The sequence below is a fragment of the Vitis vinifera genome, chromosome 12, assembly GCF_030704535.1.
Source record: "Vitis vinifera cultivar Pinot Noir 40024 chromosome 12, ASM3070453v1".
In the NCBI taxonomy this organism is placed as follows: Eukaryota; Viridiplantae; Streptophyta; class Magnoliopsida; order Vitales; family Vitaceae; genus Vitis; species Vitis vinifera.
The window spans coordinates 5,410,760-5,464,650 of record NC_081816.1 but is presented as its reverse complement, the minus strand read 5'-3'; the positions used below and the strand labels follow the sequence as shown (position 1 = coordinate 5,464,650).

Genomic DNA, 53,891 nt, shown 5'->3' with positions numbered 1-53,891 from the left:
TAGGTAAGTATGAAAGAGGATCCTAATGAATAGGGCAACCCATTGTGAGTATTTGTATGGCTAATTTGCTATATACCCACTTTAAAAAACCCATAAAATACTCCAAATTATGAATCTTGACCAGTGTAGCATTTTTGTATTGATATTTTGTCATATACCCACTTGATATGATCATCGGCAAAGCGCATTTTGAGTACTTACCCAACAAAATGGAAATGGTCAAGAGATGAGAACATGAGAAAATGAGTGAAGAGATGGTGATAATGGTAGGGTAGAGTGCAAGGGTGGTGTCTCAAGAATATAAAAAAATAATTAGTTGGGAAGTCGATTTGGAAATCTCACCCTACAATACATGGCTTCTCTTCCTGAAAAAGTCTTTTGGAATAAAGTATAGTTTATTTCACCTTAAGGCAGAAGAACCATCCAAGGTTAGAAGTGCACCCATGTAATTTGTACCTACTACTCCACCTTTTTCCCTTCACCAGCTGCCAACACCCCCACTCAATAGTGTTATCCTCCTAATAAATCCATCTTTATATAGTCTGCCCACCACGATTCGCTCTCCATTGCATTATCATCCTCCACCACCACTTCTCTCTGAATTCCTCTTAGTCAGGTTAGCGTTCTTCAGCCTCTTCCCTATGATTTTGTGTGCTGCTCTTGGATAATGTTGAGGGGCTTTGGTGATTTTTTGTTTGTTTGTTTGTTCTTTTTTGTTGATGGGTATTTTCTCTTTTTTCCCTGAGTGTGGGTTTTGGGTGAGTTGATCTGGATCTGTTTACTTTGTAGCTGCATTTTCTTGCTGTTTTAGAGGTTTTGCGGGCTGGGTTTTCTTGGGAAACCTCTGGTGTGGGAAAATGGGGGAAGCAAACACATTGTGGAGAAAAATATGGGATGCTTGCAGAGATGGGAGTTTGATCTGGTTTTGCCGGTGGTGTGGGGGTTTTAACAAGTTGGGTTTGTGGGGAAATTCCCAGACCAGGAAATGAGTCACCTTTCAACTGATTTTTGCTTGCAATTCATGGTTTCATAGTCTTCACATTTCAGTCTCGTTTTCCTTCTCATCTTTGTCACTGATTTACTGTATTATTAAATGTTCTCTCTCTGATGGCAATGAGCTTCCTTATTTTGACTTGCTTTTTGTTGGAACGAGTCCATCAAGATCTATTTTTCCCTTTGGTTTACTATTCATGATGCTGATTGTGTTCTTTTTCTTTTTTCTTTTTTTATTTGATTCTTGCAGAGATTTGGTGGGTTGGGTTTCTGAAAAAGAAAACTCTTTCTAGTGCAGTGGGGAGGGGAAAAAAATAGGATTTTGATCAGACTTTGGAAATGGAATTTCAAAATTGGGGGAAATTTAGGGGTTTCTCAACTCACACTGTGTGCTGCTTGTTGGATTTTAACTGACGGGTTTGTGTTGACAGGTTTGGATCTAACCGTGGATGGGTTTTGGTTCTTGCAGGAATTTGGAGAGTCTGGTCACTGTAAAAGATACATTAAATTTGTATACAAGAAAAAATGGCCAGGATTTTCATGGTTATCTGTGCTCTGGTGCTTTTCTGCTCTTCATCAGCCTATGCTCAAATGGTTGGATCTCCCTCACTGAGTCCATCTCCTGCCCCAGCACCGGCACCACCATATGTGAACCTTACTGATTTACTCTCAGTAGCTGGTCCATTCCACACCTTCCTTAACTACCTTGTGTCCACCAAAGTCATTGAGACCTTCCAACACCAAGCCAATGATACTGAAGAAGGAATTACCATCTTTGTGCCTAAAGATGATGCCTTCAAATCTCTTAAAAAGCCTTCTCTATCCAACCTCACTGAAGACCAACTCAAATCCCTCCTCCTTTTCCATGCCTTGGCACACTATTACTCTCTAGCAGACTTCAAGAACCTCAGCCAACTAAGCCCTGTTAGTACATTTGCTGGTGGGCAGTACACTTTGAATTTTACAGATGTCTCTGGGACTGTCCACATTGGCTCAGGATGGACTAACACCAAGGTGAGTAGCAGCGTGCATTCGACAGATCCTGTGGCTGTGTATCAAGTTGATAAGGTCCTTCTCCCTGAAGCAATCTTTGGCACCGACATTCCTCCTACCCCAGCTCCAGCACCAGCTCCGGACATTAGCCCTGCTGCAGATGCTCCAACTGCCTCAGATGAGGCTGGGTCTCCTCGAGCATCTTCAACCCCATCTTCTTCCTATAGGATAATCAGCTTGGGTGTTTGGAGCCAGATGGTTTTGGCCATTTCAGGTGGGCTGGTCTTGTTCTTATAAGAGAGGATTTGTCAAGTCTTTAATTTATATGAAGAGGGTATATCCATTGCTTTGATTTCAAGCCATTTTTTGATTACATATGTTACTGAAACTATGAGAATGTGAGTTTTCTTGTATTAATTACTACTTGTATTTCAATGACATTTTGTTTGTGCTATGGTTTTCATTTGGGAATGGTTATATGCTCCATGTTCTCCATCCAGTCCTTGTGCTCTCGAGACAATCATCATCTCCAGCATATATTCAAACTTGTAACATGCTACCATTTAAGTTCATTACAGTCCAACTGTGAAAGGGCATATGATCACCAATTGAATGGTCTTTTTGTCATCTGTTATCTGCTTTAGCTTTCTGCTAAGGTTGTTTCTCATGATGGGAATTTCCCTGATTCTTTGACAGGATACAAGAGCATTAAGTTGTAAATAATTAGGCATGAGCTTTACAAACTGCAGTTTAAATAGTGCTTTTCACTGAATCTTCCCCCATACATTTGGTTGGTGTCCTTGGGGATGGGACTCATGAGAGAAACAGTAAAAAAGACCTCCAATTCTCTGTAATGAAAGTGAATTGCTGATGTCTCATGATATATCATCACATATGCACACGACTATAGTTTTTGACAAAAATGTGGTATCCCTCCCTACCAAACCTTCCCCTCACATCATACTTTGAAATCCTACCTAACTATGGAAATTTCTGCAATGCTATTCACGTCCTTATTGTCTATTCCTTTTCTGCTTTTCTCACTGGCAGTTTACAACTCTTCATCTTTGAATTCTCAAATTGTGATAGTATAATGACCTGCCCTTTTGGACTCAATAAATCCTCACAACTTGCGTAGTTAAGAGAAGTTTATTACATATATAGTGTTGGGAATTTTTTTCTGTATCCAATGTAGGATATTACAATTATCTTCTAATGCAGACGTAATGAGGCTAAAGAGATGGAGTTCTAATTGTATTTAGGATTAACTTTGATATAATTTGTACCGGTTCACCCTCTTTCATGTAGACGTAGCCTTTCGTATTTGGATTGGACCAAAAAACAAACAATTAACAGCAGTTCAATGCATACATCTAGTGTTGACATGGGATGAGTTTGCCATCTTCATATATACATGTATGAGTTGAGATTATAAGCCTGTTGGAGTTGGTGGAGTTCGCCATTCTCAGCAATAAAATGGAGCTGCTTAGACCTTGATGTGTCAATAAATATTCTCACAAGTTAGGCAATCAAGTGCCAAAGCAACACAAGATGCCTAGCACAAGTACGATTGTTGCAAATTCTCGTAGGCAGATTTTGCATGATGTGGGCCTCTCCTATTTAAGTTTGTGGACTCTGTCATAATACCAATGGACTCTTCTTGTTGCGTGACTACCTGACAAAGTTATGACTCTTCAAACAAATGGAGAAAAGGGATTGCACAATTTTTGTTTTAAATTTTCTTTTTGGTCTTTTTTTCATTATTTAATAATAACTTCAAAGGATTGTTTGATAGGAGCAGGGTTAATTAATCCAATACTCTAAATTACATTTAAGTGAGAGGAAATATTTATAAAGATTTTTATTTAAAAAATATGGCCTATTAGCTCAGTTGGTTAGAGCGTCGTGCTAATAACGCGAAGGTCGCAGGTTCGAGACCTGCATGGGCCAAAAATATATTTTATAATATTGGTTTTATTTAATTTAATTAAATATTTTTTATTATTTTTATTTGTTGAGGTGAACATAGTGGCATGAGCGGCCAGCCCTAAATGCTGACGTGTGATGCTGATATGCCAAGTGGACTTTACTTCCAAAGTGACGTCGTTTTTGCTATGGGAGGAGGAGGAGGTGGTGGTGGTGCGGGGCCGTGCCTCACGGAAATTGAATGAGAGAGAAGGCAAGAAAGCACAGTCTTCGCGCTTCCGAAAGGCAATACGCTTTTCTCTCTTCTCTCTCCTCTCTCTCCTCTCCCTCTTCATTTTGAAGATGAAGAAGACAATGAATAGTATCTGAAAAATAAGGCAGAGCTATCAAAGAATGAGAAAACCCTTAAATATATCGCGATTCTCTACGTTTCCCAGGTTCGTTTCATCATTTTTCCACGTGGGTTTTGATTATTTTCTCTCAAACCTACCTCTTCTGTCTTTGATTTTCAGTTTCTCTTACCCTCCGTTTGGTAGGCGAGAAAGTTAAAAAAAAGCACAGAGAACTCAAGCTTTAAGTCTTTGATTTTTGTTTGAGCACAATGTGACTATTTGGTTTCGGAAAGGTGAGTTTTTATCGTATGTGAACTACAGCGCGTAATATGACATTCAAAAACGTTATTCCTTTCGATTTCCTTCAGTTTTCTCGGCTACCAAACGGTTGGTGATTTGGTTCCTTAGTGGAATCAATTAGATAAGGTGACGTTTGACATGCATGCACGTTAGTTTACATTTCCAGTATGATTCCTCAAATGGGTTTTCTTCATTTACACGAATATGGATCTGAAGTTGTGTTTTCGTTCCAGTGTTTGGTTATTGAATTTCATGTGTGGCGTTTCTTATCCATTTTTCTGTTTTTTAATTTGGTGAGACTTTGATACAGTTCTTGCGGGTAATTAGTTTTCTTCTTCGCGTTGAGGATTCACGTAAATCAACAGCAAATATGTCTGGTTACGTGGGTGTTATTGTTTCTGATCCATGGCTCCAAAGCCAGTTCACCCAAGTGGAGCTCCGTGGCCTCAAATCTAAAGTAAGGATTTTCTCAATTTTATGGATATTGATTTCTTTTTATCAATTTTGGGAAGATTATCCATCAATTGGCAACTTTTGGGTAACATATGGAATGCGTGCATTTGAAGTTTCTCTCCGCAAGGAATCAATCAGGTCAACTAACGGTTGAAGATTTGCTGCCAGTCATGGTTAAGTTAAAGGATTTAGGTAAAATTCTTACTGAGGTGGAGATCAGGGCTATATTGGGAGAGTCCTATTCTAACATGAACGATGAACTTGACTTCGAATCCTTCCTTCGGGTGAGTCTCCAGAGGATGGAGGTTTCATGGATTTTCCTTTTTTTTCATTCTCTGGATTTTGAAAATTTTATATATTTCTTGTTTAGTGGATCAATTGGAGCTTTTAAGGAAGTGGATGTGGAAACTGAAAAAAAAACAATTAGTGGCATTTTGGCGTGGGCAGGCGCTGCTCAAAATGACAAGTTTTTGTTATTTTCTGAAGTTATTTTTCATAGACTTCGAGTTTGATTGATGAAAAAGTAGATTTTAAGTGGTAGGGTATGAAAAGCTGATTTAATAAGTGGAAAGTAAAAGAACCAATTAGTAGGATTTTCTTAATGAGCAGGTATACCTGAATTTACAAGCACGAGCTACTGCAAAACTGGGGGGTACGAGACATTCATCTTCATTCCTCAAGGCCACAACAACCACCCTTCTCCACACTATTAGCGAATCAGAGAGGGCCTCGTATGTTGCTCATATCAACAATTACTTGGGAGAAGATCCATTCTTGAAGAAATATCTTCCATTAGATCCTGCTACAAATGATTTATTTGATCTTGCAAAAGATGGAGTTCTTCTCTGGTAGATATGCAGGATTGCTTACAATTCTCTAATTCCCTGTGTAGATAGATGGTTTTTGTTTGTTGATGTGTTTATTGATTTGATGCAGTAAGCTTATCAATGTAGCTGTTCCCGGGACAATAGATGAACGAGCCATTAATACTAAACAGATCCTTAACCCTTGGGAGAGAAATGAGAACCATACTCTTTGCCTCAACTCTGCAAAGGCTATTGGATGCACTGTAGTTAATATTGGTACACAAGACTTGGTAGAAGGAAGAGTAAGTTGCATGAGCAAATCCCAGCTATCTTTTGGATTCTATTATTATATCTTCTTTGGCAGTCTAAAGATTTCTGAGTCTGTTATTTATTTATTTTTATTTTTTTTGTCCCAATTTGTTGGTTTATAGCACCATCTGGTGGTTGGATTGATTTCTCAAATAATCAAGGTATTTCGCCTGAATTCTCTTTTTTCAGATTACAGGATATTTTTTCTTAGAATATAGTAACCTTGAAGAACACCATGAGAAGCAAAACAATCATATTTAAACTTCAGAGGCATGAAGATTTGGTTCTCAAGTTCTTTCACCCTTAATTTTGTTGTGTTTCATATTGTGGCAATATCAGATCCAACTGTTAGCCGATCTTAACTTGAAGAAGACTCCTGAACTTGTTGAATTGGTGGATGACAGCAAGGTGAAGAGATGTTGATTGGTTTTTCCTTCTTTCACTGTTTTCCTTAGGAACAAATTGTGGCACCATTTTGTTTACAATTTTGTCAAATTTTGCAGGAAGTGGAGGAGCTTATTGGTTTAGCCCCAGAAAAGCTTTTGCTTAAATGGATGAATTTTCATCTGAAGAAAGCAGGCTATGAGAAACCTGTTACAAATTTTTCTTCTGATCTGAAGGTAAGCAAAATGTTTGCCTATTTGCAAGTTTTTAGTTGGTTTATTTCAGTAATAAGAGTAGTTGATTTTCTTTAAATTAAGAACTTTATGAAACTTGATCGCTTGGAGAACTGTGCTCCTTAATCTGATTCAAGCTTCTCTACAAAGTATTGCTGTAAATTAATAATGGTAGAACAATATATAAAATTGAATGCTTAGTGTGGCTGTAGGAGCTTAGTTTTACATGAGGTGACTTCTGCTATAAACTTCACTTCCCTAACTCCATTGTTGACATCTTATTGCTCCTACATCTTGCAAGCGTGTTAGGAAGCATCTAAAAGTAGCTTTACCTTTATATGCAGATTCTGGAATTATGTTTGTACTCACAATGCACTGAAACTTTTGTTTCTTATCATAAAAAATAAATGCATTTTTCACAGATGATAACCTGAATTCCAAGCTACAAGTCCATGAAATGGAAGAAACTTTTTGAAAAAAAAAAATGATTCTCTCATTCTGTCCCTTTATCTGCTCTCAACATCTAGGTAAATATTTAGTTTTTTCCAGAATTTTATAAGACAGCATGCATCACATCTAACTCATGCTTCTATCTGTTTCATAATTGCATCATCTGTTCCCTCTTACGACATTCTAAGCTTATACACTTGCAGGATGGGGAGGCTTATGCTTACCTGCTTAATGCTCTTGCACCAGAACACTGTAACACCTCCACACTGGATACTAAGGATCCTAATGAAAGAGCAAAAATGATCATTGAACATGCAGAGAAATTGGATTGCAAACAATATGTCACTCCAAAGGACATTGTTGAGGGCTCAACAAATCTAAATCTTGCATTTGTTGCACAGATATTCCATCACAGGTGAAATTTTGTCCTTTCATTTATTTTATGCTTGCAGATTTTGTAATTTTTTTCATCTTAAGACTGGTACTGGTTTAAACAAGTAATGCTAGAAAACTAATAACCTATACCAATTTATATTTGTGATTTCATTTCAAGGTAAAATGACAGCCAATATTCCACGAATTTTGAAAGTTCTTTTGCCTCGTCTATGTGCATTTTAGTACTAATTTCTTTCAAGGAAAGCATTTCTCTTGTAGACTTTGTAGATTGAGCCATGGGCTTACACCGTTTTTCAATGATAAGAATAGAAGTCAATATTATGTTTGTAAACTGATTTTTTCATTTGCAAGAGTAGAAGTTGATAATATGCCAGTGAACTTCTTACTTGGAAATTATGGTTGTTGCTCCTTTCATATGTTGGGTTCATGGTCTTCTTGATTCCCATACAAACTGATTCTGCTATGGAAATCTCAACACCTGAATATCAGTTTTATCGTATCATAACACGATAATTTTGTTATATGTAATTCAATTTGTTTTATGGGGGATCTCTATGTTACTGCATTGCTAATTTATCTACATGGGTCTGGTGGGAAATGGAATGGGTCAGTCTCTTAACATGTGGTAAGGAAAAAGCAAGAATCAAATAACAAAAACTAATTCTGATTATGTTATTTTATTGTCAGTATTTGTCTTAAAACCATTGGTGGGAGCTGTCCTGTAGTATGCTCATTTTTGTTTGTGTTTAGTCCAATTAATTCAATGAGCCACTTCCAAGCTGACTTGGGAAAAAGAAAACTGAGAAAAATTAGAAAGAAATTAACCAATTGAGTCTACAATAATCTACCAAGTGATTTTCCTTCAAGAAAAACTAGTTTCTCTGGTTGAAACAATGGGTTGTAAAATTCATTGGTGCCACATGGTATACACAATGAACCATTGTTAGCTGCTTTCCGTCCTCCCTCACTAATGCATTCACCATTTCTTGAATAGCCATCTGGTACAAACTCATGGGAGCTTCTCCTGATTTATCATCCTTCTGTGCAACTTAATCGCCAAACAATTTTCTCTGGATATTTTTTACTATTTATTATTAAAATTGTCATATTTGTTGACATTTATTTTAGGGCATTTGTAATAGTAAGTGCAAGAATTAGTGATAACACTGTATCAATCTTTTATGCAGAAATGGCCTGTCTGCAGACAGCAGTAAGATGTCCTTCGCTGAGATGATGACAGATGATGCACAAACTTCAAGGGAAGAGAGATGCTTTCGACTATGGATTAACAGTCATGGTATTGGTACATATTGCAATAATCTGTTTGAGGATGTCAGAAATGGGTAAGACTTCTGTTTCTTTGCAACAATATTAAGCCCATTTTAACCTGATGTTTACCCCATGCATACAGGTGGGTTCTTTTGGAAATTCTTGACAAAATTTCTCCAGGATCAGTTCACTGGAAGCAAGCATCAAAGCCTCCTATTAAGATGCCATTTAGAAAAGTTGAGAATTGCAACCAAATTATAAGGATTGGGAAACAATTAAAATTCTCCCTTGTCAATGTAGCTGGAAATGATTTTGTGCAAGGAAATAAGAAGCTCATATTAGGTAAGTGATCGAAGTCATATTGAACTTTTTATTCCTCCACCAACTACTATTATCTGGCTTGTTAGTTCTGCCCCTTTGAATTTATTCATCTAGGTTTTGTATTCTTTGTTGGCTATACATGATTTGTTAATGTACTAGTTGAAGTTGTTCAGCTTTAAGTTATATTGTAGGAAAGTTGTGCAGGGGCAGTGAGTTTACTGTTCTTATTGTGAACTAACTGCATACTCAAATCCATCCCTCATTAACTGAATGGCTAATTTTAGAAACTAATGAGGCTATCTAATTGCTTTTGGATATGTCTTCTCAAATATGAAACTAGAGTTTGGATTGGCAAGATGAAATTTCAAAATGGTTTGAGCAAGCATATGAATGTATACAATATACTGATATGACATGATTATATCTGTTTTCTATTGGTTTTTATGTTTTTATTTATATTTTGGAGATGGCTGGCTGTGCACATGAAAGTTTTGTCCTTCGTCAGATTACATTGAACCACAATTTACTTATCTGACCCCATTGTCAGTTCTTCAGTCTTGATGGCAAAAAGATTGGGCTTAACAAACATTTCCCATGATAATGCCATAACCTATGGATGTTTCAAAGAACATTAGTAGGCCCTCTTGCCTTAGATTGACATAAGGACCTCTTCATTTTCTTTTGCTCTTCTGACTTGCTTAGCTTTCATTGCATAATCCGTATCTTGAAATTTTTGAAATAATTTCTTGCCCTCTAAATATTCTTACCAGTTTGCGTCCTAGTAAAAAAATATAAAAATTGAACTAGGTTATGGTTCATATTGGCACTTCAACTGTTGACCAAAGGAAATTTCAATTCCTTAACCTCTATCTCTTTCTCCTGCTCCAGCTTTCCTGTGGCAGCTGATGAGGTTTTCTATGATCCAACTACTGAAAAACTTGAGATCTCACTCCCAAGGAAAGGAGATAACAGATGCTGTCATTCTAAATTGGGCAAACAACAAAGTAAAGAGAGCAGGCAGGACTTCTCAAATGGAAAGCTTTAAGGTAATCTTCCATGCATTGACTTCTTATGCTATAGTAAATTTAACTGATGATTGATTGTTAGGTGTTTGATGCAACAACCTTTTTTAGGACAAGAACCTTTCGAATGGGATTTTCTTCCTTGAGCTTCTTAGTGCTGTGGAGCCAAGGGTTGTCAACTGGAACCTTATTACAAAGGGTGAAAGTGGTACGTCATTATAGAAAACAAGGAAATTTTGATTTTCATAGTTCTTGAGCTGAAATAATTTATTTTTGGGCATAGATTATGGACATTAAGATCATTTCATTTCACTAGAAAATGCATGCACCAATTGTGCAACTTTTTTTTTTTCTGGCTTTTCAGAGTGGATGACCTTAAAACTCATGTCCAAGTGGAATGATATCTTCTATCCATGATAAACTGACAAAAAAGAATTCTATTGTAATTGAATATGCAGATGAGGACAAGAAGTTGAATGCAACATATATAATTAGTGTTGCGCGAAAGCTTGGGTGTTCTCTTTTCTTGCTGCCTGAAGACATCATGGAGGTAAGTTTTGATGAGCTTGTCTAATTACATCTCTGAAGTCTGGCAATTTTTAACCCCCTTTTTTGGGGTGTTTCTGCCCTATCTTCTGCATACTGTTGTGGCTAGTACAGGTCAGCAAGATTTCTGATTATAAATCTTTGCCTCTCAATTTGAGAAAATGACCTGGTAATTTAGATACCAAGGATCCTATCTAATCCCTCCACTATGTGGAGTTCCTATGTCAAATAGACATGAATAAACTTCTAGGACTTCAGCATCATTTTAGTAATTTTAGTATATAATCAAGTGGTATGAACCAGTAAATAGTTCAGCCATTGAACTGATTGATGTAATGGGTCAGACCAAGTTCTATAATTCCACCTTTCAGCTACTGTCTGAAGAGTAAGTGAAGATGATGGATATAAGTGAGTACCATGTGAGCTGGGTTCAACAGACACCTGCTCATATTTTCCTTCCTAAAACTGCAATTATCCTGATATCAATTGGATCTTTTGAGAAATTGGCATACCACTTTTATTGGATTGATACATCACTTGGTTTGAGTTTCAAGTTTTTCTCCTGTGCATCTCTATAACAGGTTAACCAGAAGATGATCCTCACCTTAACGGCAAGCATCATGTACTGGAGCCTGCAGCAACCAGGCAGTGAATTAGAGTTAGAGTCGATCCTGAATGAAGAAAACAAAACTCCTGATGCTTCTCCAGAACTGGATGGGGAGGGTGAAACTGCTCTGGCTGCTGAGGAGTCCAATTTGACCATTGATGCTGCTGCTTCAGATTCTGCTCTCTCCCCACATGTAGGAAGTGGGGAACCTGCTTCACAGGATGAAAAAGAGGAACTAACTCCTGGGGACAAAAAAGAGGAACCGACTCCTGGGGACAAAAAAGAGGAACCAACTCCTGGGGATGAAAAAGAGGAACCAACTCCTGGGGCTGAAAAAGAGGAAACACCTGATGGAGAATGACTAAAACTTAGCCAAATTTTTTTTTTTTTTTCTGAATCCTTTTGTCCTTCCAAGAAAACAGGAAAGGTCGCTCATCATTTATGCTATAGAGTTCTTAAATGAGCTTGTAAACCACAGTAGAGGGACAGAATAGAGAAAAGGCCTTGTAAATTTTTGTTATGTAGAGTTTGGATTTGATTGATATATTCTTTTGATGATACTTACATTGATCACAATGAATAACAAAGGTGAGGAGTCCGTTTGGGTTATAGATCTTGCTACTTCTGTTGACACAGAATTATCATCAACCCAGGTACCTGTAACATTCTCTATTTTATTTACTTCCAAACAGTGTTTAGACTAGTGCTCAAGTCAAGCTAAGCCATCATGGATCTATTTGTTGACTCATCTGAGGATGGATATAGGGCCATGCAATTTAGTGAAATCTTAAAGCTCAATTCTCACAGCCTAGACCCCTACCAAGATTACTTATGCCTGACTCCAATTTCTCCTGGGTGAAGGATGATGCTTAGAAGTTACTTCAGTCACATTCGGAATGTTGTAATAGAGAATGAGAATGCGAAATCAATTTCATTCTCATTAATCTCATTAATGTGTTTGGATTGTATTTTAGAATGAAAATAAATAGTATGAAAACTAAGTCTCACTTTTGCTAGAGTTCTGATTCTTTTCTTCTACATGGTATTATAATATGCCATCATTCTCATTCTCGCCCCTTTTCGTTACTATTTCCATGTAACACCTCCATTCTCACCATTCTCATTCCCACCCTCTTTTCATTCCTATTTCCTTGGACCAAATGTATGCTTGACAGGAAGACTATTATAAGTTCATGATACTGATCGATTCAATAACCTTGTGATGGTGGTAAACCTTTGCAAAGTGTTTTCCATATATGACACTGGGTGAAACGAAACAAAATTTTGAGTCTAGATGAAACCTAAAAATTGCACATGCACAAAACCAGTATAAAGAACCCACACCTTTGCGCCCCCTCCCTCAGACACATTGCACATTTTTTGTAGAAACTTGGAGTCTCTTTAGTTTTCTTTAAATATTTATTGAAATGAAAACAACAAAGTTCATGGATACTGGAATGAAGAAACTAACAAAAACCCAACTGAAGCACTCAGAGGCTGTTCAATCAAAATTTCCATTTCCTGTTACAAATTTGTGCTACTACAACAAAGAGTATTTATTTATATATATCAGAAAAAAAAAATTACATTTGCATTTTTTGGTTTTCACTATTGTGGATAGAGAAGACAGGGAAAAGATGTCTCATCTGGAGCAGTCATGAATATCATCAGTGAGTAGCAGAATTTTCTTGTTCTGCTACAACCACAAGCATCTCTAGGCGCTTATCAAATTGCAATGCACTTTCATCTCTCTTATCAAGCTCAGCAGCTTCAGCCTCAAGCCATTTCTCTCGCAAATCATCAAGAAGATTTCCTTGGTCTGTATTCATCCCAGCTCCTGGAGCACTTGGAACAGTGGTACGTAGCGAGGAATCTCCTGATGGAGGTGGAAGGGTCAAGAGCATTGCTCTGAACTCTGGAGTATCAGCAAATGTCTCAAAGTTACATGCTATCACATCCAGGCAATATTCCCTTATCTTCAGAACCCCATACCTACACAGGCAGCCAAACCACTTTAACAGCACAATACCAAAATTGAAAATTAGTAATGTAAAAGAAAATTCAGTCAAAGGATCATTCTGTATCCAACTTATATGGTTGAATGCAAAGTCCCCAAGCCCCTCCAACCTCCTATCACTCCATCTAGAAAATGGTATCCTCATCGGAGAGTAGGATACCTAGGGGGCTCTTAGTGGATTATCAGATGGGAATTCTGATGAATACATGTAAAGAACTGACATGGGAATTGAGGGATAATATGATCCTTGCTCACTTGCGGGAACAAGCATAGGTTCCTTCACTTTTTCCTTCTTTTTTTTTTTTGTTGCAACATGTAAAGAACTGACATTTTCCTATATCTATCACAAAAAAAAAAAAAAAGAAGACAATTTCCTTTGTTTTTTTGCTTTCAATTATGCAAAAAAGAAAAAGAAAAAGAAAAAAAAATGGGGACGGGAATTTTAATGATGACAAGAATGATGTCTGGAACAATGAAAGTTGATCTCCCAGAAGAACTGAATTCTCAGTGGCCCATTGAGGTCTTGACAGGATGACCAACTCATGAATCAGCCTTAGAAGGGTAAGAATCTTAGTCCTTTTCCTAGTCTAGAATATCTAAATGAGAAGAAAATCTTAATCAAGGGCTCAGCCTTAGAAGGGTAAGAAACAGCAGTAACTTCTGGTGTCAAGTAGGCAAAATATAATAACAGGGATCCATTCAGCAGGGTTCATTAAGGGCTGTGCTGTTCAAGAGGTTGTCAACTCTAGGCACCTGATTGGTATTAAATGAGTTAGACAGTATCTTCTCTCCCCAAGTATATAATTTGCCAAGTTCTAACACCCAGTACAATTGCCATCAATCCAGATATCTATCAAGATATTTGAGAAGGAGCAAGTTAGATAAATAAAAATGACATACATGTCTGATAATATGAGCCAATGGCATAACTCTGCTGGTGGAACCGTTTCCAGATGTGGCATCAGCGCATCAGCAACAGCACGCTTAAGAGGAAACAACAAATACCTTGAAGCAGCATCAAACAATTCTTCTGCCTGCTCAATAAATAATATAAGCATATAATAACAAGGACGATCACATTATTCCAAGCGTATCCAAATCATTAATTTTGTACCTGATCAGGGTCCATATCCTTCAAACCATCAGTATACCTGAACCAACAAAAGAATTGAAAGAAGCGCATTGAAATAAGCCGCATTGAAAACTGCAAAAACTGTTAATTAAATTTGAGGTGTTTGTGTATCAGAAGCCATTGTATAAAATATGCTCACGAGTAATGCAAACATTGTTCAGCATGTGTAGGATATATAGTGTTGCAACCAGGAGGCCACATCTAGATGGCAGTTGTACCCTCATAGAATTCTGATTCACAATTTTTCTCTTATTTAAAAATGAAAAAAATGGAAAAGGACTTACATATACTCAATCATTTTCTCAAATGCCTCCATGCTCAAGTCATGTTCTTCAAGACATGGAAGAGTATAATTTGGCAACCCATTTATTCCTTCAAGAAAATCCTTCATACGGGATAGCCTTGCTTTAAAGTACTCTGATCTTGCTGCTAAAACCACTTGGTGGCAACGAAAGACCTTTTTGTCAACTTTTATACAAACATCTGCAAGATCATCAGAACCACCCATTTTCATTGCACCAACACAAGATACTAATTTACTAACACCATTCTCTAGGTTATGTTCCTGGTTGGACTTGGCAAGGGATATTTGAAGGATACGATGCAAGGCAGCAGGAAGCCGGTCTTCCTCAGGAAGGGAAAGACCCTGTAAGATAAATCGTTTCTGAGAGTTGTCTACATCTCTCAGTGCTTTGTACTCTGCATATTTTTGGTGAATTAATTCTTTCTCTAGGACCCTTTGTAATGCGTCACATTTGCAAACCTTGCAGATTCTCACAAGATCTTCCATGTCATCTACTGCAATATCTAATCTATCAGAATAAAAGAAGTGGATAAGGCTGTATAGAGCAGGATAAGACAATTTTTCCCTTGAGAATCTTACTTCTGTTCGATCTTTCCAATCACTCTCAAATTTTCTTTTAAAGAATGGTGACCGAGCACTTAGGATGATCCTGTGAGCTTCAATAGGTCTTCCTTGGACATAAAATGCCACATCTGGAGGAAAGTGATCCCTATTGAGTCCCCCATTGGATGAAAGGCCTGCTCAAATTCCCACAAAAAGTATTAGATAATATAATATTAATCTTACAAGAAAATAGGTATTGGCCATAAAACAAAATGAGATGATTGAAATCAAAACTAAGAGAGTATCAAAAGTTGCATCCAGTTCATACAACTAAATAAAATTTCAGTTTTTATAATCTTTCATTGTTATGTGGATATGTGAATAAACAAACTTAGAAAAAGGTTTGAAAAGGCCAGCACATGAACAGCCAATTGGTTCTTTGGAAGTATGAGGCACAATGTTGTATCCCTAATACCCAAAGTTTTTAAAGGCAAAAGCCTAAGCCAAGGTGTTTTTGTGTCCCTAAGGTGAAGCATAAGCCTCGAAGTATTAAGGCATAAGCCTTGAAGTGTTAAGGCATAAGCCTCGAAGTGCTAAGAGATAAGCCTTTTGAAACTATCATTTTTAGAATTAGTAAATATTACAATATAATTTAAAATGTATAAAAAATTTAAAAGATAATTGAATTATATAAATTTTTGTTATAAATATCAAATCAAGCTCATAACCTTTTTTAGAACATAAACGAATAAAATTTCAAACATAAAAGAATAAAATTTCAATTATATAATGAAGTTCAAAGTCTATGAATTCGTATTTTAAATAATTTAAATATTAAATCAATTATCTAATTTTTTTGTTGTTTGAAAAATTCTCACCAATGCCTTAGTGTCCCACCCCATTTTTCTTGTTAAATAGTAACTTTTCACACAAATAATCTTTTTTTTTTCTTTTCCTAATTTTGATTTATTTTTCTGCTGTTACCCAGAAAAACTTAACAAAATATGATATTTTTATATAAATTAACATAAAATCCACAAAATAAATCTTTCAAATTTTTAAGTATAACTTTTAGTTCTAAGTTTTGGCAAAACATATCTACTTGTATATGTTTTTGGTTGTTGAGCTATAAATAGAATAGGAGAATTTTTTTTCCTATTATGTTAGTTTCTTATTTATGTAAATAGATAGGTTTATTAGTTTCCTATTTCTGTAAATAGATAGTTTTATGATTTAGAAATAGGTTAGTTTAAGAATAAGTTAGTTTCCTATTATGTCTCTTGTTTCCTATTTCTTCTCTTGTAATCTCCTATATAAACCATGTGTATAGTCAATCTAATAGAGAGAGAACTTATTATTTTTCATCCCATATTTCGTGTCATGGTATCAGAGCTGTAGGTTTTTAAGACCTGGGCATCATTCTGGCCTTCATCGCCATTTTTCTGGCCTTCATAGCTGGATTTTTTTTATTCACGTGTTCTTTTACCAGCCTTCATTGCTGTTGATTTTTTTGTTTCGCAATCTGCCTTAATTCCAAGAGATCAGGCTTTTTCGTGGAAAATGTTGGAAAATTCAAGTACACCTTCATTCTCTTTTTGCATAAATGTCTCACACAGAGTTTATGATGACTCTTAGATAATAGACTCCGGTGTCACAGACCATATGACCTCCAAATCTCAACTTTTCAATACCTATACCCCAATCCCAAGTAACAAGAAAATTGTAGTGGCCAATGGCTCTTTAGTTACCATTGCAGGTTTCGGAGACATATACATCACACCTACCCTTATTCTTAAAAATGTCCTCCATGTACCAAAATTGTCGGTCAACCTTGTTTCCATTCAAAAGCTTACCCATGATCTTAAATGTTATGCTATTTTTTTCCCTTCTTATTGTGTTCTTCAAGAACAAGGCTCGGGGAGGAGGATTGGACTTGCTAAGGAAATGAGCGGTCTTTACCACCTTGAATCATCTCAGAAAACTAGTAATAATTTGTCGTTGTCTCTTCTCAGTTCCTCAAATAAAGATACCATTTGGTTGTATCACCTACGTCTAGGTCATCCATCTTTTAGGGTTTTAAAGGTCATGTTTCCTCATTTGTTCCAAGGATTAATATTTCTGAGTTTCATTGCAAAACTTGTGAATTGGCAAAACATACTCGTGTATCTTTTCCTATTAGCAATAAAAAAAGTTCTCATCCTTTTCATTTGATTCATAGTGACATATGGGGTCCTTCGACTATACCTAATGTTTCTGGGGCTCGTTGGTTTGTATCCTTAATTAATGACTGCACTCGGGTTACATGGATCTTTCTTCTTAAACAAAAATCTGATGTTAGCATTGTTATACCTAATTTCCACTCAATGGTTCAAAACCAATTTGGGGTTAAAATAAAAAGCTTTAAGACAGACAATGCTAGAGATTACTTCAACCAAATTTTGTCACCCTATTTTCAATCACAGGGCATTCTCCATGACTCATCATGTGTTAACACACCCCAACAAAATGGGGTAGCTGAGAGGAAAAATGGGCATTTACTCAACACAACCTGAGCCTTACTCTTTCAAGGGAATGTTCCTAAGTCCTATTGGGGGGAAGCTGTTCTTACTGCCACATACATGATAAATAGAATTCCCTCACGAGTATTAGACAACAAAAGCCCCGTCGAGATACTTAAGAGTTTCTATCCACACTTCAGAACCTTAAATGGGCTCACTCCTAGGGTATATGGGTCCATTGCATTTGTTCATGTCCACAACCAACATAGAGACAAGCTAGACCCCCGAGCCATAAAATGTGTCTTCCTTGGTTACTCATCCACTCAAAAAGGATACAAGTGTTACAATCCCTCGGCTAGAAAATTTTACATCTCTGCAGATGTCACCTTCACAGAAAATAAACCTTTTTTCCACAAGTCCTCTCTTCAGGGGGAGATTTCAATGATGGAAGATAGTCCTTATGAGTCATTTGAACCTCTTGATCTTCCTCATGTCTCAACCCATGGTGATGAAGAACCTGTGTCATCCTCTGTTCCAGCCAGTGTCACTCAACCTCTTGATCTTCCTCATGTCTCAACCCATGGTGATGAAGAACCTGTGTCATCCTCTATTCCAGCCAGTGTCACTCACAATTTTCCACAGTTTCCTAAGATGTATTCAAGGGAAAAGGCCATTCCAGAACAAAAGCAAGTCCAAGAATCCAACTCAGACCTTGGGAATGAAATCATGGTAAGATCAGACCCACCTTTACATACACAACCTGGTGAAACTTCCACTGACTCAACAGACAACCTAGATCTAGACCTTCCCATTGCTGTCAGAAAAGGCACCAGAGAATGCACTAACCGACCACTTTATCCACTATCACACTATGTGTCTCTTAAGCACCTATCACCAGCCCAAAAGAATTTTATTGTGAGTCTAAACACCACTATCATTCCTATCACTGTTTCTGAGGCATTGACAAAAAGGGAATGGAAGGATGCTATGAGAGAGGAGATGAGTGCATTAGAAAAGAATAAAACATGGGAGATTGTTGAACGACCGAAAGGGAAAAACATTGTTGATTGCAAGTGGATTTTCACACTGAAATATAAGGTTGATGGATCTCTAGAGAGACATAAAGCAAGATTGGTAGCCAAAGGGTGCACTCAAACTTATGGAGTTGATTATCAGGAGACTTTTGCTCCAGTTGCAAAAATGAATACTGTAAGAATCCTGTTGTCACTAGCTGCCCACTACAATTGGCAACTCCTACAGTATGATGTTAAGAATGCAATTCTTCATGGTGATTTAGATGAAGAGATTTACATGAACATCTCACCAGGATTTGAGGAAAACACAGGTAACAAGGTGTGCAAACTGAAGAAGGCCCTGTATGGGCTAAAACAATCTCCCAGGGCTTGGTTTGGGAGATTTGCAAAAGTCATGAAAGAGTCTAGGTACAAACAAAGCCAAGGTGACCACACTCTCTTCATCAAGCACTCGACTACAGGGGGAGTAACTACTCTTCTAGTCTATGTTGACGACATCATAGTGACTGGAAATGATGAGAGAGAAAAGCATGAAGTGGAGCAGAGATTAGCAATAGAGTTTGAGATAAAGGAACTAGGGAAACTGAAGTACTTCCTCGGTATTGAGGTGGCATATTCCACACAAGGGATCTTCATCTCTCAACAAAAGTATGTGACTGATTTATTGGCAGAAACAGGGAAGATTGGGTGTAAACCAGTCTCTACCCCAATGGATCCAAACCACAAGTTGGGAGAAGCTAAAGAGGAGCCAATGGTGGATAAAAGAATGTACCACAGGCTGGTTGATAGACTCATATACCTTGCTCACACTCGGCCAAACATCGCCTACTAGGTGAGCGTGATTAGTCAATTCATGCATGACCCAAGAGAACCTCATCTTCAAGCTGCTTACAGGGTGCTACATAACTTGAAAGGCAACCCCGGGAAAGGAATTTTGTTCAAGAAGAACAATACTCTTGCTCTAGAAGTATACACCGATGCTGACTATGCAGGTTCCCTAGTGGATCGAAGATCAACTACAGGGAATTGTACTTTTCTTGGAGGAAATCTGGTAACATGGAGAAGTAAAAAGCAGAATGTGGTAGCAAGATCGTCTACAAAATCAGAGTTTAGGGTCATTGCTCAAGGGTTGTGTGAACTACTTTGGCTGAAGATTATTCTAGATGATTTGAGAATCAAGTGGGATGGTCCTATGAAGCTCTATTGTGACAACAAGTCAGCTATCAATATTGCTCATAACCCTATACAACACGATAGGACAAAACATATTGAGATTGATAGACATTTCATCAAAGAAAAATTGGAGGAAGGAGTAGTGTGTATGTCCTATGTTCCATTAGAACATCAATTAGCTGATATTCTAACAAAAGGGCTGAACAGTTCAATGTTTCACGATCTTGTATTCAAGCTGGGAATGGAAGACATCTATTCCTCAGCTTGAGGGGGAGTGTTGAGCTATAAATAGAATAGGAGAATTTTTTTTCATATTATGTTAGTTTCCTATTTCTGTAAATAGATAGTTTTATTAGTTTCCTATTTCTGTAAATAGATAGTTTTATGATTTAGAAATAGGTTAGTTTAGGAATAAGTTAGTTTCCTATTACGTCTCTTGTTTCCTATTTCTTCTCTTGTAATCTCCTATATAAACCCTGTGTATAGTCAATCTAATAGAGAGAGAACTTATTATTTTTCATCCCATATTTCCTGTCATTGGTATTTATGAGTTTATGTACCACTTTCAAGTTCTAACTTTCCAAGCTCATCAATCCCTCCCCAAAAGAAAAAGATTTGAAAAAAAACTAATATATTAAGCAAAATTTTGTTTACCATTGCCTTAAAAAATAAATAAATAAATAAAATAAAATAAAATAAATCATTCACCGTCATATTCCAGGTTAGCATCCAAATCATCAAATAACAAGCTCTTGATATTTATTATAAGAATAAAATTATTTAAAGTTTCCAATTTTCGTTTGCCTTTGACAACAAGTGTGAAGCATTTTCATGTAGCATTAATTTACCTCTACCTTGCCCTTTCATCGTCAATAACCTTGAACTGAAGTTTAACCAATTAATATAAGATTATTTTTAAGAATTTTTTTTCTCAAATTTCGTTTTTCTGAAAACTATTAAAAATAGTCAAAGGGCCATGCACCATTTGATCATATTGTGTATCACATTTGTACCATAAGATATGGTTAAGATAAGATACATAATTGTGATGCGTATCATTGATCATTTATTGTAAGTTTTTTACAATTATAAAGCAAAGGTTTAGTCCCTTTATTGGTTTTTACCTACACCTATAACCCATTTGGAAGGTCTATGCTGTCTAACAGAAGCGCAGTTCATCAAAGATTGGCCACACTTAACTCTTCTTTGGGTGATTTTATAAGAGAGAAATGCCAAAATATTTTAGGACAAATGGAAGCTAGTTGAGTCACTATGGGACTCTGTTTACTTTCTCTATTCCCAATGGGAATCTGTTTACTTTCTCTATTCCCTCTGAGGGTTAATAACCTCGGAACTTTCAGGCACCTTGTTTGGTAATCATTTTGGATTATGGGTTCCATCTACCTCTCTACTAGTAGGATTGAAGAGACAACAGTTGCAATGAAACCTCCTTCTTTGGGTCCTTGTAAGTTTAGTTTTGATGGTCACTGTTTGGGCAACTAAAGCAAATAGGTATAATTGGAGTTTTTCTAGAGATAGAGGGGAGATAGTTAAGGCTTTTAACAAACCTTTTGGGGTGGGGTGGGCTGTTTAGATAATTCTGCCATTGGTTGGTCTGACATTAGCTTCTTCTTTGGATTTCAACAACTTCTCAGCTGAAGACAAAGCAGCCATGGTCATCACCTGGGTATCTCACACATAGCAACATCCTTAGAAGTGGAACAACTGGTAGCACAAAATATCCAATCTATCCACAAAGTTGATATATTCTTCTATATGGACCCCTAATCTGACCAACCAAACTGCAGATAGGTTGAGAAAGGGAGGTGCTTCCCTGTTACAGATGTTTGTTGTTGTGTTTTTACCTTGGCCTAAAACTCAATTTTGAAGTGTTTTTGGTCATCGTTGTCTTCTGGTGGTTCAATTATATTTTATCGATTCAATTGCATTTGACACAATTACTTTTCTTCCCTGAAGAACACTCTTAGTGAAATATCACTAATTGTAATATTTCACAAAATACCAAGATACTAATGCAAACAACATTAAGCTAAAACTGACCTCAAATTCTGGTATGAGGATCTTAATTCATTTTCTTTCGCTACATTTTCTCAGCCACCATACAAATTATCATTTCATTTCCCACATTTCAAATGCAATCTCCATCAATAACTTTTTCCCAAGACTCTCAGTTCCGAAAACTAACCTGAATTTTGAAATTGCCCCTCCAATTCTTCACTGTAAATCCGATTTGCGGCGCACCCTAAGAAAGTCTCTCTCAGCGCCCCCTGTAACGGCCCCAAAGGCGGAGGCCGCGCCTCGAAGGCCTTCAACAGCTTTCGAACCTTCAAATTTAGCGCTGCGTAGTGGCAGCGATCGCCATCAAAGGTATGCTCCGAGCATATCGCGCCGCTCTCGAGTAGCATTCGCGCAGCATCGAGATGGCCGGCGAGGCAGGCGTAGTAGAGCGCCACCGAGTCCCATTGGTCCCGCGCGTTCACATTCACCCCCGACTCCAGCAGGTACCGGAGCCTATCGACGTCGCCGGCACGGGAGGCCTCGAAGACGTCGCCCGCTGGGACTTTCTTGATGGGAAGAGAGGCGGCAAAGTCTTCGGGTTCAAGGTCGATGGTGTCGAGATCCGGGTCGATGGTCCAGGATGGGCGAGGCGTGGACATGGTTGGTGGATTTGGGGCTTGGGGTCTAGGCTTGGGGAATTGGGATTGCAATACATGGCGAGATGGGAATAGGATTAAAATTAGAGTTTGTGCTGGCGGGCATTTCCGTTTAGGTTTCAGAAGGGTTTGGATATTGACTGTGGACTACGAAGATGAAGAGCAGTACCCTTTTTGCAGGGACCATCTGTGACGGATATGAAGTCAATTTGTATTTTTAATATGTACACTTGTTGGTGATGTGTCGATTGAATGTAGGTCCGTTAGATTCACCAAAGTTAGACAGATTGCTTTCTTGCATACAAAGATGTCTATAGAGATAGTTTGGGTACACCCCTCTGATCTGAAGTTTAAGTTACAATTTAGTGTAAGTGAATCCAACTTTTTGAATGACTATACACGCGTATACATTTTTTATGATTATAGAGGGGTTTTTATAGAATATATGACACCATCGTTGCAGCGTTGATCATGCATTCATGTACTTCTTATGCCGATGAATGTCGTCGTGATGGATATTATGCCTTAATAAGATAATCAACATCATTTTTTCAACGCGGATTGGACAATCATACCAAATAAGAGCTACTGATTGGTGTCATTTGTTGTTTGTTATGCAAGAATTTCGGACCATATCGTTGATTGTACATTTATGCTTGTTAATGTCACTGATTGCGCATAACAACCGAGAGACATTGATTTTCAGGCATAAATGCTATGTTAATTGTCGCTTGGGCATTGGTGGCGGTTAATCATCCACTCAATGTCTGGAATTTCCGACTAACTTGGTTTGTCCGTCTGGAAGTCCTCAGTTGGCTTGGTCTGTGTATTTCGTTTGGCATTGGGGAAGAAGGAAATCCGTCTTTTCTCTTGTGCCAGATGGAACTTGTCTTGGTCAAAACGAATTATCTGCTTACCTTAAACGACCAAAGGGTCTTGAGCCTATGAAGGACACATGAAGGGAAGCCCCCCCACAATGCCTCCTAATTCATCTACTTCTGTTTGATAGAGTTGCTGACAGGTTAGAGAATGAGAGATTGTTTGTTTTTTCAAGTTTTTAGGCGCCAAGGGATCCATGTCATTTGGTGCTTTAATGATGGGTCACATCGATCAAGGTCGGTTGTCAGGCGGTATGCCCCTTCACCAATCTTGATAAGTGCTCCCAGATAGCATGTCTTTTGGGTTGCTTAGGTTTTTGTTCCCTATAAATAGCGAGGTTCCACCCATTTGATTCATCTTTTAGTTTTCCTCTCGTGGCACCCGTTTGATGATCCACTCGTCTAGCTTTTTCAAGTGTTCTTCTACCATGGCGAGGTATCAGACCATACGTTCATTCTTTGCTTTGTGCTCTTATTGAATTTACCTAACAATTAGTTGAGAATCGCTTCTGACTTCCAACTTAGCAACGGTAAGCATTAGAGCAAGATCTAGTATGGCTAACATAGCTTCATATTATGTGTCATTGTTTGAAGTTAGGAAGCTGAGGCGGATAGCTTGTTCCATTAGTTCACTGGTTAGTGATTGTAGGGTTAGACCTATCCCTGATCCAGACACCCTGGACATCCGTCTACATGAAGAATCCATCATTACTATCCAGGGTGGTTGGTCGGATGTGTTTGCTTTTAAGAGAGGTCAGCTATAAAATTGACAATAACTTTCTCTTTTAAGGATAACCGTGGCCGGTACTCGATCCCATACTTGCTCAACTCGATTGCCCATTTCATCATCCGCCTGAATAGGTTCGGCTTGTGCAAGGTGACTCGAAGCGGCTGGTTTGTGAGTATAGTTACTTAATGAGCCTGAAAATATAGACCGAGCTTTTGGGCGGCAATCTTCAATGCTAAAGCAATTTGCTCCACTTGAGAATATCGTGTCTCAACATCCACCATTACTTTGCTTACATAATAGGTGGGTCTCTACTCCTTGTCCCATATATGTCGAAACAGGACAGCATTAATAGCGTAGTCAAATACGACCAGATACATGAAGAGTTCTTCGTCGGATTTGGGGTTGCTTAGGATAGGTGGTTTGGTGAGGTAGTGCTTGATTGCCTCAAATGCCCGCTTACATTCGTCTATCCGATCAAACGTGTTTACCTCATTAAGTGTGAGGAAGAAATGTCACAACTTATCTATGAAACGAGCTATGAAACAACCCAAGACTACGAGATGGCTTATGAGACGTTGCAATTCCTTTTTGCTACTTAGAGTAGGTGTTTCGAGGACGACCTTCACTTGAGTCAGATTAACTTCAATTCCCCTTTGAATTACCCTAAATCCTAGAAACTTCCCTGCACTAACGCCGAAAGCACACTTAGCTGGATTGAGTTTCATATTGTACTCCCATATTAGACGAAATGCTTTTTCCAAGTGTTGGACGTGCTTAGCTCGAGTCTCACTTTTCACGACAATGTCATCAATGTAAACTTTCAGAGTTCTATTGATCAGGGGTTTGAAGATTTATGTCATTAGTCTTTGGTAGGTAGCACTAACATTCTTGAGTCCAAACGACATGACTTTGTAACAATATAGTCCTTGTGGTGTGACAAAGGTTGTTTTCTCCTCATTTGTTAGGAGCATAGGGATCTGGTGATATCCCAAAAAAGCGTCTAGAAAGGAGAACATCTCATGCCTGGTGGTGGCATCGATTGTTTGATCTATCCGGGGCAAAAGAAATCTATTTTTTAGGTAGGCGTCATTCAGGTTGGTGTAATCAACGCAAACTTACAACTTTCCCCATTTCTTTGGAACTACCATCACGTTTGCCAACCAATCTAGATATTTGACTTATTTGATGAATCTAGCTGTCAATAGCTTGTCGATTTCCATCTGGATTTTTTTTTTTATCTAGATGAAAACGTTGGGCCCTCTATTGAATAGGTCATGAGATGGGTGAGACATTGAGCTTGTTGGAGGCAACGACCAGATGGATTCCTGACATGCCAAGTGAGTCCAGACAAATATGTCTTTATTTTCGCTGAAGCATACTTCCTGGCAATTCTAGTTCATCTTATGCAAGTAAGGAGCTGGTGTATATGATTTGATTTGTGTCATGTGAAAGGTGCAATGGTTAGAGTGGATCAACTGTAGTTGGAATGGATTAATCGTGGATGGATCTTTCTCCGTCGGGCTCAATAACTGCTATTGTTTCATTGCATTTGATGGCTTTAGGTGCGCCTCCTCGTCGGTTGGATGCTCGAACTTTAGCGCCACTTGATAGCATTATTGTGCGGCTAGCTGGCCGCCAAGGAAATCTACATGTCTCGCTTCCATGAGGTAGCTCACCATTTGATGGTAAATAGAAGGAATAACTTTTATTTTGTGAAACTATGTGCATCCCATAATGGCATTGTATGGAGACAAATCGTCAACCACCGAGAACTGTATGCTTAATGTGACCGGGGCAGCTTAGACAGGTAACATAACATCGCCTAGGGAGGTTGTTGTAGCTCCATTGAATTCGAATAATAAATGTCCTAGATTCTTTAGAGCGGATGGCGAGTGACCCATTTGCTTGTAGGTTGACATTTGCAAAAGATCAACTGAACTACCCAAATCAACTAAGATTCTCTGCACATCGAATCTGTCACTTCTAACATTAGGATTAAGACGTCTTCATGCGGTTGCAACACTCGATTAACATCTATAGAAGGAAAGATGATTGTACCGTCAATTGAATGCACACTTTCTTATGCGAAGGTGCATTAAACAGAGTTAATTTGTTTTCTTACAGAAGTTGTGTGAAACAACCTTTGCCTTTGCCGCTTAGAATTGTGTTTGTCATCTATTGGACCTCTGTGTATATAGTTAATGATAACCTTAGGGGCTGTCAGAGATGTAAGGGCTTGGGTGATTGCCTCTAGTGTTGCCTCTCTTTGCCCGCTTATTGTGCGGATGTACTACTTAAGGTGTCCAACCCTGATGAGTTTTTCCACCAAGTAATGCAGGCTCTTGCATTGTTCAATGGTATGACCATGATCCTTATGGTAAGAGCACCTTCTGTTCCGATCCTGTCTATCCAAATTTGTCTTGATTGGCTCCGGTCATCTGAAGTCTGACATATCATGGATTTGTAGGAGAAGTTTTTCATAGGAGATACTTAAGGGAGTGAGTCTATCTTACTGTTGTTTTCGGTTGTCTTACCTTCTGCCACCTTGCCTCGTTTGGTTAGAAGACTTAGAACTCATTGCCTTATCATTCTTGGTCAACTAATTGGTGACCAAGACTTGTTGAGAGACTGCTAGGACATCATCTTTGAGCATAGAATACTTGTTCGCCTGTCTGAATAGGTCATCCATTGTTGTGGGTGATTTTTTCACGATGGACTTGAAAAATGGAGTGCTCAAGCTAATGCTTCACTTGAAGATCTATAGGATGATGTTAATACTACAGGATTCAACTTGAAGTACTGCTTGCCCGAACCGCTTCATGAAATCTCTTAATGTTTCATTTTCCTACAACTTAATGTTCTACAAGGTGCTTATGTTCTGTTTTTGTCTAGTGGAACATAGGTAGTGACCCACAAAGGCTTCTGAGACATTCCGAAATGTGTTCACGAATTCTACGGGAGGCGATGGAACTAGAAGAGAGCTTAGCTATGTAGGTTGGCTAGAAAGACTTTACACATTAGTGCATCATTCCCTATGTCGAGGGTCATGAGCTGCCTAAAGTGCATGATGTGGTCAAACGGGTCGCTCATTTCGTCGTACATTGTGAATTTGGGCACCATGAACCCTCTAGGCATTTCATAGCTAATGATATGGGGGCCGAACGATATGGAGAGCATATCATCCAACCGTCGGCTAATAAAGTCGGGCGGGGCTTGCATTGCTAGCACTCTTGCCCTGTTGGCACTCTCGCTTTGCTGACACTCTTGCCTGTTGTTGCCTTAGTGGCTAAAGGAGCTATCCAAATGTGGTTACTGCAACTGGATGACCTAGACGTGCCCTTGGGGTTTTTGACATGCACGGCTTCACCTCCATGCCTAGTGTTTGAGGTCCCAGTCGGGCTCTCATCGCGTTAAACAAATGCGACCCTCTACAACGCCTTTTTTTTCTTGATGCCCAGGTGGAGCTAGTGCCTTTGTCCGACTGCTTTTGACAAGCTAACGAAGGTTCCTCCTTAGATCATCTCGAGTAGCTGTAGGAGGAGAGCTTTGTGCCTCTAAGGAAAGATGTCTCAACAGTTTGTCGTAAGGTTGTTTGCCAACTTTGAGTGTACCTACTTTGAGAGAGGCCTCTGTTGACATTTGAGCCCATAACTCTTTGTTTTCTTCTCTTAGTCGTTTCATTTGGTGGAACAAAGTCTGTATTTGTCACACATTTTCTTTTTGGTGTCTTTTCATTCTTTTGTGCTAGACAAAATAGTCTTTGTCACCCATAGCTGATGATTGGTTTCTAGAGGGTGTTGACATCCTTAGTTGTTTCCCACAAACGGTGCCAATGTTAGTGTTGTGTCAATTAAATGCAAGCCCGTCTAGCTTCACCAAAGTCAGACAGATTGTTTCTTTACATAAAAGGATGTCCGGACATGTGGTCTGGGCACGCCTCTCCGAAACTTAAGTTAGAATCTAGCGAGAGTGAGTCCAACTTTTTGAATGGCTATGTGCACATGTATTTTTTTAATGCTTCTAGAGGGGTTTTTATAGAACGTATGACACCATCATCGCAATGATAATTGGGCATTCATGTCTTTCCTACGCTGATGAATGCCGTCATGACGAACATTATGTCTTAATAAGATAATCAATGTCATTTTCTCAATGCGGATTGGACAATCATACCAAATAATAGCTATTGATTGGCGCCATTTGTTGTTTGTCGTACAAGAATTCCAAACTATGTCGTTGATAATGCATTTATGTTTGTCAATGTCATTGATTGCACGTAAATACCAAGGGACATTGATTTTCATACGTAAATGTTGTGTTGATTATCACTTAGGCATTGGTGGCGGTTAATCATCTACTCAATGCCTGGAATTTCCTACTGACTTAGTTTGTCATCAGGAAGTCCCCGGTCGGCTTGGTCTGTCCATTCCGTCTGACATTGGTGAAGAAGGAAATTTGTCTTTCCTTTTGCGCCAGACAGAGTTTGTCTTGGTCCAAACGGATTGCTCCCAGACGAATTATTCGCTTACCTTGGATGACCAAAGGGTTTTGAGCCTGTGAAGAACACGAGGAGGGAAGCCCCCCATAATACCCATTCTAGGTATAAAAAATATAATTATGATATAAAAATCGAATTAAGATATAAAAAATATGATTAACAAAAAAATATGATTAAGATAATAATTAATAGATACAATCTACTAATTATGAAAGCAATGTATGTAGTTTTACTTGGTCAAAAAGTTATTATCTTACCATACTTATGCCAATTAGCAATATTTTAAAAATCGAACTCAATCCATCTATACAAACTTTGTTAGTTCTCGTTATTTGTAATTTGTTTATATGATGTTGATTTTACTTTGTGAGGGCATGACATCCTATATTATGGAATAAATATTATTTTTAAAGACTTTTATAGGTGACAGTTTCAAGGGAAAGTTCAATAAATAGGAAACAACATCAAAATCTCGATACAATTATCATTTATATGTAAAATTAAAAATTTTATAATTATTTTTAATTTAAATAATATATACATTATATATTTATGAAGTTATGTTGATATTATGGTTCGATTGCAATTGAGTCACTAGTTCAACCAGTGGACTGTGACCTAATAACATTTTCGATGCAATATCAATATAGAATGATTATGTTAATTTTTTTTGTAACACATAGCTCTACATTTTTTCTAAATTTTTTGATTGAGTAAATGAATTTTGAATAAAACGAGATTTAATATGTTAGTTTCTACTTTCTACCATGAGTTTAATATTTTTCTTTTAGAAAATTTAAAATTTAACATTAAGCCAAATTAATAACAAAATTTATTGGAATAAAATTGGTCAAGAAAAACTATATTGGTTTATTTTATGCTCGTAACCATAACCATATTTTTTTTAAAAAAAAAATTCTCAAGAAAAACATATATATTGAATTCTTTAATGAAATTAATAATTTTAAAAATAATTTAAAATTTAAAAATTAAGTAAATTTTTTGGAAGTTTTGTTGGACCAAATTGATCCATAATACCCTGTGATTAATTAAGGAGCATATCTACATGTACGATGAAAAAAATTAATTTATTTACATATTTACAAAAATGAATTACACTTATTTTTATATTATAATTCATTTTAAACAAAATATTATTAATAATCATATTATTTTAAAATATAATTATATACTTTTTTGAAGTATAATTCATAGCTTTATTAAAACCATATTTTATTTATTCTTTATAATTTAATAATAGTTTTAAATTATATTAAAATTTATGAAAAATTTCAAAATATTCTAATTAATTGTTAAAAATATTATTATTCATTTTTGAAAAATAAGATAGGTTGTTCGGAAATAATCTTTGAAATCATTCTTTTTTCTAAAGTTTTAAAAATGAAATTATTTGAAAGGTAAACCAAAGCAAAAATAATTCCATTTTCGTACCGAGAGGGACAACATCTGCCGGATAGGCGCTGTTTCCAGACTCCATAATCCTGCCGCCACGCCTTCCCGCGTTCATCCCACCCATCGAACCACCTGTGTTCACCTGGAAGGAGAAAAAACCTTTACTGGCAATAGCACTTTTCCAAAACCGTCCGTCTTCCGTACACACTCATTCCCCATGACTCGTCCCTCACTATGGCGGGTTCTCCATTTCTGGCAATCTTCTCACACTTACCCCATTGCCCTTTTTCTCGATCACTCTAGGGTTTTCTTTTCCTCACCAAATTTTCTCAAGAAAAAGCAAGAAATTAATTTGGAGTTTGGTATGTTGCCATGCTTTTCATTTCCATTTGAGTTTTTCACTTCTGAATTTAAATACACGGATTTCGCTTCATGGTTTGTTTTTGAACTCTAAGCTCTGAACACTCTGTGTTTTTGTTCGTCTCCGAATTTCGTCCTGTGATATCTTTTCTGGTAATGATGAGTTGGGTGTGGTTGGAATTCTTGTGTTCAAATCTCGTTTCTTTTCTGTCCTACATTTTCTCTGCAACCAAGACAACGGAAAGGAAGTTCAAGCTTCTAACTTAATAAGATGAGGATGTTCAACCTCAAAACTCTCTATATTTCTCGGCCTGATCTTCTCTATATAATTAGAAAAATATGAATTTATTAAGAAATATGATTGTATTTAGATTATATTTGGTAGTGATTTTAGAAAGTATTTCAGTTTTTATAATACTTGAATTAAGTGTTATAAATGTTAGAAACACTTTGTAAAATCACTACAAAGTATTCTAAATACCCATTTGGAAGCACTTTCCAATAACATTTTTTTTTTGTTAAAACATTAAAACAAAATCGCCCCAGAAAATTATTACGAGAAAATCAAACCCAGAAATTCCACCAGATAGGCATTTGGGAAAGAACCCTTCACAATTCTTGCTTGAAGATATGAACAGATCATGTGTTGGAGACTCTTATGATTAAATACTGTCAAGTACTGTGAATTCTATTTAGATTTTTTGTTTGTTTCTTTTTTAAGGTCTAGTTTGGTGTGAATGCTGAATGGCATCTTCAGATGAAGAGGGGGAGATTCTGCCAAATTGTATCAGAGATTACTATTTTGTTGATTACAAGGACGAACCCATTTCATTTTCCATTCTACCCCTTCAATGGAGTAAGGATGAGAATCCAGATGGCCTGAAAATGATGATATTTTTACGGGGGTCTGCTTATGATGGGCTTCAGAAGATATACAAACAGGTCATAGCTTGGAAGTTCGAACTCTCAAGTGTGGAGCCTGAGATTTTTGTGCTTTCCAAGGACAAAAATTGGATGGAACTCCAGAGTCCAAGGAAAAGTTTTCAGAACATAGTCAGAACAATTTTGGTCACTGTTTCCTGGCTCCACTTTGTGAAAAGGAATCCAGAGGCATCTGGGAAATCCCTATGGAATCACTTGCTGAAATCCTTCAGGTCTAAATATTGATGTTATAATTTGAATCTTCTTCTGCCCTGTTGCTTGTTCTCAAGGACGATACTAATCTGCTGTGTATTGTGCAGCTCATATGAGTTTGAACCATCTGAGAATGATCTGTTGGATCACATGCCATTAATCCAAGAAGCTGTGAAAAGAGAGGAAGATTTGTTGAAGTCCAAGGTTTGTTCTTCCTTACAACCATTGAAATTTGATGGATAGTTTCTCATTCTCTGAATCCATGGCTATACCACTCTGTTACAATTATACTCAAACTCCCTTGTTTGGGTTGGAGTATTTATTGCTTCCTTCCATGGGCATTCAGTTGCAAATGTGGCAGCAAAATTCAGTTTGGTGCGTGTGTATTTGTGCTGTAATATGCAGTCTTGACAGGCTAAACCTTTTGGACAGTGTATGCTTACTTACCTTCCGGAGAAGACTGGTGGAGAGACAGCTCTTTATGAGGTCAGTGCTAAGTTGCTCACACTTCACCTGTGGCTTATGTATTAAACGAGTCCTACATAGTTCTAGTTAAAAGCATGAAAAATGATGGGAAAATGATTTTATTATTTAAAATATGAAAGAAAATCAAATATAATTAAAATTAGTTAGAAATTTATACATTTTAAAATTATTTAAGTTATGCTTGGTTTCTGTAAAATGTAAAGAAAAATATGAGAGAAAGAAAATAGAGAGAAAAAGCAGAAAGGAAGGAAAAGTGAAAGAAAATAAAGAATATATTTAAAGTCGATAAATTATTTCTATAGGTTGCTCCAAACTTATTTCACTTTTTAATATTTTTATGTAAAAATTAAATAATTTTAAAATCTATAAATTTTTAATTAATTTTAATTATATTTGATTTTCTTTGGTATTTTTATAGTACAACCAATATAAGAAAATCATTTTTCTTAATTTTGTTTTTTTTAGTAGTTTTCAGAAACCAAACATAACTTATGACTTTAATCTTTATATGGTGGAGGAAAACAAGTGAAATGATTTTAAAGAAGTATACAAAAATAATTTATTAATTTTGAATATATTTTTTATTTTCCTTTACCTCTTATTTCCTTACACTTTTACTCTCTAATATTTTCCCTCAAATTTTCTAGAAACCAAACATAACTTTAAGGGTATGTTTGATTTTTTATTTTAGGAAAGTATAGGAAAAAAATAAAAAGAAAAATGATTTTCTCCTATTTGATTTTACTATAAAAAAATTAATTTGAAACTCATGTATTTCAAATTATTTAGTCCTTATATAAAAGAATTAAAATAAATAAAATTGTTAAGAAATCTATGTATTGAAAACCAAGAAAAAAGAGAATATTATAGTGATTAAATAAATAACTTGCTAGCTTATAAATAAGCTTATAAAGATAACTCAAATAGAACTGAAAGTAACCCACGTTCAACAATCCTATCAAGTTATCGTTATTTATAAGACCGTAAGTTATTTATTCAATCAATAAAATATTCTTCATTTTCTTGCTTTTCAATACATAGACTTCTTAACATTCGAGCAAAGTACTCATTCATAGATTGCACTACCCTCATGTTAAACACCTCAAATTCCTTTCGACGAGCTTGTCATTGTGCACGTTGCACCCATGTCGTCCCCTAGTACTTCTGCTTTAAAGAGTCCCAAATGCTCTTTGTTATATCCTTATTCAAAATGGTCTCTAGAACTGATCGATCAATGACTTGGAATATATAATTTTTAGCCTTCAAATCCTTTAGTTTTGCATTTTCAATTACCTTATTTTGTCATTCAATGAGTTTTGCCCCGACTTCTACTGTAGGGATCTCTTGTTCTATCAAGCTCCAATATTCCTTCGAGCGTAGAAAATTCTCCATGAACATACACCAGTGATCATAGTGTCTATCAAGCTTTGAAATTGTTGGTTGCACAAAGTTACTTCTAGTTGCCATCCTTACTGCTACACATTTAGAAGACTGCTGCTTCTCAAGTTTTGAGCAGGCTCACTGATGTGACTCTTATACCAAATGTTAAGAAATATGTGTATTGAAAAGTAAGAAAAAGGAGAATATCTTATTGATTGAATAAATAACTTACTGGCTTATAAATAACCTTATAAAGATAACTCAGAATCGAAAATAACTCACGTTAAACAATCCCACAAACCTAGTATATGACTAAAGAATAAATCAAATTAAACAACACGTCTTTTATCAGGGAATAAAAACAAATCAGTGACAACCTACTTAAAACAAATACTTAAACACAAATAAATTTAAAATAAGATATAAAAATAATTTATTAACTTTAAATTTATTTATTTTTATTTTATTTCTCTTTCCCTCCTATTAAACCAAATATAGCCTTAAGAATTATTCCCATCAAAACTGAAACTGGAACCGAGGAGAGAGATTGAGTGGGGCTGTGGAACGCTGTTCTTCGAGATAGGCTTATTTTGAATGAGATTGCTCTAAGCCTCGAAGGCACCCTCTCTCGTAATTTTGCTTCGGTTTTGGGCCTTCAAAACATTTGTGCTGCCCCTTGGGCCTGACCCAAAGTCTTTAATGAATTTTACTCCCGGGTCGGACTTGTTCAAGGGCTGCTTCGTTTATAAATTTTAAGGCCTGATTCCCAACTAAAGTTGGATTAGTTTGGGCTCTCAAAACACTGGGCTTCGTCTTCGGGCTTGATCCTGAAGCCTTTGACCATGTTCAGAATTTTTCTTACCTCTGTTTATTCTCCATTTAAAACTGACCTACAGTTTAGTGGGGGCCAGTTGTCTTCCACCTGATTCTAATTTTTTGCCACGTGTTGGCCTGGTAAAATTTGAAAGAGATAGTGTGGGGTAGGTGTCTTCAATTGGAGCCCCTTTTTTGGCTTTTTCGGTCGTTGGAGGGGCCTAAGTTGCTGACATCTGCTACGGACGACTCAGTTCCGCTCGTCTTGCCTTCGAGTCAACTCAGTTCTTCCAGCTCACCTTTCTTCCTCACTTTCGAAAACTGTAACTGTGTAACTGAAAGTCTGAACCTGTAAACATCCATGCGCCATACCCATACTTCATCTCCATCAAAGCTGGTAAAGTGGCATTCTCCTTCATCTCCACTGACACAATCTAGCCTTCGAGAGATCAACGGCCATTTTCAATCTCTATAATCCGGAGTGCTTAAGGAGTCAGCCTACTTCCTCCTTTTCAAACCCTAGAAAGAAAGTGCCTCGTCCACTTCTCTCAGTCATTGAAACCCTAGCGCCTCCGCCGTGACCTCGAAAGCAAATGTCAAAAATTTTCTTCTAGCTTTTTGTGCTCATCCAGCTCCAGTTTCTTCTTTCTTTCTCCTTTTTATTGTTTTGTTCACTCCTTCAAGTTGCGGCATCCTTTTATCCTTGAGAATAGAAAGAAGACTAACTTCAATAGGCCTGTTCCATAAATCTCAGGAATGCTGATTAATCTCATTCCTTCAGAAACCACAACTGCTTACGTCTAAAGTGAACTAAAATGAACATACTGATGTTTTCTTCTTGCATTTTAGGTTAAATATTCAAGCTGCATTTCATGAAATTAAATGTACTCAGTTTAACAGGATGTTCACACAATGAGGAGATATACGTTTATAGATGACCGGGATGACAATGATGAAGATGAAGAAAATGACGAAGACAATGATGAACTGTTTGATTCTGTTTGTGCAATTTGTGACAATGGCGGTGAACTTCTATGGTATGGGTTCCCCCCCCCCCCCCGTTTTCTTATTCTTTTTTTTTTTTTTTTTCCTTTTTAATATTTTCGTATGTATTTTCCCACCCTGTGTGTTTTCTTTTACACTTCATTTATGCATGGACAATTAAAGCAGGTCAGTAGGTTATCCATCCTAATTCAGGTATCTGGCTCCAGAGGTGATAAGTGATTACTACATATGATAAGCTCTGAAATGGGAAGAGTGAAACTCTCTCTGAATGTGTTATTTGAAAGTTTTAAGATGATATGGAATGGAGAGATCCTGGCATCAGCATTGGCTATTTGGGAGGAAAGGAATCAGTGGATTTTATTTATGATTCTTTCTCTTCTCTTGGTCCTATCCAGGAAAAACCTAGGAAATTTCTTCATTTTGGGCACTTGAGTTACCTATGAGTTATGACTTCAGAAGGCTTTTCTATTACTAAATATCATAAGAGATTGGAACAGCTGTGCTTCCTATCTGTTTTCTCAATTGTCCAGTGCTGGGTGGCATACTAACTGCCTCCCAATTCCTGGAAATTAAGCTATGATGGTTGCTTTCTTAGAAACACAGGACAAATGGGTTGGAGGTACTTGTAGGGATATTTTTGCTCCCAGCTTTCATTTGTGTTGGTTTTGTTAGTTTATTGTTTTGGCTCCAGAAGGATTTCTTATCCTTATTTGTTTTCCCTTTTTCTATTAACATACCATTTATGCTTATTATTAAGAGCTTGGGATTTATCATTTATTTTTTCTATTTAGGTTGGTTGGATGGAATGTGGTGATTAAAATAGAAATTTTCTTTTTTCTCTTTTGCCTTCTTGTGGATTCTTAAGAAGCCAACGATAAAGGTTTCATCTTTGGAATGCAACTCTGCAAGTGTCTCCTATTGGTAGAGGAGATAAGGAGACATTGTTGGAATTTAGGCATCATTTGGAATAACATGCTGGATGCTTCAAGCCCCTACTATTTTGGGCTTGGTGGTGATTTGTAGTTGTTCGTCTTTCGTTGTCCTGAATTTTGGTGATTTTTTTTCTTTTTGCATTTTTTGATATGCAAGCAAGGCAAATAAAATAATAAATAAAGCAAAAAGACTATCAAAATCCTTTTTGCTTCTGTTAGGAGAATTCCTGTGCCTGCATGCTTTTTTCCCTCTAATAAAGAGTTGTTTCTTATTAAAAAGAATATTTTCTTATTTTCTCTGTGATCCTGAGGAACTTTGAAGCTTAACATTTGTTAGTTGCTCATCCAAACACTATTTTCTCAACTTCTTTTTTACTTATGTTTTATGTTATTTAATGCAGTTGTGAAGGAAGGTGCTTAAGATCTTTTCATGCAACTGTAGATGCTGGAACTGAATCCTTTTGTGAATCTCTTGGGTTTTCTGATGCTCAAGTTGAAGTATGAACCTCTCTTTTGATTAACAGGAAGCAACTATTTTCTTTTCTTTTCTTTTCTTTTTTTAGTTTGTCTTTCTTTTGGATTTGTTTATTTCGGTCTAAATTCCTAATGGTTTTCACCTTTGGAGCATTGTTTGGTTATTTTCAGGCAATTCAGAATTTTCTTTGTAAGAATTGTCAATATCAGCAGCATCAATGCTTTGTTTGTGGCATGTTGGGATCTTCTAATGAGTCATCTGGTGCAGAAGTATGAATGTTCTGTTTATTTTAAATCATTTTCAGAAATTGTATTGAATTTTCCTTCCTTTTTGTTGATTTAGAAACTTTTAATTGATTAATATCAGTGGGTTACATGTTATTAAAAAATTGTCCATTGAGAACTTCAACACAACTATAGTAATTCAGCTACAATTTGAGCTTCTTCAAAAGGCATGTAATGCAATTTCCAAGAGTTCCTCCCACCTTGTTGTCTTATGTTATACCATGTTTTACCTTTAAGCTCAAAAGAATTTAAACACATTATGGAAGGTGCAGGCATGAACTTATCATGGAAGTAGATGCTTGACTGGTAACCTAGAATTGTATATTCATTTCTTGCAATACTACCTTGATATGTTTTTTATTACTGTTTTTCTCTTCTATTTTTAGTAGGACAAACAGTATGTAACAGCATCTTTTAGTTGATTTAAAACTTTTGTGCTCTGCTTTCATCTTAGCTGCCATTTTTATGCAACACTTTTGAACCTCCTTGATCAGGAATTCTATAAAATAAAAACATATCTGATGTCTCTTGAAGGCTCAGTTTGAGGGAAACAAGGAAAAATCCTTATAGGCTGCTAACTGAAGGAAGCCTAAAATAATCTCAAAAAGATCATAGAAATCTGAAAATTTCATTATCAATCAAAAGTCTCCTTATAATCCTAATTACTTACACAACATAATAAAAATTCCAAATCCAGAAGTTAGAGCAGTACTGATATAGTTTTGAGCTACAAACAGCTGCCCCATTACTCTTAATAGTAACTCATTGCACACTAAGTAAAAAGTTATATCAATCATCTGCATCGCATCATTAACGAAAAAAAGAAAGAAGTAATAACTAATAAACATTTAACTTAAAAATTCAAATGTGCTACTTGTGATAATCTCAATAAATTCAGCCGCATATCAAAACCTATATAACAAACACCTGTGTCATCACCTGTTGACATGGTTACTCAGGTTGAATTGACGAGCCTGTATAAAAAATATTTGAATTCATGTTTAATGATACAGGTGCTGAGGCTGAGTTCATATTACATGAGTGTTTGGGTTTACCTACAATGCTCACTTGAATTCTAATATAAAAACGCAACTTAAACCCCCACTTCTTCCCAGTTCACAGACCTTTCAAAGGTTTAACTCCATGGATTTGCATCATCTTCTTTTGAATGAGCTTCCTAGTACATGTTTCAATGAGTTGAGTACCAATCCTTTTGGCATCCATACTATCCATATTGATGTCTTGTAACCAATTTCTTGTGGGTTTCCACTTCAAAGTTCGTGCTGGGATGCCTCTTGATTTGAATATGCTGGATTTGGTTGGAATTGTCCTTCCTCACCCTTCATTAGCCATTGGACGCTCTAAGATTCCCACTAGGGGACTAAGCTGAATTTGATGGATGCTATCTTGGTAATCCTAGGTGTGGGGTTTTGTTGAGGTTATTATATTTGTTTAACAGATATATTGAGGGGTTGCTATTATTTGTTATTATTATTATTATTGTTATCGATAGATAAGATCCTATTATTTTCCTTTTCTTTCTCTCTATGTGTGTGGATTTTAGCCTGCTTTATTGTGCAGATCCCTAGATTGGCTAAATTTAGACAATCCTGTGAGGAGAGTGCTATTATGTTGCAAAACTTTGTGGAGAATACATGCTCCTTTTGATTATCTAATTTCTTTAGTTTCTTTCTTCTTTTCCTTTGTATCTTTTCTCTCATTGCCAGTTTTCTTTCTCATGAAGGACTTCTATGTACGTATTTATTTTATTTTTCCTTTTCTATTAGTTCATTTTAAAGGTATAGCAATTTTGTCATCTTAGGTGCCCACTTTGGCATTCACTGATGCCTAGATGTTGATTCTTTCTTTATATGGCTGGGGAAACCAGCATGCCTTAATGATGATTGGTTGAGTTGAAGACAGTAAGTTAGTGCTTATGAATTGCTGCATCCTTGATCATCCAATCCATTCAGCAACAAAGTGTCATTTGAACTTGGCTGGGACCACTTGTTGAGTTGACTCTGTAACTTTATTCCATTTTCTTTCAAAGGAGGATAAGAAAAATTTGCTGCATTGATGCTACTTGATGATGCCTGTATCTAATACTATGCTAATACTTTGGAACTGAAGCATATAATAAATTCCTTTATAACCAATTAGAGTATTTGTTTTGAGGAAATATTATTGCTCATCTACCCAACACTGCAGTGAGAGCTTTCCAGAATCATTTTCTAGGTGTACTTTCTTGTGTGTCATCAGCAGCCCTAGTTATAGTAATCCTCAAATTGATACTAAGTTGCTTAAAAATTGCCATGTGGATCAGGTTATTCATTCTCTTATCTCTCCCCTCAGAATATGAAGCATGATAACAGAATTTGAGCTGGCTTCAATTAGCTTTCTGGGATCACAGTTGAAAATTGAAATTATAATTAAGAAAATGAATTTGTACTCTTTTATCTCTGCATATTCCATTAAACATACATTTGAGGTGTTTTTCCAGCATATAAACTATCTTACTATGTATCTGTAACTCAGACTTCATAAACCAATGTTGTCCAGGTCTTCCGTTGTGCGTCTGCAACTTGTGGTCGGTTTTATCATCCATATTGTGTTGCGAAACGGCTCCACCCTATGAATAACATTCTAGCAAAACATCTTCAAAATAAAATTGCTGGGGGGGTCTCATTTACATGTCCTCTCCACAAATGTTTTGTTTGCAAAAGAGGAGAAAATAAAGGGGTTGATGACTTGCAGTTTGCGCTGTGTAGACGCTGTCCTAAGGCATACCACAGAAAATGTTTACCCGGGTAGTCCCTAATTGTTTAATGCCTTTATTTGGTTTTCCAATAGTTTATTGGGTTAGAATTCAGTGTCAATTCATGGAAAGAAGTTTTGATGTCCACATTGTGATGCTTTAGTCACTTTTTTGCAGGAATATTTCTTTTGAATGTATCTATAATGAAAATATCATGCAAAGGGCTTGGATTGGTCTGTTGCCAAATCGGATCTTGATATATTGCATGTAAGTTTATAATTAAGTGATTATATTCTTTTAAACTTGTCTTCTGCACACTTAATGTATTATGGATTACTCATTGTGTTGGCTAGGGAGCATAAGATAAACAGAAAACTTCGAACTCCCGAAAGAAACCACATAAGATTTCCTGATCCTGAAAGTAAAGGGAAGAAACATGTTTCAGAGCTACCATCAAGCAATGAGAAAGTTATGTCAAAGAAAAGAAACATAGTTTCTGAAATTTTCCCAGCAGAAAGCACTGCAGTAAAGATGACAAAGTTGGAGGTTCATAGAGTTGTTAAAGATGTTGATTCTACGAAATTTTTTGAGAAAAGATGTTCCAGCCAAGGTTTTGATCCCCCAACCAAACAGAAAATTAATGATGCAACTAAAAAGTTTTTGAGGGACAATGTCAAGTCTGTCCCAGTCAAAATATGCGCGTCTGTTGCAGTAAAGGGAACCCAGTCATCCTTGAGAAACTATAATATTAAGCCTAAGCAGCAGAATATCCCAAGTAAAGTGGAGAAGATCACATCACTTAAGCCTTCAATGAAGAGGGCAAGCAGCTCACAACCTTTGATGGATGCTGAATTGGAAACACGGTGATGTGCTTGCACATTGATGCCTTTTCCTTTCTTTTTTTTTTTTGTTGTTGCTTTAGTGCTTTTCTTGAAAATTTTGATTCTAAAATCTTTTGCATTTCACTGGGAGTGTTCATAACATTTGAATCCTATCTCTTGCTACACAGAATAGTTGATTTAATGAAAAGTACCACTTCTTCCTTTAGTTTGGAAGAATTCAGAGAAAAGCAGAAAGTCTTATGTTCATACTCAAAAAATGTACTGGACAGCACCATTACGCAAGGAAAGGTGGAGGTTTCTGTCAAGGTATATCTTACTTTCTGATTGCATGTTGAAAATGGTTGCAGATAATGACATCCATTGAACTCGCAAGGTTTTATTGTATGTGTTTATGACTTGCTTTTTTATATACATGCATGTATTTGCAGGCCATTCGGACAGCCTTAGAGAAGTTAGAAAAGGGATGTAGCATTGAAGATGCTAAAGCTGTTTGTGAACCTGAGGTTCTCAATCAGATTATGAGATGGAAGGTTAGAGCCCATATGATGTGAAGTTATTCTAATATCAGGACTAGAATTGGCTTTTAATGATGTGATATACACTTCATGTTGTAGTTTTGCTGCCCCATTTTACTTTTGCCTTGTTTCAATTAGTACTTCTGTTGTGATCTTAGATGATTAAGCTTTAGTACTTTCTTATGCATTATGATCTTGTGAACCTCTTCTTATATTGCACTAGATATTTTCATTTGCCTCTGTACAAGGAATATATTGTGGCATCCTGCAGAAGGATTTCTGTTGATGAATTGTACTGTCTATTTGCTCAAATCTCTGCATCAGAAGTAACTCCAATATGTTAGGATTTAACATGTGATTTACTGATCATCTACAATTCAGTTACATGCTTACTACTTTGTTGAACTTACAAGAAGCAAAACTAATTATATATATAATAAGCAGAATGATAACTATCACGCAAGTCCAGCAAAACTAGTTATTTAGCTGATTTCTGTTGCTGTTAAAAAGTTGCGTAAAACATACTTTATCAGATTACTGATCGCTTGCTTTCATTCTGTAGAGAAAGCTAAAAGTTTACCTTGCACCTTTTCTGCATGGCATGCGTTACACATCCTTTGGCCGTCATTTCACAAAAGTGGAGAAACTTAGGGAGGTAAGATCACTTCTTATGTTTTACTTTAAACAATTGGTTTTGATATTGAGTAAATGGCCTCTACCAGAAAGCCACGTACCCAAGAGGCGGAATTTCAAGATCTGTTGCCTTCTAAAAACTAAACTAGAAGAGAATATATCCACTGCCAGTGAAAAGGGCTTCCTGGTCAGCTCAAAAACTATAAGCATGACCTTTGGATTATGATTATTTTCATGAAATGGTGTGTAATTCTATTAGTGTGGTTGAAAACAGCCACTCTCAAATGCCACAGGCTCAAGACATGAGAAATCTGGGTCAATATCATTCATTATGCTGAGAGAAACTTTGTTTCATTCATTGAATACCTTAAAGGGGCTCCCACGCCCCATGCCTGCCAAAAAAGAAGTTTAGAACAAATTTCAAATTTTCTAGTTACCATAGCAGGATCCTTCCATGAAGTTGACCTTAAGTCATATTTCCACATACATCCTGATAGCAGAAAGATGGTGTTGAAGTGGATCATTTTTGAACTATTATTGAAGTCCATCTCAAACAGACACACTATTGGAAAATATGGCTTTTAAAAATTCTATGTATAAAGACAAGATATGATCAATCACCATCTCTCCATCTGGAATTTCCAACCAGTGAAAACGACTACCTTTTATTATCAGTAACTTCTCTTGTGAATCCATACCCTGTTACTAATTTTTCATGTATGCTTCTGGAAGAACTACTGCTAGATAAGTGACGAACCTGTGCTGTTCATTACCCCTGAAACCGATTCTGAAGTTTATTCTTGTTATTTTGATTATAGTTTGATCTATCATATAATTATATCGTTTTTTTTAGATCCATAATACTTCATTGATATTTTGATTTAGATAGTCACTCAATAAATCATAGGTTGAGTCTAATGGCTTGATTTTCTAATAAGCAGGTTGTTGATAGGCTCCATTGGTATGTGCAACATGGTGATATGGTGAGAACTGTTCTTGTTCTTTTTGCTTCTCCTATTTAACTATATGATAAAATATATTAAGTGTGCCTTCTAGTGTAACCCACCATTCTAAGAATGAGTTTCCACTACTTCTGTCGTACCACATCAGCATGCTAACATGGTACAACCTTTTACTCAAATGATGCAATGTATATTTCAAAAAAATGGTCAAATCGAATATCAATGGAAAATTTCAAGTGCTCGATAGTTAGACCTCGAATAAAGTTTTCCTCTCTTGTCTTTCTTCCTTTATTTATTTATTTATTTTTATTTGTCAACAGTTTCTAACTTAATACTTTTAAACTAACATTAATTCAAGAAAACTATGATTGTAGATGAAGAAAATTAAAATGAATTTCAAAGTAACCTCTGCTAAAATAAATGGACCTTGAAGAATGTTACAAACTTACAGATGATGTTGAAAGGATTTCTCAAAAGGTTCTTTCATGAAAAAATTTGTTAAAATAAGAAAGAAAAAAAAAGAGATATAATTTGATTAGGAGTAACTGAAAAAAATTTGAATGATTAAAGATTCACTGAGGAACAAGACAACCTGTGGAGAAATAGGTTAGATGAAATGATGGCAGTTGGTGCACTAGATAAGTGGGGAAGTCTTTGGAGTTGATCTCTGGAAAGGGGGATGAGAAGGCTTCAGGCTCATAACATCAATTGCAGTGAGTATGTTACAAGACTAAGTATTGGACAGACAGACAGAGTGGGGAGAGGCTGCTGAAAGATATTTCCTACTCTTTTTTACGTTGCCACATTTAAAAATGCTAGAGTGACAGACTTGTGGGTGATGGATGGAGGCTCAGGGCATTATAATCCTTGTATTCAGAAGATCTGTCATGATTGGGAGGTAGAGTCAGTGGGTTGCTTCCGGGAATGCGCTCATGTTGTGCTTTTTCAAGGAGAGGGAAAGGACAAGCTTGTGCTCAGGAGTAAAAGAGGGATGATTCTTGGTTAAGTCCTTTTATAATTCCTTATTTCCTGAATGTGAGATTCGGGTTACTGTAAAGGAAGCATGGAGTCAAGTGCTCCTCTGAAGACATGGTCTTTTTCTTTCTTTTGTGTGTATGTGTGTAAAGAGCTGTGTAGGGGGCATTTGTAAACAGGTGTAACTTATCCAAATTCCAAAGCTGGCAGGGAGACAGCAAACCACATTCTTATTCATTGTGTAAAGGCCAGTTATTTTGGATGTCTTGCTCACTTTATTTGGAGTTCAGTGGGTATTCCCATGGTCTCCTAAGTATCTTCCACACGGATGGGGTGTGCAGTTCTGGATAGGCAGAGTAGGAAGGTGTGGAGGATGGCTCTTTTTTGCTTGTTTTGGTGCATTTGGAGTCAGCAGAATGAGACTTTAAGTAGAGGGGCTTTCTGACTTGAGATTGAAGGAGGAGTGCTTCATCAAATCACTTTTGGATTGGTCTTAGTTCCCTTAGGGCTTGTGAATTGTTCTTTGTTGGATTTCATTAGTTGTTTTTGATATGCGCTTTGTTGGATTTTAGTAATGGTTTGAACTTTGGATTGGGTGTTGCTTTTCTTTATGTTTTGATACTCTTTTCATTCTCTTCTCCTATGTGGTTCTCTGTATGCATACTGCATACTTGGGTTGTGCCCCTTTTTGTTAGGTGCTCTTTATTTTTATGATTCTTAGTTAGCTCAAGGGGATTAAAAATTAGGACTGAGTGAACATGATTGAATCAAGTTTGAAACATGTTATGGAAGATAAACAAGTGGTATGCTGGATAACTGTGTCAAAGATTAGGACTGTGTGAACATGATTGTACAAGTTTGAGATCTCCAACTAAAGTTTTTGACCCACAATTAAAGGGACCAGCTGTGATTTGATCAAACTCTTCAGCTTGATCATCTCCCTCTCCCTCTTTCTCTCAATTGCAAGATCATGACTTCTGTCATAAGCTTATATGAAACATCTTGGAATATAGGTTTCATTTTCATTAAAACACCAAACTGATTGATGAGCTTGTATTGCAGTGCACATTTAGTTTTTTTTTTATTGGATATGTACATTTCCAAATTTCTATATACTCAGATAAGTTTTCTCACTTTTGGTTTTTTCTCCAATAAATAAATAATTGCCAAGTTACTTTCATATCTGTTTAGAATCTCTTATGTAACTCTGGTTTTATCAGTATCAATATGCACCAATCTTCTAGTTTCCAAGTACATTTTTCTTATTCAACTCTGATTTATTTATTTATTTATTTATTTTTTATTTTTTTAAGAAATGCATGGCTTAAATTAACATTTACCATTGTTGTTGTTGGTGATTGTGGTGTTATTCTTTTTTTCTTTTTCTTTTTATAATTATCAACTTTGTTATAATCATATGTTTCTTATATGATTTATGGTGCATTACTTGCACAGATAGTGGACTTCTGCTGTGGTTCCAATGATTTTAGTTGCTTGATGAAAGAAAAGCTTGACAAAGTGGGAAAGAGCTGCTCATTTAAAAATTATGATCTTATTCAACCCAAGGTAAATATTCAGTCTTATATTGGTAATTTGCTGGGCCTATATTCTGATGGCAGTTTGTTAATCCGTTGACTGAAACTATATTTTTTTCTTAATAAATTTTGTTGGTATGTGTATGCTTTATTTTTGTATATTCTTCAATCTCAATGTGCTACAGATGTAATCTTATTATCCTGGGGGAGGTTGCAAATGGTGTCAATTTCAATTCTTATTTGTTTGTGTAAAAATGATTATTCCAAATTCAGGAAGGAATTCATCTACTGTATTATTGTATTTTAGCGTTTTGCCTTCTGTAAGAGGGAAAAAAGATTGATCCTTGAAGACACAACTTGGGCAATTCTGCTCCCAACATGGCCTGATTTTGATCAACGGGTTACTGAAAACTCAGAATTGATGCCCAAAAGAGGGGCAAGTAAACAGTCTAATTTAGGGTTTTTCCTATCATCTTTGCATGCCAAGGCATTTGTTGTTACCATTGTTTTACGTCATTAATTTGGTGTTTTATTCTCCATTAAACAATAATAGAAAAGCATAGAAGTCCTTTACCTGGGATGTGCTTAAAATCTCCTGGCATGTTGTTTCCTCCCCTCTCATTTTCTCACTGCTATGTTTTTCCTTATTCTCAAGGATTCATTTTTGCAGAATGATTTCAGTTTCGAGAAGAGAGATTGGATGAGCATTCATTTAGATGAACTACCTGCAGGATCTCAACTGGTAAGAGATTATAGATTTGTCATTGAATCAATCAGATGCTTGTATCTCCAAACCCATCTGCAGAAGCATCACCTTTTTTATTTGTATTGCTTTGTGAGAAGATCATGGGGCTTAATCCTCCCTTTGGGGTCAAAGCATCTCTTGCCAACAAGTTCATTGACAAGGCACTAAGTTTTAGACCAAAGCTCCTTATTCTTATCGTTCCAAAAGAAACCAAAAGGTAAATGATTCATGTTCTCTCTCTTACAAACACATGCAAGCAAACATGTGGGGGCACATTTCTTCTCTGCTTAATTAGACTTGATGAAAAAGTATCTGCATATGCTTTTAGTTGGGTGTCTGTCTCACACATTTCTTTTCCATTTTTACCAGACTTGATGAAAAAGACTCTGCATATGATTTAATATGGGAGGATGAAGATATACTATCAGGAAAGGTACATGGGGAAGCAGTAATTCTTATTAACCTTACTAGATGTAAAATGAACCTCTGAAATGCTCCATTTATTCTTATTCTTTTCAGTCATTTTACCTGCCTGGATCTGTTGACATGCATGACAAGCAATTAGAGCAATGGAACTTACTGCCACCATTGCTCTATCTTTGGAGTCGCCCTGACTGGACTTCTAGGCACAAGGCAGTGGCTCAAAAGTGTGGCCACATATCCATAGAGCAAAAGGACTTTCTTGTGGAAGGCAATAATGTTGAAAGAGAAGTCTCAAATTATCTAATGGAGGAGAATCATGACTGTTATGGTGATTTCTCCAATCTAATGAATGACTATGGTGATATCTCCAGCATCTTGGACAATGTTCCTGAAGATAATGATGAAAGTGAACCTGAAGGTACTGGGATGTTGTTTTTTGGTCCTTCTTCCAGTAACAGAAGCAGTGAAGTTTTGAAGAAAGATGAGTGTGACATGGGACCTTCTATTGAGAGACTAAAGAAGGAATGTGAAGGAAAGGAGGATGTAGACCGGATTGTGACATCAATAGAGCAAAGTGGCAACAGTGAGACAGAGCCTAAAGTTGATGGAATGTGCATTGACATGGAAATATCATCTCCAGTTAATTCTGCATTTGACTGCACAGACTTCCAAAGTTTGTTGGAGGACAAGGCATATGAAGCAGTTGAAGTTGGAAAAATTGGCTTTGGAAATCTCCAGAGAAGGCTCTCGGGAAATAAGTTGGGGTTTAAAAAAAATTATGTGGGAATCAGGGCCAGTATTTCAAGTGACACTGATGGACAAAGTTTGATGAATCAACAACCATTTCCTAGAGAAACTCATAAACTGTCAACCCGAGCCAATATTGGTTTCAATAGTCATAATCAGTTTCATGGGTACATCAATCCTGGTGTCGGTACTTCTGTTGGGGCATCTTACAAAAATGAGCCAGATAAGCAAAGGTCTGAGACAAATACAAGCACACACCTCCCGCTCAACAGACAAAACCATGATCTTCCATCTCAAGGGTTCATTTTACCTAATCAAGGTTCTGACTCTTACCATGTTGGTTCACTCCCTTATGCTCCTGCACCCATGGCCCAATCATCCTACCCCAGGGCGAACTACTCATCGATGCAGCTAGATGGACCTCAATCAGGGCAGTTAAATCATATGATGCCAAGTAACTATAGGCCTCCTAAGTGAAAAAAGTGTTAGTTATGCTGCTCCAGGGCCTGGCCTGCTGATTTCTCAAGTTCTTCTCCTGTTCTACACCACCCGGAATTAGACTTCATCTAGCTAACTTACTGGATAGTTTCTGATATGACCTAATTTTCAATTACAGGGACACTATTTGATAACTGTATCTACTGAACTTACTGAATAGTCTACACTATTGCCTCGTCTAGTTAATTTTAATTGAAGAGATAATGCTTATATAGCCAAAAATGCTGCAATACCATCAATATAAAATACTCTCACGTAGTCTATTAACCGCTCAGTTTATCTGGTTCATGAGTTGTATATGCTAGCAAAAGGACATGCCCTTGATTTGTGTTCAACCATATTGGACCTTTCTTTCCCATATTTCCCTATACGTGAACTGGCTGTGACGGCATATGCCATAAAATTTGAAGAATAACCAGTAAGGACAAACCATGTGTTGAGGTTTCCTCTGTAACAACTGAACTAGACTTTTAGTCTGCCAATTAGGTTAGTGAGAAGCAATCCAACAACAAAAACCCATCAGCATTATCCCTGAATTGGAATACAGATTTTGGTCAAGCAATTGATTGCTGTTAGGCTTAACCAAGAAGTCAGAAAGTGAAAATTGGAATGCTTTAGAAACTATTATGCTTCTTTGAGCAATAAAACAATGTTGAGCAGTCCAAAGCTTAGTTCTGTCCCAGGAACAACTCAAGGCAGGATACAACATAAAAGCCAAAATTACAGGGCATGGAAATCCGGCAATACCCCAAGTTGCCTTGTGATTGACTGTACCGAGGTAACAGTACAAAATTTACATTTATCACCTACATCATTCTTTAAAACAACAAATGCTCTCTTCACTTGGTCATTGCTTCACATGGGTACAAAAACATAATTTAATATCATCCTCCAGAGGGTCAAGCAGGCCCCATCCAGGACGTCTGATATATTTTACAGTTTGATAAGCTATTTGTCATCCTCGTTTAGAGAGTTTAACCGTCTCAATCTTTGATCAAGCTCTGCCATGACTGCTGGTTCCTGCTTTTTCCTTTGCTTTGATATGGTGTTGGTTGTCATAGAACCAATCTTATCAAAAGCCACCTACAAGAATTGGTTAAGAGAAGCCTTATTTACATTGATAAACTGATATAAAACAGGAATTAGATGATCGGCACAGGCAAAGATTACTGAGAAGAGGTAAAAGTAAAGATGCAAAGGGGATGTTTGGCCACTATTGGGAAAGGAATTCATTTCAAATTTTATTATAAGAAAGCAAGGTTTTTGACCTTTTCCCCTCCAGTAGCGACTTCCAAATAATGGAAGGACAACTTCAAATGCTATGGTAAGCAAACCACAAAGATTCATCTATATAGAAAAGGAGAGTCTAATGAGATATTTTTCTTACCGTCAACAATTCTTCAGGATCGAAGAGGTGATGAGTTGTTTTCTGTAAAATATTAATTACATCCCCAACCTGATGTGCTAGAAGCAACTCCTCTTCCTTCATCTGCAATCACCAATCACAGCTTAGATGGCCTTCTATCTTGCTGATGTTCATTGTTTCAGGAATTTTAATAAAGAAACAATATTCAATACATGTATAGAAGGACAATAGGTAAAATACAAATAACATACAAAAAGCAAGATGGTGTCACCTTAAAGATAGCCAAAGCAACATGAAATAGAACTTTTGCCCCTTCATTGAAAAGGACATCCCACACCCGCAGAGCTGTCTGCAAAATGGGGGCCAATGTTGGAAAATGAGGAGTTTCACAAGAATGGGTGAATGTGTGTGTGGGTTTGTGTGTGTGTGAGTTGTCTGCAAAACGAGGTCCACAAATGGAAATGACAAGCATTACAATTACAGGTTATTGTTCTAACCTCAGAAGGCAAGCTCTTAGAAAAAAGGCATAGAAACCACTCAGTGGCAACCAGGGAGACATCAAACTCCAAAGCTTCCAAATGAGCAGCTATCCTGGATATTTCTTTTTCTGGTAATTAAAGAATACCAAAAGCCAAGCAAAAAACAGAGCAAAATTGCTACAGATAGAAGTGAGAGTACCTTGGGCATTTCTTAGCAAGTAAATCTTTAAACACCCTTTGTTCAACATGGCACCCCGATAAGTTATTTGTGTAGCAGTCATTAACTAAAACATTTTCCAACAGGACAGCCAGCATCCAAAAAGCATCCTCTTCTGTTTTCATTACAAGCAACAATAATGCTGCAACGTAATTTAAACCCTGCACCAACAGTGATTTTAGTTCTGATAATGAAACTACAATTTCACATCCGCAAACAGGGGGAAAAAAAAGGAAACAACAAATAAACCAAGAATAAAAATAGTACAAGTTGAGTTAGTAGATATATTAGGTCTGTGATTCATTCCAATAAATCCAATCGGAAATATTTAAGAAATATCAGTAAGACTGACCATGCATTGTAATGCGCTAAAAATATTGCTAATGGTGAGATGAGGGATAGTGATGGTTGAATGGAAGGACAGGAAGATAGAATTAAGATATGTGCAGATGAGAAAATTCAGAAATAGACTTAATCACTTCTAGGAATTAGCTTATTAAAATAAATGGATATGTAGAAAGGGAACTGGCGGCAATTGAAATCACGAGAATAGAGTCAGTTCAAGCTAAGGACATATGAGGGAAGAACTTGAAAAAGCATGGACAGTCACAAAGAAAACACTCAGTCTCATATTGTAGTATTTTACTTAAGACGACCTAATAGTCCAGAATGTTGGAACATTGTTTTTATTGCAAACACTAAATAGTTTAGATACAGAATTTAAATGAAAATACAACTTTGAATGAGGTACAATTTGGAAAAAAAATTTCCCGTTTCCAACAACATATAGTAAGTGTAACACATTAACACAAAAGGTATGAGAAAGCCCTATTACAAACCAGGAGGCATGCAACATGCATGATTAGCTGGAAATTAACTCTGGGAACAATGAAACAGGAAGAGAATAACCAAACCATGACAGATATCATGCAATACATGACAGGTGAGCACTTGGGAATGGTTTATGCTTGTTAACAATTTCAGTATTACTGAACATTGATATTTTGTGGAACAAGTATTCTGCTCAAGTTTATATCTATCATGATTGACTAGTGAGAATGAACTCACCTGACAGTAGCCAACATCAGAATCACGAAAAGAATATCCAACAAGAACTCGTCGAAGAGTAGCATGACCCTCTGAAGTGTCCAACCATGGGTGACCAGGGAAGGTTCGTGGTAGGTCCTGCATACACAGAAGAAGGTGAATTAAAACAAATAGAAGGAGGTGAATGGTAATATATGCATGGCCTAATTAAGCAATATCTCTTGAAAAGTAAGCATTACAATTTGCTACCTAGACAAACCAATTTATATTAAAGTTTAAATACACTGTAATTGATATAGAATAAAGCAAAAATTAAAAATCAAATGAACTAATTTACACTCAATAAATTTTCTTATTCGGTTTCACAAATCTTGTAGATAAACAAGTATCACTGAGATGTTTCGAAAAACCTGATCCTACACATCTAACATCTATACTTCTATATTAAGAATTCACCATGTCTTAATGGTTCTGCTTTATCCTAATTTGAAAAGGAAGCTATGCAATTCAAGATAAATCTCATGCTTTTACATCAAAAATTTATGTGACAGAAATGGTAACAAAAATGTGTAAGTATCTGTTTCTTGATCTTCATTGCACACAACAAACAATCTTGGATTGGAATTGATAGGCATTGTCATCTAGCATCCTAAAAGCTACATTAATACAAAATCATGCATATCAATAAAACAATCACAATTATTTCGTTATTTTTGTCCAACATATAGAAAGATTCAGCCAATCTTAGGCAACACCAAATGCTTTATGATCTGATGGTCCTAAGAATATGACACTAAATGCCATCATTAACCGACTAAAATCCACCCTATTCTCAATAATTGTCTCAAGTATTTTCAGGTCATGTGCATTCTCCAACATAACAGGTGGGAATTATGTGAAAGTCGGCAAATGGATCTGCTTCAGAAAAGCCCTACAAAATCAAAATTACCCAATTATACCTGAAAACAACGAAATCAACCTAATAACAATAACAATGTGCATATATTTGGAGGGCCAATTCCCCTTGAAACCCACCTATCTTTAAATTACAGCTAACCCCAACAAGATATAAAAAGTCATTGATCAAAAAGCCATATATATTTCAATTATTCAAATACCACAAAGATCCTTGAAATGCATAAACCCAAACCACTCACATGATCAATCTGTCGTGTTGCCGCTGTGACCTTGCCTTCCACCGCCTTGGTCAAGTCATTATAGTAACTCTCCGGCACTGTGGACCGCTTCTTTGCCGCTCCCGACAATGAAAACCAGACCTTAGGCCTTAGAACTGGTGGAATTCCCTTCCTGATCAATCTCTTTAAGGTAATTGTATTGGTAAGAGCTGACAATTTAAGGGAGGATTTGAGGGCAATCCCCTCAGATATTGATGAAATCTGAGGCTGCAAATACCAATTTGCTCCTTTGTTGGCTTCCAGAGCCCACCAAACCCTACCCTGTTGCCTCACCTTCTCTCTCACCTCATTCAACACGTTAACATCATCAACATTGCCTTCAACTGTAAACCCATAAAGATCTTGAAACTTTACAGTGATGTTAGCCCTTCTGGTGTAGATGCTGGGTCTCCAATTTGGTATTTGAGATTGGAATTCAAACGAGATGTCTCTCGTGCTCTGAGTTCCAAACATGTCTCGGGGTTGCTCTGAAGGAAGAGATTGAGAGCTAGAGTGAGGTGGGGATTTGAATTGGCTTCTTCAATGAGGAGAGACAGAGACCCTTGTCAAATAAGCAAAACCCACATGCTTGACACCATGAAATAGTCTTCTTTGTTGCCTAATAGTTTGAAATTCGATCAAGAAAAAAAGCTCAAAATACTAGTTTTTCCACAATGGGTTTTTCAAGATGTGGTAGAAGAAAAAAAAAAAAGAAAAAAAAAAAGAAAAAGAAAGAGTCACCAGCACAATAAGATTACAAGAACCCTAATTTTTTATGCTGATGAACCCACAATTTTTTTTAAAAAATATACATATAATCTCTTGAAACCCAAAACACAAAGAACAATGACAACACACCAGACCCAAAAAAATGGAAAGCAGTTTTACAAACAAAAACACAAAAACACAAAACACACAAATACAGAGAGGATATTCAAGGAAAAGTAGAAGAAAATTCGGTTTTTTTTTTTTTTTTTTTTAGAAATTTTAGTGTCTGAAGAGTTGAATATCCTAAGAAAAGATTGGATTTTTTTTGTTTTCTTTTTGGGACCAAGTGGAGGACGGTGGAATTGTGGCTGAATATCTCCGACTTTTGTGGGAATCAGAGCTTGAAATTAACGGGAAAATTGGTGGCCTGAGCTGTGACTTGCCATAAAACCATAAATGGGTTGAGAGGCGGAAATAGAATTAACCTTAATTTGGAGGACCTCTCTTGAAATGCATTATTTTAGCTTCTTCTAAAAGAATATATATATATATATATATATATATTTTGGAGCGTTATCAATAATAGAAAACTTCACTGATTTGAAATTTTCAAGATAAGAGACTTAAAAAAGTGAGTGAGAGATAGAGAGAGTAAGTGATATGCATGATGTTTGGTAGGTTCACATTGCAAAATTGGTGGTGTAATGTTCAAAATTGGTGTAATTACCATATAGGCCTTGCCCCATTGCCATATACTCCTATAATTTTTATGAAAATTTTCTCACCAATGCCCTTTGAAAAGTTTAGACTCTGTTTGGTCGTTGTTATTTTTAATTGTTTTTAATACTATTTAAAGTTATTTATTAAAAATAAAGTGAAATAGAAAAAAAATTTAAAAAAATAAATTAGAGATATTTTTACCAATTTTTAAGAACAAATGAAAAATATTGGTCTATTTGATTATATTTTTCTAAATATGTTTTAAAAAATTGTTTTTAAGTTAAAAGAATAAAACATAATTTTTAAAAATAAGTTTTGTCAAATGAGCCCTTATTTTTTGTTTGTTTTGAGAGAAATTTTTTGTATTATTCTTAAAAATTAATTTTTAAAATTTAAAATAGTAAAAAAAATTAATATTCAATTTTTTAAATAATTTTAAAATTAT

The 53,891-nt window shown here is 36.5% G+C and overlaps 5 protein-coding genes and 1 non-coding gene across 18 annotated transcripts; 4 read left to right on the top strand and 2 right to left on the bottom strand.

Annotated features, from left to right (window-relative positions):
• Positions 1-282: 282 nt before the first annotated feature.
• Positions 283-2,449, top strand: LOC100256792 (fasciclin-like arabinogalactan protein 7). 2 transcript variants are annotated; one of them, XM_002266857.5, is made up of 2 exons: positions 283-616; positions 1,463-2,449. In XM_002266857.5, exon 2 carries the CDS (start codon positions 1,519-1,521, stop codon positions 2,281-2,283), a length of 765 nt encoding a protein of 254 aa, XP_002266893.1. In that variant the 5' UTR covers positions 283-616; positions 1,463-1,518; the 3' UTR covers positions 2,284-2,449. The 2 variants fall into 2 exon arrangements, with proteins under 2 accessions (XP_002266893.1, XP_019079388.1); XM_019223843.2 differs by having other exon boundaries at positions 427-616; positions 1,425-2,449.
• A 1,413-nt stretch (positions 2,450-3,862) lies between these two features.
• Positions 3,863-3,936, top strand: TRNAI-AAU (transfer RNA isoleucine (anticodon AAU)). The gene has a single exon. It is a non-coding gene; the product is annotated as a tRNA-Ile (tRNA).
• A 170-nt stretch (positions 3,937-4,106) lies between these two features.
• On the top strand, positions 4,107-11,949 carry LOC100255102 (fimbrin-5). 2 transcript variants are annotated; one of them, XM_002268482.4, is made up of 15 exons: positions 4,107-4,349; positions 4,855-5,001; positions 5,111-5,281; positions 5,607-5,845; positions 5,934-6,105; positions 6,235-6,273; positions 6,452-6,520; positions 6,616-6,732; positions 7,383-7,594; positions 8,763-8,918; positions 8,987-9,186; positions 10,054-10,211; positions 10,299-10,395; positions 10,646-10,737; positions 11,315-11,949. In XM_002268482.4, the coding sequence occupies exons 2-15, from the start codon at positions 4,915-4,917 to the stop codon at positions 11,699-11,701; spliced, it is 2,196 nt and encodes a 731-aa protein (XP_002268518.1). In that variant the 5' UTR covers positions 4,107-4,349; positions 4,855-4,914; the 3' UTR covers positions 11,702-11,949. The 2 variants fall into 2 exon arrangements, with proteins under 2 accessions (XP_002268518.1, XP_059597290.1); XM_059741307.1 differs by lacking the exon at positions 4,107-4,349 and adding an exon at positions 4,410-4,537.
• An 889-nt stretch (positions 11,950-12,838) lies between these two features.
• LOC100260193 (BTB/POZ domain-containing protein At2g04740) lies at positions 12,839-22,985 on the bottom strand. Its single transcript, XM_010658892.3, has 5 exons — positions 22,248-22,985; positions 14,774-15,530; positions 14,472-14,508; positions 14,258-14,391; positions 12,839-13,332 (listed from the first exon to the last, which is right to left on the bottom strand). The coding sequence occupies exons 1-5, from the start codon at positions 22,717-22,719 to the stop codon at positions 13,008-13,010; spliced, it is 1,725 nt and encodes a 574-aa protein (XP_010657194.1). The 5' UTR covers positions 22,720-22,985; the 3' UTR covers positions 12,839-13,007.
• A 7,487-nt stretch (positions 22,986-30,472) lies between these two features.
• On the top strand, positions 30,473-47,956 carry LOC100248222 (protein ENHANCED DOWNY MILDEW 2). 10 transcript variants are annotated; one of them, XM_059741091.1, is made up of 19 exons: positions 30,473-30,597; positions 31,317-31,749; positions 31,837-31,933; positions 32,162-32,215; positions 35,309-35,445; positions 36,747-36,843; positions 36,991-37,089; positions 39,664-39,911; positions 40,037-40,126; positions 40,213-40,722; positions 40,869-41,007; positions 41,130-41,231; positions 41,779-41,871; positions 42,791-42,832; positions 45,242-45,352; positions 45,992-46,063; positions 46,165-46,283; positions 46,436-46,499; positions 46,586-47,956. In XM_059741091.1, the coding sequence occupies exons 2-19, from the start codon at positions 31,340-31,342 to the stop codon at positions 47,711-47,713; spliced, it is 3,612 nt and encodes a 1,203-aa protein (XP_059597074.1). In that variant the 5' UTR covers positions 30,473-30,597; positions 31,317-31,339; the 3' UTR covers positions 47,714-47,956. The 10 variants fall into 10 exon arrangements, with proteins under 10 accessions (XP_059597074.1, XP_019079242.1, XP_010657190.1 ...); XM_019223697.2 differs by having other exon boundaries at positions 45,977-46,063; XM_010658888.3 differs by having other exon boundaries at positions 32,144-32,215.
• A 376-nt stretch (positions 47,957-48,332) lies between these two features.
• LOC100261881 (uncharacterized) lies at positions 48,333-53,354 on the bottom strand. 2 transcript variants are annotated; one of them, XM_002266228.5, is made up of 7 exons: positions 52,001-53,354; positions 50,865-50,981; positions 49,779-49,957; positions 49,598-49,691; positions 49,372-49,449; positions 49,122-49,223; positions 48,333-48,817 (listed from the first exon to the last, which is right to left on the bottom strand). In XM_002266228.5, the coding sequence occupies exons 1-7, from the start codon at positions 52,490-52,492 to the stop codon at positions 48,683-48,685; spliced, it is 1,197 nt and encodes a 398-aa protein (XP_002266264.1). In that variant the 5' UTR covers positions 52,493-53,354; the 3' UTR covers positions 48,333-48,682. The 2 variants fall into 2 exon arrangements, with proteins under 2 accessions (XP_002266264.1, XP_019079249.1); XM_019223704.2 differs by lacking the exon at positions 48,333-48,817 and having other exon boundaries at positions 49,151-49,263; positions 52,001-53,243.
• Between the last annotated feature and the right edge of the window lie 537 nt (positions 53,355-53,891).

Coding starts and splice junctions, on each gene's coding strand:
- LOC100256792 (XM_002266857.5), top strand. CDS start 1,519: ATGGCCAGGATTTTCATGGTTATCTGTGCTCTGGTGCTTTTCTGCTCT.
- LOC100255102 (XM_002268482.4), top strand. CDS start 4,915: ATGTCTGGTTACGTGGGTGTTATTGTTTCTGATCCATGGCTCCAAAGC. Junction 6,274..6,451: donor TGATTTCTCAAATAATCAAG/GTATTTCGCCTG, acceptor TGGCAATATCAG/ATCCAACTGTTAGCCGATCT. Junction 10,212..10,298: donor CTCAAATGGAAAGCTTTAAG/GTAATCTTCCAT, acceptor AACCTTTTTTAG/GACAAGAACCTTTCGAATGG.
- LOC100260193 (XM_010658892.3), bottom strand. CDS start 22,719: ATGTCCACGCCTCGCCCATCCTGGACCATCGACCCGGATCTCGACACC. Junction 15,531..22,247: donor GGGGCAATTTCAAAATTCAG/GTTAGTTTTCGG, acceptor GAATTTGAGCAG/GCCTTTCATCCAATGGGGGA. Junction 13,333..14,257: donor TGGCTCATATTATCAGACAT/GTATGTCATTTT, acceptor CTGCCTGTGTAG/GTATGGGGTTCTGAAGATAA.
- LOC100248222 (XM_019223695.2), top strand. CDS start 31,340: ATGGCATCTTCAGATGAAGAGGGGGAGATTCTGCCAAATTGTATCAGA. Junction 31,934..32,143: donor AAGATTTGTTGAAGTCCAAG/GTTTGTTCTTCC, acceptor CAGTCTTGACAG/GCTAAACCTTTTGGACAGTG. Junction 41,008..41,129: donor AGGTGGAGGTTTCTGTCAAG/GTATATCTTACT, acceptor ATGTATTTGCAG/GCCATTCGGACAGCCTTAGA.
- LOC100261881 (XM_002266228.5), bottom strand. CDS start 52,492: ATGTTTGGAACTCAGAGCACGAGAGACATCTCGTTTGAATTCCAATCT. Junction 50,982..52,000: donor CAACACGACAGATTGATCAT/GTGAGTGGTTTG, acceptor CTGTGTATGCAG/GACCTACCACGAACCTTCCC. Junction 49,692..49,778: donor CTTGCTAAGAAATGCCCAAG/GTACTCTCACTT, acceptor AGAAATATCCAG/GATAGCTGCTCATTTGGAAG.